The following is a 71,739-nucleotide window of genomic DNA, read 5'->3' as shown; positions in this document are numbered from 1 at the left end:
TGGCAATGCAGCCAGAAAAGACGAGTCAAATTCCTATGCCTCAGTCGAATCCGAACCCTCAAAGGGGAAATCAACCTTTTTCAGGACAGGGACAGAAAGGAAAGAGGAAATGGGAAGACCGAAGTCAAGAATTTAAAAAGCCATGGCAGTATCAGAATGTACCACCACAATTTCAAAATAGAGATAAGCGACCTTATGCTGGACCTCCAGTAATACCACAAGGACCTCGAGGGATACCACCTTGTCCGAAATGTAACAAGTTACATCTGGGAGAATGCAAGGTCGGAACGAACAACTGCTATACGTGTGGAAGGGCAGGACATTATTCAAATCAATGTCCCAATCGTCAGCAAAGTGGAGGCGGAGGGCGACCAAAACAGTTCCAGCCACAGCTTAGGGCTATGGAAGGACATCTACCGTTACCGCCGCCACAGCGCCAACAACAAGCTTACCGACCATATCAGGCAGGAAGACGACCTCTAGCCCCGCAGGCGAATCAGCGACATCACCAGAGAGTGTTTGCCATTGATCAGAAAGCAAAGGATGGGAATCAAGGAAATTTAGCAGGTATGGGTGAGTTAAAAGGAGTACCCATAGTAATACTGTTTGATACTGGAGCTTCGCATTCTTTTATCTCCATTCCATGTGTGGATACGTTAGAACTGAACATAGAACCTGCTCCACAACATCTAAGGGTAACCACTCCCATAGGCAGAACTTTTACGGTTTCACGTGTGTGTCCTAACTTAGAATTTAAGTTGGGATCAATACAGCTTAAGGCTAGAAACCTGAGGGTAATGCCTATGTGGCATTTGGACATCATATTGGGAATGGATTGGTTAGAGGAAAACCACGCAATGATACAATGCAAGGATAGACGCATATCATTTCAACCTCTCGGCCAAGAGTCTACCTCTTTCATTGGCATTGAGAGGAAATGGAAAAAGACGCCAATCATCTCAGCGATACAAGCCAAAAAGCTTTTGGAAAGGAATGATACAACTGCTTACGTTGTATACTTAAATCAAAACAAGGAATCCAAGGCAAACATTGACGACGTATCAGTCGTGCGGGAGTACCAAGACGTTTTTCCTGAAGCCTTGCCAGGATTACCACCCGATCGACAACTCGAGTTTGCGATCGACCTTGAGCACGGAGCCGCACCGATATCAAAAGCACCTTATAGAATGGCACCGGCAGAGTTACAGGAGTTGAAGCTGCAACTGCAAGAATTGTTAGACATAGGTTTCATTCGGCCCAGTGTTTCCCCATGGGGAGCACCAGTTCTTTTTGTCAAGAAGAAAGATGGCAGCTTGAGGTTATGCATCGATTATCGTGAGTTGAATAAAGTGACGCTGAAGAACAAGTATCCGTTGCCCCGGATAGATGACCTGTTCGACCAACTACAGGGAGCGAAAACTTTTTCGAAGATTGATTTAAGATCGGGATACCATCAATTGAAATACGGTCAGAGGATATTCCGAAAACGGCATTTCGTACAAGATATGGACACTATGAGTTTATAGTGATGCCTTTTGGACTAACGAATGCCCCTGCAGTGTTCATGGACCTCATGAACCGGGTTTTCCACGAATACTTAGATAAGTTCGTGGTAATCTTCATCGATGATATCTTGATTTACTCAAGAAGTAAACAGGAACATGAAGAACATCTAAGGATCGTGTTAGAAAAGTTGCGAGCTGAGAAACTTTACGCCAAGTTTAGCAAATGCGAGTTCTGGCTTAAGGAAGTCAATTTTCTGGGCCATATCATTTCTGCAAGAGGGATTGAGGTAGATCCAACAAAGGTACAGGCAGTACAAGAGTGGAGATCACCAACTACGCAGCATGAAATACGCAGTTTTCTAGGGTTAGCAGGTTATTACAGAAGGTTTATTGAGGGCTTTTCAAAAATTGCTAAGCCAATAACACACCTGCTAAAGAAGGATGTCAAGTATGAGTGGACTGACGCATGTGAGCGAAGTTTCCAGGAATTGAAGAAGAGACTCACCACTGCTCCAGTACTAGCTGTTCCAAGGGCAGATAAAGAATACGCCGTCTACACGGATGCATCAAAGAATGGTCTAGGATGTGTACTTATGCAAGACGGAAAAGTGATAGCTTATGCATCACGACAACTTAGACCACACGAAATGAATTATCCGACGCATGATTTAGAATTAGCAGCAGTGGTGCACGCATTGAAGATATGGAGACATCATCTTTATGGAGTACGGTGCGAAATATACACCGATCATAAGAGTCTTAAATATTTCTTCGAGCAAAAGGATCTTAATATGCGACAGAGAAGATGGCTCGAGTTAGTAAAAGACTATGATTGTGGGATAAATTATCACCCTGGAAAGGCTAATGTTGTAGCCGACGCTTTGAGTAGAAGTAATCAAGTAGAATTGGGATTTCTCCTTACCCAGGAAAAGGACTTGATCAAAGAATTTGAGAGGATGAAATTAGAAGTTATATTACCACTACAAACGACAGAGGTCGTGTTGGCCACATTGAGTATTGCATCTGATTTGCGATCAAGGATTATCGCGGCGCAACGAGAAGATGAGAAAATGGAGAAATTGCGTATGAAGATTCGAACTGAGAAAATGGAAAGTTATCATGAAGCGGCTGACAATGCCATCTTATACGAAAGAAGATTGTGTGTGCCTGATAAAGATGAGTTGAAGAATGAAATTTTGAGCGAAGCCCACGACACTCCCTACACCGCACACCCTGGAAGCACGAAGATGTACCAAGATCTAAAAACTAGGTTTTGGTGGGAGGGAATGAAAAGAGAAATAGCAGCTTTCGTAGAAAGATGTTTGGCATGTCAACAAGTAAAAGCACTACACCAACGGCCCTATGGCAAACTACACCCGTTAGAGATTCCCGAGTGGAAGTGGGATCACATAGCTATGGACTTTGTCACTGGATTGCCGAAGTCGAAAAGAGGAAACACAGCCATTTGGGTAGTTGTTGATAGATTGACGAAGAGTGCCCATTTTATACCTATTTTGATTACGTATGGATCTGACAAGCTAGCTCAGATCTATGTACGAGAGATAGTACGACTGCATGGAGTACCGTTGACGATCACATCCGACAGAGATTCCAAATTTACCTCACGGTTTTGGATAAGCATGCAGAAGGAGTTGGGTACTAAATTGAATTTTAGTACAGCTTTTCATCCTCAAACAGACGGACAATCTGAAAGGACTATACAAGTTCTGGAAGATATGATCCGAACTGTTGTGTTAGACAAATGAACCCAATGGGAACAAGTTTTGCCCTTATTTGAGTTTGCTTATAATAATAGTTTCCAGTCAACTATTAACATGGCTCCATATGAAGCCTTGTATGGGAAGAAGTGTAGATCTCCGCTCTATTGGGACGAAGTAGGAGAAAGAAAGGTACTTGGACCTGAGGCAGTAGAAGAAATGATTTCTACTGTGCGACAGATTCGTCAGAGAATCAAGGAGGCCCAAGATCGTCAAAAGTCCTACGCAGATACTAGAAGTACGGAGATTCATTTCGATGTGGGAAATAAAGTTATTCTGAAAGTTTCCCCATCTCGAGGAGTGCATCGATTCGGTGTGAAGGGAAAGCTCAAACCGAGATACATAGGACCGTATGATATACTAGAGAAAGTAGGCCCCGTTGCTTACAGACTTGCGTTGCCACCACACTTCGCAAACGTCCACGACGTTTTTCATGTATCTCAACTGAGGAAGTACGTGTTTGATCCAAAACACGTCATTCACCAAGAAGAAGTATCCTTGGAACCAGACTTGAGCTATGAGGAGAGGCCAGAAGTTATTCTGGATAGAAAGATACAGCAATTGCGAAACAAATCAATTGCTTTGGTGAAGATCCAATGGAGACACCATGGCCAAGAAGAAGCAACTTGGGAACTTGAGCAGAAGATGAAGGAGAAGTACCCCGAGCTTTTTCCCGAAGGTAAATAACGTAAATTTCGGGACGAAATTTTTTTTTAAGGGGGGTAGGATGTAACACCCCGCATTTTTTTTCCTTATTATAAGTACCTTGTGTTTTAAGAGTACTGAGATATAAAAATAAGTTATTGATGAGATGAGATTTCTAATGGTTGAGCTATTATATTTTTGATGATGGGATTAGAGAATGAAATACTTTGAGGAAATAAAGATGTATAGAGATGATGGTTGAACGAGGATGTAGTTAAAGATGTCTTTTCTTTTGATAGTATGTTAGCCGAGTTCTGGCCTTGGAGTTCTGTTTTGGCCTAGGAGTTTTGCTATGGCTTGCGAGCTCTGCTCGGGAGGCGATTCCTGTGGAATGCCATAGGTGAGGCCATTCCTCTACCCTGACATAGAAGTCATGAGTTCTCTACCCTGACATAGAAGTCATGAGTTCTCTACCCTGACATAGAAGTCATGAGTTCTCTACCCTGACATGGAAGTCATGAGTTCTCTACCCTGACATAGAAGTCATGAGTTCTCTACCCTGACATAGAAGTCATGAGTTCTCTACCCTGACATAGAAGTCATGAGTTCTCTACCCTGACATAGAAGTCATGAGTTCTCTACCCTGACATAGAAGTCATGAGTTCTCTACCCTGACATAGAAGTCATGAGTTCTCTACCCTGACATGGAAGTCATGAGTTCTCTACCCTGACATGGAAGTCATGAGTTCTCTACCCTGACATGGAAGTCATGAGTTCTCTACCCTGACATAGAAGTCATGAGTTCTCTGCTCTGACAGAGAAATCATCATCCCTCTGCTCTGGTGCGGAACTGACGTAAGAGAGAGAGAGAAGTCAAAGCAGGTGGATAAACATAGTTAACGGATAAGATATTTTACGCTAGTGGATAATTAAGCATGTGTTATTTATCCAATACTTGATAGCTAAGTAAATGGGGGTTATATAAATAACACCTTTCTCTTTCATCCCTCATAACAGACGTCCCTTTCCTCTCTCTTCTCTCTCTCCTCTCTCGACTGTCATTACCAACGCCATTGATGAGCTAGTAAAAAGCTTCGTAAGCTACATGTATTCCATAACCACCGATTAAATCTAGCTGAAAACACTTGTATATCCATAGAACAAAATCTGGGTTGAAGGTTCGAGCTAGGAATCAAGAAGGTGGAATTATACTTTTTGTTACAGATCAGAAGAGTAAGCTTCTAAACACATGAATTTACTTATATCTAAGCATTATGAGCATGAAAATGGAGGATCAAAGCATGAAAACAACTCTTAATCCAAGATTGGTAATTTTCGAAGATTACTAGGGTTGGAAGTCCTCTAAATTTTTGTCGTCTTCTAACTTTAAGATGGAGAGTATATGCATGCTATTAAGATGTTATTTGTTGGTCATTGAATGAAAAGCAAGATTTGATTTTAAGATTTGGTATATAAAGGTGTTAGGTTGTGTGATGATTGGAAGATAAGATTCATGAAGAGAGTGAGTATGAAATGAGCCTATGAGATTGAAGTTATGATTGTTGATGGATTAAAATGATGTTTAGAAATGTTTGATAATGATTATGATGAATTGGGTTGACAAGAAAATAGAGTATGCTTGGCTATACGTTTAGGATGGACTAGTTGATGAGTTAATTGGCTAGCTTTTAAGCTACTGACTTGATTGTTTTCGACAGGGTTTTAGATACCCAAAAATCTTGAAATTTTTTTGGTAAACATATATAAGTGTTAAGAACGTTCATGTAAAATTTGAGGTCATTTGAACATCGTTCGATAAACTTTTAAATTATGAGTCTCCAACTGCAACTGTCTACCGAAAGTGTGGAAGAAACAGATGCTAGAGTCACTTTTCCAGTAGTTTTTCGTGATTTTTTGGTTTCCAAATTTTTATATAAACAAGATGAACATGTTAGCTAGCTACCCACAAAAGTTTAAGTCTTTTTGACAAGATCTACTATTTTTCTAAAATCAAAACTTTCAGTTGCACAAAACTGTCGAATATGGTAGACTGTAGGAAAATGATCATATCTCCTAAACCACATAGAGTTTTGCAACCTACTTTTTTTAAAAAAGAAACTAGACGTTAAGAGGTTTCAAATGATATGAGTCCCAAACCCAGGAGAGTTCCGACGTAAAGCAGTTTATTACTTGAAGTTGGGACAGAGTATATGAAGTCAAGTATGGTCTTTCACTAATTACACCTACCTTGATCTAGTAAATTGCATGTGTTAATGGTGATAACTATACACCTTAGTAATTCATAAAAAGGCTAATGGAGTATATATGTATGTTTATATATGTATGTAGGTGTAATACTTTTCCGAGATAAATGTACTTAACCAAATTTGGTTCTCTTGAGAGATTTAACCACATGGTGAAGTCATTAAGCATTATGTGAATTATCAGATATATGTTAAAGAATGTGTTATAACCTCACAACTTTAGTATGTGATTGTTAGATGGGTTTGAGTAATTAGGAGTCGGTCCTTAATAGACTGATTAGACTTAAAATTTGGTGATGCATTGGAAATAAAAATGATGAATATTTAGAATTTATTATAAGAGAGTTTTGTTACGAAGAGTGATTAGTTAGTTACAAGGGAGCAAAGGAAGACTAGTACTTAGATAAGAATAGTAAACCTAGTGAGGGTTTGTCTAATTGACGTTTATTTTATTACATGATCGTCTATGCCAACGATGATATCTGAAGACGCGAGTCAAGGGCATAAGTAGGATTTCTCCGAAGTACAAGTACCAAAGCTAAGATTTCCAGGTGGGCATTACTTTCTAATACTCCTATTACTGGCTTTCTAAATGATGATTATGATGATGTTTATAAGTTTTAAGATGATTTGAGATAAATTGATGTTTGAACTAATTAACTTGCCGAGTTTTGATGACGACGAGCTTGTACGTTACCCTCTACTGATGAGATGAGACGATTTTGGGTCCTGCCAAAGGCGGGATTGTGTACACAGAGGTAACCGTGAGCTGTATACCGGGTTGGCCGGTCAGAAATGACTGTGAGCCGACTGTCAGGTCGGCCGGTTACGGTGCTTGAGAAGGAGGCCTACTTCTCAGTACCATGATGATGATGATGAGTTGTAGAAGTGGTACTACATGCTAAGTAATTATGACTGCAGTCTATCTTTTATTTCTTTATGATGCTTATAATTTATCAATTGCTTACACAGGTTCTTTTAAGAAAAACCCCTGTGTGATGTATAAATGGCAAGTTAAATGTATAGCTCTAAGAGCGAGATTGTTTATTTTCGGCTTATGTCCACTGAGTATTTTATACTCAGCCCTGCATGTATTTCTAAATGTGCAGGATGAGCAAGGAGAGAGATTGGGGGATCGCTGGAGGGCTGTTGTTCATAGACGACCCTTTTGAGTACCGTATTTTACTTCTATACGGCTGTGTGAATAGTTGAAGGCTATGTTCTTGAAACTTAATTAGGAATGTCACTCTCAGCTATATGTCTTCATACATATAGTCTGATCACGTTTTGCTGTGCTACCCTGAACAATATGAATCATTGTAAATATTTAGCTATACTCCATTTGTTTTCATTAATTAGAATCTTGATACATTTAAATGAATGAAGCCGATAATATATTTATTAAGTTTGGTGAAAATTTATTTGTTTTAATTTGAATTATTAGTAGCTTCCGCTTGACAAGTCTTTCAGTTTTCCTTGTTCTACCCTATCATTTTATTAGTCGTATCGATACCCAATCTACGCTATCACTGGCTAGATGTCGGGCTGCGACAATACTATAGCCCTGTTTAGCATAGCGCTGGTGCATATTTCAGTCCTCATCAGGTACTTTACATAATTAGGGCATAGAATAGAATGCTTTGTTTTACTCCCTCCGTCCACGAAAGAACTTCCTATTTTTCCTTTTTGGGACGTCTGTTGAATTTATATACTGAAAGCAAGAACTTTATGCTTGTATATAATGATTCCTGTGTTCACTATTTCCAATCTCCTATCTGATTGTGTTCATGATTGGACATGTATGTTCTTTATCTCTATATAAGTAGATTATACTGTGCTACGGTGTATCACAGAAGATCGTATAATTGGAATAACCTTAAGAGATATAATATGATCACAGCCGAAATAACTCTAGGACAAGTTATTGGTTTAGGCTGCGGTATAGATGGAAGTAGTTTGTCTTGACTACTTGTCTATACTGGTACGTCATTACGTATTGATAGGACCAACAGTGAGATGTATTCTTCTATCTGACTTAAGTGAAGAATAAAGATCTCGGTGACTTAATAGAATCTTAATACTAATAAGTATTCAGATATATATGTTAATTCGTATATCACTTTGACTTACTATGGGCGAAAGTTAAAAGCTAACTCGAGTACTCTGTATCTTGGGTGATAGCGGTTAATATATGATATTTGATTATCTGTATTAGTACCCGTATCCAGTATAGGATAATGACATCCCCTTAAGGAGCTCAATAAGGTTTATTGCGTTAAACCCTGCAGGTTGATTAAGTTCAGGCGCAATAATAAGGTTTGAGTGGTACTGCTTAAGGATTATAAAGAGATTAATTAATTTAAGCTGTCAGAGCTCTAATTAATTAACGGATGTCGGATATTTTAAATACGGAGATTTAATAAGTCTAAATACAAGCCCCCCGACTCATCACCGGCAATAAAGGGGTAAGTCAGTATCGGTTCTCTAGTGGAATGAACTGATATTTATAAATTAATTATGGTCTGGGCTGACCATAGATAAATTAATTTATTTGAGGCCCATCTTTATTCCTTGTATCTGGTCCCTGGACTGGCCCAAAGTCTCCTAGCCCTAGAAGAAGAGGAACACGCCTACTACACTAATTCTGCACCCATACGTATTTAATTCTCTATTAAATACAGCTGTCAGCTCTCAGGGAAACATACTGATAAAATATTAGGTTTTGTGAGAGCTGTGGGGTGCAGAGGAGAAAAACGTGTGGAGCTCTATTTCTCTCTTGGGACTTTCATAGATCGTTGTCCATCCAACGGTGAAAGCTGAGCGGGATACAGTTCAGAAGATCTGAGCTGGAGTCAGATTTTCGCAGGAAACCAAGTTCTGGCAGTCTCCGTAAAACAGCTATAACTTCCTCCACCGAACTCCGATTGAGGTGAAACAGACGGCCACGGAAAGCTCTTTCAAAGATGAAGAAGTCGTATTTCTGCACAAAATACGATTTGAGGACGTTTGAGGCTTCAAATGAAGGCTTGAAGCTGACTGGTCTGTTCAGATGCGAATCTGCGAATTCTTCTGAATTCTTCAGGTATTTCTGAACTCCAACGTGCAGCTGTTAAATTCATAGGAGCATGTTAGGATTAATCGTTGTATGATAAATTAATAGTAACCAAGAAACGATCATCGGGCAAAGCGAAACGTTAATTCAATTTAATATTCCTTCAATTGGTATCAGAGCCCAGGATTATTTTCTTGGCTCTATTATTAATTTATGTACGATTAATAATGTGCGTTGTTTTTACTGCTGTTGTTCTTCGTGGTTCGTTGATTCATGGGATACGTCGTTTGACGTTGTAATCGTTTTTCACCACGAGAAAATCCGTGGTTAGATTAGAATTTCAAATTGTATTTGTTTTTCCGTTGTAAATCTGTAAAATTGAGAACGAGACGAGGACGACGACGAATCAACAACGATGAACGGAGTAAGGAGGAGACGCACGGGACCGGGCACGAGGGGCTGCGGGCGCCGTTGGGCAGCGCGCGCGCGGGTGCAAGCACGCCGTGTGCAGCGCGCCCAGGCCGGCGACCGCGCGGCCGCTGCTGCTCTTCGGTCTGGATGTGCGCTGGTGGCGAGGCGTGCTGGGCTGGGGCTGGGCGAGCGAGAAGGAGGCAACCGGCAAGGGCGGTGCGCGCCCGGGGCCGCGCCTGCGCGCTGTGCGCGCTGTGCGCCCGGCGGGCGGCGCACTGCCGCTGCTGCCGTTGCTGTTGTCGCCTGCTGGAGCTGCTACCGCCGAGATCGCTGAGGTGTGCTGCTGCTGCTGGAGGCGCCGAGAAGGAGGCGGTCGACGGGGGCGGTGCGCGCTTGGGGCAACGGCTACCGCCAAGATCGCTGAGGTGTTCTTTCATGGACGGAGGGAGTATAATTTAGGGTATTTTTCCTATCAAACTTAAGGATGTGGGCATTTTTGCCTATTAACATTAATTTGAAAGTATATAAAGACTAGTCATTCTTATCGAAATAGGCTGGCATTGCTTCGAGGCCGTCCTTCGGCACATTAGAAGTATGTAAAAGCCCGGTCTATAGAATGTGGGCTGTTGGCCCATTAAGGGCGATCCGAGTCTGAGCCCGATCCCTTCTAAGGAGAAAGGGTTATAGTTGTAAATTGAGTTGTCGAGCTCTCTATTTCGTCCTTACGTAAGATTACATTATCCGTCTCCCACAGAAATTCCCAAATCGAAAGCATCTCTGATCACCTAGGGATTTCGATATCTCACTCGCCGACCGATTGTCAAGACTATCAGCTCTTCCAGACTTATTCCTATAGATCGTAGCTCCAGTTTTGAGAATCTCCAGCAAATTAAGGTTTCGTTATGACGACGGCGGCAAGACCTACGTGGGCACCCGCGAAAGGTGCCAATGAACAAGGGGGAACTCGAATCTTCGGTCCATCTCAAAAGTATTCGTCGAGGGACATCGCTTCTCATACTACCCTCAAACCCAGGTTCATTCGTTACACATTTCTCATCCTCAACGTTGCTTAGGTTTTTTTTTTCCTTGAAACTTTTTAGGGTTAGTGACTCAACTAGAAACACCTCTAAGTTGACTTGCAATAGAACAAGGACATCCTAGCGATGGTAAGTTGACCCAGTGTCATCTCTCAAGGAAAATCTTTAAGGGCTTTTAATTGTATCGTAGGAAAAACAATAAAGAAAGAAGTAAAGAGTTTGATTATTAAACTAAAACTTAGAATTAAAAAAAAACTGAATTAAAAACCGAACTTAAAATTAACTAGGCGAATTAAACTATTAAACCCTAGGCAAGATTAAAGCAACTTAAATTAAATCTAACTTAAGAAAATTAAATACGTGTGAATTAAAAAACAACTAATCTAGACGTGAAACTAAAGTGCATAATCTAAATTGCATAATAGAAAGGAAAGCATAAACATGAATGAAAAAGATAAACATGGTTAAACAAAATAAAATGAATTGAATTGCAAACTACAGTAAACGTCTTGACATGTAATTGTGTCACTCAATCACAAACCAAGAATAAAACTAAACAAAACTAATCGAAAATTAACAATGAAATTCGAGCACTATGAAAGAACTATGAAAACAATTAAATTCCTAAGTCTCGGCTGCCAAGGGAGATTCTCGAAAGCAACAAAAACTAAGGCAAAGAATTTATCTAACTACATGCCTGGAGGCAGAAGGATGATTTTTACAATGAAAACTAAACCCTATTTATAGACCTCAAACTGCACTTGATCATCATGGAAGTTGCCATGCAAAGTAGAACTCTCTAGGAAATAAAATCGTGTAAGATAAGGCAACTTCCAGCTGGACTCGCGCGCTCTGGAAAAGTCAGCTCTGGAAAAGTCGTATCCGCTATGACGCACTTCCCTACTCTGCGCGCACTGCTCTTCTCTGTTGGACTTCGCTGCTCTGGCTGACTTAGCTGCTCTGGCTGAACAGTAACCCGAAAAACAATGAATCTCACGCCTTAGCTCTATTTTCCCACAGACGGCGCCAGTTGGTGAAACGAGACATAATACGGTAAATAAAAGCAGTAAACGACACCGGATTTACGTGGTTCGGTCGAGAAGACCTACGTCCACGGGGGTTTTTGGGGCTTTTCCACTATAATTGAAAGAGTATTTTACAGCTTACAAGTTGTAGGCTAAAAATGACTATCCCCTTAAATGAGAGCTAAATGGAATTATTTATGGGAAAGAGAGAAAGTAAGGCCCATTAACCCACTAGCCCTAAATAAATGGGCCCAAGCCCCTATTACATGAGCTTCACTTCGTAATCGAACCGAGAGTCGAGCTACGCTGCTTTAGTAATTCCCTGTTAAGTCCAATTGAACCAAATATTATTAATAATAATAGCATGAATAATAAAGATAAAAGGAAAATACTATAGCCCTGTTTAGCACAGCGCTGGTGCATATTTCAGTCCTCATCAGGTACTTTACATAATTAGGGCATAGAATAGAATGCTTTGTTTTACTCCCTCCGTCCACGAAAGAACTTCATATTTTTCCTTTTTGGGACGTCCACAAAAGAGCTTCCTACCTATTTTTGGACTATACCCCACCACTTATAATCCTCTTACTTTTCACTTTTCACAACTCCCAATATTAATTATATACATTTTCACCACTCCCAATACACTCAACTACCTTTTATCCACTCTCAATACACTCAATAATATTTTTACTTAAAACCCGTGCCACTCCCTCCTAGGAAGTTCTTTCATGGACGGAGGGAGTATAATTTAGGGTATTTTTCCTATCAAACTTAAGGATGTGGGCATTTTTGCCTATTAACATTAATTTGAAAGTATATAAAGACTAGTCATTCTTATCGAAATAGGTTGGCATTGCTTCGAAGCCGTCGCTCGGCCCATTAGAGGTATGTAAAAGCCCGGTCTATAGAATGTGGGTTGTTGGCCCATTAAGGGCGATCCGAGTCAGAGCCCGATCCCGTCTAAGGAGAATGGGTTATAGTTGTAAATTGAGTTGTCGAGCTCTCTATTTCGTCCTTACCTTAGATTACATTATCCGTCTCCCACAAAAATTCCCAAATCGAAAGCATCTCCGATCACCTAGGGTTTTCGATATCTCACTCGCCGACCGATTGTCAAGACTATCAGCTCTTCCAGACTTATTCCTATAGATCGTAGCTCCAGTTTTGAGAATCTCCAGCAAATTAAGGTTCCGTTATGACGACGGCGGCAAAACCTACGTGGGCACCAGCCAAAGGTGGGAATGAACAAGGGGGAACTCGAATCTTCGGTCCATCTCAAAAGTATTCATCGAGGGACATCGCTTCTCATACTACCCTCAAACCCAGGTTCATTCTTTACACATTTCTCATCCTCAACTTTGCTTAGGTGTTTTTTTTTCCTTGAAACTTTTTAGGGTTAGTGACTCAAGTAGAAACACCTCTAAGTTGACTTGCAATAGAACAAGGACATCCTAGCGATGGTAAGTTGACCCAGTGTCATCTCTCAAGGAAAGTCTTTAAGGGCTTTTAATTGTAACGTAGGAAAAACAATAAAGAAAGAAGTAAAGAGTTTGATTATTAAACTAAAACTTAGAATTAAAAAAAATTGAATTAAAAACCGAACTTAAAATTAACTAGACGAATTAAACTATTAAACCCTAGGCAAGATTAAAGCAACTTAAATTAAATCTAACTTAAGAAAATTAAATACGTGTGAATTAAAAACCAACTAATCTAGACGTGAAACTAAAGTGCATAATCTAAATTGCATAATTGAAAGGAAAGCATAAACATGAATGAAAAAGATAAACATGGTTAAACAAAATAAATTGAATTGAATTGCAAACTACCGTAAACGTCTTGACGTGTAATTGTGTCACTCAATCACAAACCAAGAATAAAACTAAACAAAACTAATCGAAAATTAACAATGAAATTCGAGCACTATGAAAGAACTATGAAAACAATTAAATTCCTAAGTCTCGGCTGCCAAGGGAGATTCTCGAAAGCAACAAAAACTAGGGCAAAGAATTTATCTAACTACACGCCTGGAGGCAGAAGGATGACTTTACAATGAAAACTAAACCCTATTTATAGACATCAAACTGCACTTGATCATCATGGAAGTTGCCATGCAAAGTAGAACTCTAAAGGAAATAAAATCGTATAAGATAAGGCAACTTCCAGCTGGACTCGCGCGCTCTGGAAAAGTCGTCTCCGCTATGACGCACTTCTCTGCCCTGCGCGCACTTCTCTGCTCTGCTGGACTTCGCTGCTCTGGCTGAACAGTAACTCGAAAAACAATGAATCTCACGCCTTAGCTCGATTTTCCCACAGACGGCGCCAGTTGGTGAAACGAGAAATAATACGATAAATAAAAGCAGTAAACGACACCGGATTTACGTGGTTTGGTCGAGAAGACCTACGTCCACGGGGGTTTTTGGGGCTTTACCACTATAATTGAAAGAGTATTTTACAGCTTACAAGTTGTAGGCTAAAAATGACTATCCCCTTAAATGAGAGCTAAATGGAGCTATTTATAGGAAAGAGAGAAAGTAAGGCCCATTAACCCACTAACCCTAAATAAATGGGCCCAAGCTCCTATTACATGACCTTCGCTTCTTAATCGAACCGAGAGTCGAGCTACGCTGCTGTAGTAATTCCCTGTTAAGTCCAACTGAACCAAATATTAATAATACTAATAGCATAAATAATAAAGATAAAAGGAAAATACTATAGCCCTGTTTAGCACAGCGCTGGTGCATATTTCAGTCCTCATCAGGAACTTTACATAATTAGGGCATAGAATAGAATGCTTTGTTTTACTCCCTCCGTCCACGAAAGAACTTCCTATTTTTCCTTTTTGGGACGTCCACAAAAGAGCTTCCTACCTATTTTTGGACTATACCCCACCACTTATAATCCTCTTAATTTTCACTTTTCACAACTCCCAATATTAATTATAACACATTTTCACCACTCCCAATACACTCAACTACCTTTTATCCACTCTCAATACACTCAATAATATTTTTACTTAAAACCCGTGCCACTCCCTCCTTGGAAGTTCTTTCATGGACGGAGGGAGTATAATTTAGGGTATTTTTCCTATCAAACTTAAGGATGCGGGCATTTTTGCCTATTAACATTAATTTGAAAGTATATAAAGACTAGTCATTCTTATCGAAATAGGCTGGCATTGCTTCGAGGCCATCCCTCGGCCCATTAGAAGTATGTAAAAGCCCGGTCTATAGAATGTGGGCTGTTGGCCCATTAAGGGCGATCCGAGTCTGAGCCCGATCCCTTCTAAGGAGAAAGGGTTATAGTTGTAAATTGAGTTGTCGAGCTCTCTATTTCGTCCTTACCTTAGATTACATTATCCGTCTCCCACAGAAATTCTCAAATCGAAAGCATCTCCGATCACCTAGGGTTTTCGATATCTCACTCACCGACCGATTGTCAAGACTATCAGCTCTTCCAGACTTATTGCTATAGATCGTAGCTCCAGTTTTGAAAATCTCCAGCAAATTAAGGTTCCGTTATGACGACGGCGGCAAGACCTACGTGGGCACCCGCGAAAGGTGGGAATGAACAAGGGGGAACTCGAATCTTCGGTCCATCTCAAAAGTATTCGTCGAGGGACATCGCTTCTCATACTACCCTAAAACCCAGGTTCATTCTTTACACATTTCTCATCCTCAACTTTGCTTAGGTTTTTTTTTTCCTTGAAACTTTTTAGGGTTAGTGACTCAACTAGAAACACCTCTAAGTTGACTTGCAATAGAACAAGGACATCCTAGCGATGGTAAGTTGACCCAGTGTCATCTCTCAAGGAAAGTCTTTAAGGGCTTTTAATTCTATCGTAGGAAAAACAATAAAGAAAGAAGTAAAGAGTTTGATTATTAAACTAAAACTTAGAATTAAAAAAAACTGAATTAAAAACCGAACTTAAAATTAACTAGGCGAATTAAACTATTAAACCCTAGGCAAGATTAAAGCAACTTAAATTAAATCTAACTTAAGAAAATTAAATACGTGTGAATTAAAAAACAACTAATCTAGACGTGAAACTAAAGTGCATAATCTAAATTGCATAATAGAAAGGAAAGCATAAACATGAATGAAAAAGATAAACATGGTTAAACAAAATAAAATGAATTGAATTGCAAACTACCGTAAACGTCTTGACGTGTAATTGTGTCACTCAATCACAAACCAAGAATAAAACTAAACAAAACTAATCGAAAATTAACAATGAAATTCGAGCACTATGAAAGAACTATGAAAACAATTAAATTCCTAAGTCTCGGCTGCCAAGGGAGATTCTCGAAAGCAACAAAAACTAAGGCAAAGAATTTATCTAACTACACGCCTGGAGGCAGAAGGATGATTTTTACAATGAAAACTAAACCCAATTTATAGACCTCAAACTGCACTTGATCATCATGGAAGTTGCCATGCAAAGTAGAACTCTCTAGGAAATAAAATCGTGTAAGATAAGGCAACTTCCAGATGGACTCGCGCGCTCTGGAAAAGTCAGCTCTGGAAAAGTCGTATCCGCTATGACGCACTTCCCTACTCTGCGCGCACTTCTCTTCTCTGCTGGACTTCGCTGCTCTGGCTGACTTAGCTGCTCTGGCTGAACAGTAACCCGAAAAACAATGAATCTCACGCCTTAGCTCGATTTTCCCACAGACGGTGCCAGTTGGTGAAACGAGACATAATACGGTAAATAAAAGCAGTACCCGACACCGGATTTACGTGGTTCGGTCGAGAAGACCTACGTCCACGGGGGTTTTTGGGGCTTTTCCACTATAATTGAAAGAGTATTTTACAGCTTACAAGTTGTAGGCTAAAAATGACTATCCCCTTAAATGAGAGCTAAATGGAACTATTTATGGGAAAGAGAGAAAGTAAGGCCCATTAACCCACTAGCCCTAAATAAATGGGCCCAAGCCCCTATTACATGAGCTTCACTTCGTAATCGAACCGAGAGTCGAGCTACGCTGCTGTAGTAATTCCCTGTTAAGTCCAACTGAACCAAATATTATTAATAATAATAGCATGAATAATAAAGATAAAAGGAAAATACTATAGCCCTGTTTAGCACAGCGCTGGTGCATATTTCAGTCCTCATCAGGTACTTTACATAATTAGGGCATAGAATAGAATGCTTTGTTTTACTCCCTCCGTCCACGAAAGAACTTCATATTTTTCCTTTTTGGGACGTCCACAAAAGAGCTTCCTACCTATTTTTGGACTATACCCCACCACTTATAATCCTCTTACTTTTCACTTTTCACAACTCCCAATATTAATTATATACATTTTCACCACTCCCAATACTCTCAACTACCTTTTATCCACTCTCAATACACTCAATAATATTTTTACTTAAAACCCGTGCCACTCCCTCCTAGGAAGTTCTTTCATGGACGGAGGGAGTATAATTTAGGGTATTTTTCCTATCAAACTTAAGGATGTGGGCATTTTTGCCTATTAACATTAATTTGAAAGTATATAAAGACTAGTCATTCTTATCGAAATAGGCTGGCATTGCTTCGAGGCCGTCCCTCGGCCCATTAGAAGTATGTAAAAGCCCGGTCTATAGAATGTGGGCTGTTGGCCCATTAAGGGCGATCCGAGTCTGAGCCCGATCCCGTCTAAGGAGAAAGGGTTATAGTTGTAAATTGAGGTTTCGAGCTCTCTATTTCGTCCTTACCTTTGATTACATTATCCGTCTCCCACAGAAATTCCCAAATCGAAAGCATCTCCGATCACCTAGGGTTTTCGATATCTCACTCGCCGACCGATTGTCAATACTATCAGCTCTTCCAGACTTATTCCTATAGATCGTAGCTCCAGTTTTGAGAATCTCCAGCAAATTAAGGTTCCGTTATGACGACGGCGGCAAAACCTACGTGGGCACCCGCCAAAGGTGGGAATGAACAAGGGGGAACTCGAATCTTCGGTCCATCTCAAAAGTATTCGTCGAGGGACATCGCTTCTCATACTACCCTCAAACCCAGGTTCATTCTTTACACATTTCTCATCCTCAACTTTGCTTAGGTGTTTTTTTTTCCTTGAAACTTTTTAGGGTTAGTGACTCAAGTAGAAACACCTCTAAGTTGACTTGCAATAGAACAAGGACATCCTAGCGATGGTAAGTTGACCCAGTGTCATCTCTCAAGGAAAGTCTTTAAGGGCTTTTAATTGTATCGTAGGAAAAACAATAAAGAAAGAAGTAAAGAGTTTGATTATTAAACTAAAACTTAGAACTAAAAAAAAAAAAGGAATTAAAAACCGAACTTAAAATTAACTAGGCGAATTAAACTATTAAACCCAAGGCAAGATTAAAGCAACTTAAATTAAATCTAACTTAAGAAAATTAAATACGTGTGAATTAAAAACCAACTAATCTAGACGTGAAACTAAAGTGCATAATCTAAATTGCATAATAGAAAGGAAAACATAAACATGAATGAAAAAGATAAACATGGTTAAACAAAATAAATTGAATTGAATTGCAAACTACCGTAAACGTCTTGACGTGTAATTGTGTCACTCAATCACAAACCAAGAATAAAACTAAACAAAACTAATCGAAAATTAACAATGAAATTCGAGCACTATGAAAGAACTATGAAAACAATTAAATTCCTAAGTCTCGGCTGCCAAGGGAGATTCTCGAAAGCAACAAAAACTAGGGCAAAAGATTTATCTAACTACACGCCTGGAGGCAGAAGGATGATTTTTACAATGAAAACTAAACCCTATTTATAGACCTCAAACTGCACTTGATCATCATGGAAGTTGCCATGCAAAGTAGAACTCTAAAGGAAATAAAATCGTGTAAGATAAGGCAACTTCCAGCTGGACTCGCGCGCTCTGGAAAAGTCGTCTCCGCTATGACGCACTTCTCTGCTCTGCGCGCACTTTTCTGCTCTGCTGGACTTCGCTGCTCTGGCTGACTTCGCTGCTCTGGCTGAACAGTAACCCGAAAAACAATGAATTTCACGCCTTAGCTCGATTTTCCCATAGACAGTGCCATTTGGTGAAACGAGAAATAATACGGTAAATAAAAGCAGTAAACGACACCGGATTTACGTGGTTCGGTCGAGAAGACCTACGTGCACGGGGGTTTTTGGGGGTTTTCTACTATAATTGAAAGATTATTTTACAGCTTACAAGTTGTAGGCTAAAAATGATTATCCCCTTAAATGAGAGCTAAATGGAGCTATTTATAGGAAAGAGATAAAGTAAGGCCCATTAACCCACTAGCCCTAAATAAATGGGCCCAAGCCCCTATTACATGAGCTTCGCTTCTTAATCGAACCGAGAGTCGAGCTACACTGCTGTAGTAATTCCCTGTTAAGTCCAACTGAACCAAATATTAATAATAGTAATAGCATGAATAATAAAGATAAAAGGAAAATACTATAGCCCTGTTTAGCATAGCGCTGGTGCATATTTCAGTCCTCATCAGGTACTTTACATAATTAGGGCATAGAATAGAATGCTTTGTTTTACTCCATCCGTCCACGAAAGAACTTCCTATTTTTCCTTTTTGGGACGTCCACAAAAGAGCTTCCTACCTATTTTTGGACTATACCCCACCACTTATAATCCTCTTACTTTTCAGTTTTCACAACTCCCAATATTAATTATAACACATTTTCACCACTCCCAATACACTCAACTACCTTTTATCCACTCTCAATACACTCAATAATATTTTTACTTAAAACCCATGCCACTCCCTCCTAGGAAGTTCTTTCATGGACGGAGGGAGTATAATTTAGGGTATTTTTCCTATCAAACTTAAGGATGTGGGCATTTTTGCCTATTAACATTAATTTGAAAGCATATAAAGACTAGTCATTCTTATCGAAATAGGCTGGCATTGCTTCGAGGCCGTCCCTCGGCCCATTAGAAGTATGTAAAAGCCCGGTCTATAGAATGTGGGCTGTTGGCCCATTAAGGGCGATCCGAGTCTGAGCCCGATCCCTTCTATGGAGAAAGGGTTATAGTTGTAAATTGAGTTGTCGAGCTCTCTATTTCGTCCTTACCTTAGATTACATTATCCGTCTCCCACAAAAATTCTCAAATCGAAAGCATCTCCGATCACCTAGGGTTTTCGATATCTCACTCGCCGACCGATTGTCAAGACTATCAGCTCTTCCAGACTTATTCCTATAGATCGTAGCTCCAGTTTTGAGAATCTCCAGCAAATTAAGGTTCCGTTATGACGACGGCGGCAAGACATACGTGGGCACCCGCGAAAGGTGGGAATGAACAAGGGGGAACTCGAATCTTCGGTCCATCTCAAAAGTATTCGTCGAGGGACATCGCTTCTCATACTACCCTCAAACCCAGGTTCATTCTTTACACATTTCTCATCCTCAACGTTGCTTAGGTTTTTTTTTTCCTTGAAACTTTTTAGGGTTAGTGACTCAACTAGAAACACCTCTAAGTTGACTTGCAATAGAACAAGGGCATCCTAGCGATGGTAAGTTGACCATGTGTCATCTCTCAAGGAAAGTCTTTAAGGGCTTTCAATTGTATCGTAGGAAAAATAATAAAGAAAGAAGTAAAGAGTTTGATTATTAAACTAAAACTTAGAATTAAAAAAAAAAAAACTGAATTAAAAACCGAACTTAAAATTAACTAGGCGAATTAAACTATTAAACCCTAGGCAAGATTAAAGCAACTTAAATTAAATCTAACTTAAGAAAATTAAATACGTGTGAATTAAAAACCAACTAATCTAGACGTGAAACTAAAGTGCATAATCTAAATTGCATAATTGAAAGGAAAGCATAAAGATGAATGAAAAAGATAAACATGGTTAAACAAAATAAATTGAATTGAATTGTAAACTACCGTAAACGTCTTGACGTGTAATTGTGTCACTCAATCACAAACCAAGAATAAAACTAAACAAAACTAATCGAAAATTAACAATGAAATTCGAGCACTATGAAAGAACTATGAAAACAATTAAATTCCTAAGTCTCGGCTGCCAAGGGAGATTCTCGAAAGCAACAAAAACTAGGGCAAAGGATTTATCTAACTACACGCCTGGAGGCAGAAGGATGATTTTTACAATGAAAACTAAACCCTATTTATAGACCTCAAACTGCACTTGATCATCATGGAAGTTGCCACGTAAATTTTTTATTTTAAGGAAAAATGCTCTCATCTCTCGTAGGGTTTTTCACCGCCGCCGCCTAGGCGGCTCTTTCCGGACGCTCTTCTGGCTGGCCGGCTTTGGCTTTCTCCGATCGGCCTCATGTCTGCTCTCTCGCTGTCCGAGTTTCCCCCGCTCTCGGTTCCCTTTGGGGCGTAGCCTAGGGTTTCTCAACCTCTTGCCGAAAACCCTAGGATCTTGGTGGAATCGGCTGGAACGGTCCCTCCACCGGTCTCGCCCGCTGTTACGCTGCATGAAACCTCTGTGGATCAGGCTGAGGTTTCCTTCGATTGGAGCTTCTTTTCGGCTACGGCTAAAGGCTGGGTTCCGCCGCCTTCATTAGAGAATGAGCAATCCGGTTCTAGGGTTCCGACCTCTCTGCGGGACCGCGCGAGATCTGGCCATGTTCCTTTCTGGAAATCCTCGACGACAAGGGCGTTGGATACGATCTCCGGCGATCCTAAGTTCAAAGCTCTCGTTCTTAAGGAGCCGCCCTCGTCCCATGGCTTGCAGGTTAGCAATAATAGGGTTTTCTCACCGGATCCGACCCAGTTCGGCTCTTCAACGCCGCCAGTTACTGTTAGGCTCCCAGCTTTCCCTGCTGGGGCCTCGATGGTGGGTTCGCCGGCGCCTGCTCTCGCTTGGGGGCCGGAGTGGATTATCAACGATGTTCAGGGCTACGCTGGGGCTAGAACGGCGCCTTTTGGCCAGAGCAGAAACGGAGCGGCATCCGGAGCTTCCTCGGCTCTGGTGCCTGTGCAGCCCCCACAGAGCAGTTCCTGCCCTGTCACCGGCGCGGTGCCCGGCTTCCCTGTGGTCAGTTTTCCTACTATTTCTGGCGCCGTGGAAGCGCGAACGTCCGACGGGTTCTATGTTGTTTCCTCTTCGGAACTGGGCGGAAAACACCCCGATCAACCTCCCAAATGGAGGTCTTTCGCTGAATCCCTGAGAGCTGGCTCAGAGCGTCCGGCCGACGTTCCCGCTCATAACTTTACGGTCCTGAAACCTGGTATGCTTTCGGACCGCCCACGCTTGTTGCTTTCTTCGGCTTTCCGACAAAGGCAGATCAAGACTTTCCAATTCTCTCTTCACGGTCGGATGTTCCTTAAGAAAGGCGAGGCACCACGTTTTGCTGCGGACCTTTTCTCCGAGCTATCCATTGTTTGGAAACCCACCTCGGCTTGGGAGGTTATCCCGTTGGGAAAGGCTACTTCACGCTGAAGTTCACTTTCCCAGAGGATGTTGCTGTGGCTTTTGCTAAGAATGCTTGGCGTCTTCGGGTCGACATTCTCTTCCTGCAAGCCTGGACTCCGAACTGCAATCCCAGTAAGCTGGAGTCATCCACGGCACAGGTTTGGGTTCGCATCTTTAACTTACCACATGAATTTTGGCATCCGGAAGTTTTGGTTGGTATTGCTAAGCATGTTGGCACTCCACTCCTTGTGGATGGTTTGTCGGCAAGGGCGTCGGTGGGTCATTTTGCTAGAGTTCTTGTTGAAATGAATTTAGCGTTGCCTATTCCTGATTCTCTTGATGTGCAATGCGATGAGGACACTTTTGAAATTGAGTTTAAATATGAGGAGTTGCCTTCATTTTGTTGCCTTTGCTCTACTATTGGCCACTCTACTGAGAATTGCAGGAAAACTTGCTCGGATACTGACGTTGAGCCATCTTCCCCATCTCAGCCGGCTGGGCGGAAGGGTGGTGGACGTGGCAGACGGCGCAGGGATAGATCCAGTCGAAGACGTGCCGGGAGCAGGAATGTTGGCAAGACGCTCTCTTTAGTTCCGCCGGAAGGCAGGAATGTTCTGTCAGCTGCCTCGCCGGGATCTAAGGAGAACTTTCCCTTATCTCAGGAGGCCCCTTCGGAGGACTCTCCTCGCACCCCTATTGCTGTCTCTTCGGGTATCCCCACGTCTAATTCCTTTGAGGCTCTTGAGGATGGCCTGGAGACGGAGTTAGGGAAAGGACCAAATGATATGAGTATCATCAAGGTTTCTTCTGGGTATCAGGTGGATAGCTCTTCTGCAGTTGTGTGCTCCTTAAACATGAGTATTGATGCGGTCTCGGAGGAGGTGGGTTTCTCTGGCTCGGACCCGTTGGTGGGTTCCTCTTCCCGGCCGACGAGCTCGCAACCGGTTCAGTTGGCGGTCACTGGTGCTCTGGCTTCCGGTTCGCAGCGATCCTTGGGTCCCCCTTCTCCCCATCCTAAGAAGGTTCTGGCTGCTCGTCCCCCCCTTCCTACGGGCCGTGGTGGGAGAGGTGGGCGAACTCCATCGGTTGCTGACTCGGGGCGGTATAGCTACGTCTCTTTTCGTAGCCCCTCCCCGTCAGGAGGAGGCGTTTCTATCGATCCGCCTGAGTTGAAAGGGGGGCACAACCCTCGGATAACAGCGCGACGGGGTTGTTCCCCGGAACCTGCGGATTTCTTGGAGAAAGTTGCTGCCGCTCAATCCGCTGGCGCTGTGATTCAGAACTTCACCATTGAGACCCCAAATTCTGGAGCCTTACAGAGAATGTCTGATGTCGCTACAAAATCCTCTACGACAAGATGGGGGGATGAGGAATCGGACACTGATGGGAATCCTCTTCAGGAGGATGGCTTTCTTCCTGTTTCTCAATGAATGTACTGTGTTGGAATATCCGAGGCATCTCTTCGTCTATGCCTCTTCTTTCCCAGTACTGCAGCACTCATAGACCGAGCCTCCTCGGTGTTCTCGAGCCTAAATCTCGATTCTCTGGCATCCCGAGCTCTTATTGGCGTTCTTTGTATCTTTCCCCAGTACATCAGAACGATCGTGGCACACGGTGTTCTAATATTTGGGTTTTTGCTGACCCTTCTTTGACCCCGGCGGTGGTTTTCTCCTCTGATCAGGTTGTGATTCTTCGCTGCTATATTATGGGGATTTCTTGCACGATTGCTTTCACTCACGCTTCTTGTGATTACATTGAGCGCTGTCAGCTCTGGCGGAATGCGGGCCCTTTCATGGTGGGTGCTTGTCTTATGATTGGGAATTTCAACGCGGTTTTGGGGGCTCACGAGTGTCGGGGTCGTAGAAGCCCCGCTTCTAGACCTTGCTCCGAGTTTCGTTCCTTCATCGAGGACCATGATTTAATTCAATCGGATTCGTCTGGCCCTTTCTTCACTTGGACGGATCGGCGTAGGTTCCCTTCCCCGATTGAATATGTTCTAGATAGAGCCCTTTTCTCTCAGGATTTCTTTGATATTTGGTACTCTGCTTCTGCGTTGGTACTCCCTAGGTTGGGGTCCGATCACTCTCCTATTCTCTTGAGATGCCAGGATACGGCCTTCCCCCCCGCCGGTCGTCGGTTCCGGTTCTTAAATATGTGGTGCTCTCATGAGGGCTTTCTGGATCAGATTCGTGCTTCTTGGTCTTCGCCGCTTGACTGTGCTTGTCCTATGGTCCGAGTGATGAAAAAGCTGAAACGGCTTCGCCCGAGTCTCAAGGCCTGGAACAGGGAAACCTTTGGGAACTATAATACTGCCTTTGCTGATCTGCAGCAGGATTTGAGTCTCCTACAGGAGAGTATTGATGAGCAGGGCTATACGGATGATCTCTTTGAACAGGAGGTTAGTTTGCAGGCGCGCATTAGCACTATTCTTCTGAGCATCTTCGGCAGCAAAGTCGGGTCTCTTGGCTCTCTGATGGTGATCGTAATACCCGCTTCTTCCACTCTATGGTGAAATGGCGTCGGGCTAATCAATCCATCAAGAAGCTTAATATTGATGGCGTCATTTCGGACGATCCGGCCACTATGGCGGCTCACGTGGTTAGCTTCTATGAGGATCTTTTTACGGAGCCGAGCTCTGGGGCAGTGGACAGATCCTGGATCTCTGGTTACATCCCCCCTTCTGTCACTACGGCTCATGCTGCTCTGCTTACCTCGCTTCCTTCCGCGGAGGATGTCCGCGAGGTGGTCTTCTAGATGGATGGGAATAGCGCTCCTGGCCCGGATGGTTTCAACGGTGCCTTCTTCCATCACTCTTGGGAGGTGGTGGTGGACGATGTGGTCGTCGCGGTTCGACGCTTCTTTTCGCTTGGGTATCTTCCTCATGGGCTTAACTCCAATCTTCTTTGCCTTCTTCCTAAGAAAGCGGATGCGGTTCTGGTTTCGGATTACCGGCCTATTGTCCTGGGTAATTTCTTTTTCAAGGTCATCACCAAAATTCTTGCCTCCCGTTTAAATTTGGTGGCGGCTGAGATCGTTTCGGCCAATCAGTTCGGTTTTATTTCGGGACGTTCTATTCAGGAGTGTATTCTGCTTGCTTCTGAAGGGGTCAACTGCATGGAACGTTCGATTCAGGGGAGGAATTTGGCCCTCAAAGTGGACATCCGAAAGGCTTTTGATACCTTGAGCTGGGAGTTTGTTGACGTCGTCTTGGATTGCTTTGGGTTCCCTCTTTCTTTTCGCCACTGGATCAGCGCCATCTTCCAGTCGGCTAAGATCTCCGTCCTCTTTAACGGTGAGCAGCATGGGTTTTTCAGTTGCTCCCGGGGGGTTCGACATGGGGACCCCCTCTCTCCGATTTTGTTTGCTCTTGCGGAGGAGGTTCTGAGTCGCCTTCTTTTGGACGCTGCGGATAGGGGCTTCATTAGTCGTATGAGGATGTCCCGCTCGGTGCTTTTCCCTTCTCATCTCCTGTATGCTGATGACGTGCTCTTATTTTGTAAAGCCGACAAGCGCAGTTGTCGAATGATCGAGTCTATCCTGCAAATTTATGCTAGCGTCTCCGGGCAACACTGCAATAAGGCCAAGTCCACCGTTTTTTTCGGCAAAGGGGTTTCTCTTCAGTCCCGTCGCAGACTTCAAAGAGATTTGGGCTTTTCCCCGGGCTCCTTGCCTTTTGCCTATTTAGGGGTCCCTGTCTTCGCGGGTCGTGCCTCTTCTGTGCGTCCGGCTGGCATTCGGGACCGCATTATTGCTCACTTTCCCAAGTGGCAAGGCATGCAGCTTTCTATGGTTGGTCGCATCTGTCTGGTTACCTCCGTCATTCAGAGTGCCGCGGTGCACAGCATGTTGATTTATAAGTGGCCGGCTAAGCTGCTTCATGACCTGGATCGAGCTTGTCGGTCCTTTATTTGGACGGGCAGCACCTCTTCGAAGCCTCGGTCCTCGGTGGCTTGGAATAGGGTTTGTGCGCCGAAGGAACAGAGAGGGCTGAATGTTAAGTCGTTCACGTACATCAGCCAGGGTTTCATGCTTAGATTGGGGTGGTTGCTTATTACTTCTGATTCCTTTGGCATTCGGCTGTTTAGGGAGTGTTATCTGGATTCCTGTCTGCGGCCTCGGTCGCCTTGGTTTTCCTCCACGATTTGGCTGGGCTCGAGGGAGTCCATTCGTACTTTGATCAGAGACACGCACTATTCTATCGGCTCTAGCTCTTCGGTTATGTTCTGGATAGATAGTTGGCTCGGCTACAGGCTGGTTGATAGAATTGGGATTTCTGAGGCTGATTATCATTTACTCAAGCAGCCGGTTTCGAATTATTATTTTGACAACACTTGGCACTTCACTCTGGACTTCGTGCAGGCTTTTCCGGATATTGCTGTTGACATTGTGGCAACTCCTATCAGCGGGGGGGAGGATCGTCGTGCTTAGATTCACTCTCACTTTGGTGATGTCTCTTCTGCGATCGCCACGGATCATGTTCGTCCTACTTACCCGAAGGTGAGTTGGGGCAAGTGGATTTGGGCTTCGTTTATTCCGGTGCGTCGCTCTATTGTAACCTGGAGGGTCATTCTGGGCAAGCTCCCTACGGCCAGCGCTTTGTGTCGTTCGGGTTACTGTGGTCCGGGTTGGTGCCCTTTGTGCAAAAATGCTAGAGAAGACATCAGTCACCTTTTTTGGGAGTGTGAGGTTGCTAGACAGGTTTGGGGTCCCTTTTTTCCTGGTTCAGGATGGACGGTTCTGGGTCTCAGGAGATTGGGAGCTTCATCATTTGGGCCATGAACAGGACTGTGAGCAGGTAGGTGAATAATCTCAGGCGGGTGGGAGTTATGTCTACTATTTGGAGTATTTGAAATCTTAGGAACAAGGCTATTTTTGATGATGCTCCGGTGTCTGCTGTGGCCATAGCTGTGCAGATCAAAGCTTTCATTTTAGAAGCCTCCCGCATCAGCCTGGGGAAGATGGCGAATTCTGTGGATGATCTTCTTGTTCTTCATGGTCTTGGGGTCCCGGGTCGACCTCGCCGGCCTACTTCCTACATCTATGTGTTTTGGCTTCCTCCTCCTCTGCCTTGGCGGAAGATTAATATTGATGGCTCGGTGCATGGCTCTCCTCCCCTTATTCATGCTGGTGGGGTTATGCGTGATGCCTCGTCTGTCTTAGGTTGCTTCCATTTCTCTGCTGGCCGTGGTTGGGCGTTTGAAGCGGAGCTTCTTGCCCTCATCATCGCCCTTGAGCAGATCATTGCCCAGAGCTGGGATTTCGTGTGGATTGAGACGGACTGCACATACATGGTCGATCTTCTCCGTTCGCGCTCCCACACGGTTCCGTGGAGATTCTTCAGTCGTTGGCGGAAGGTACTTTCTTCCATTGCTGATTTGCATATTATTATCACTCACATTTACAGGGAAGAAAACCGGGTTGCTGACTTCATGGCCTCTTCGGTGGCGGAGGAGGGGCTTTGGCCTTTTGCGGTCCCGGATATTCTTCATCTAGTGAGCGATGACAGAAGAGGCCTGCCTTACATTCGTATCGTCCCCTAGATGCGCTGGGCTGTTCAGGGAAGTTTCTGTCTTTTTCCTGTTTTTGGTTTTCGGTTACCTTGGGCTGTTGTTTTTGGGCTTTATTCTTTGGCTCCCTGGGTCCGCTGGTCTTGGGTGGTGATCCCTTCTTTGCGTGCCGCTGAGCTACTACCAAGCTTTGGTTTTGCGCTGGCTTCCGAGGCTCTGGCTTGTGTTGGGTTCTGGTGGCTGATCTTGGCCTTAAGCTCGGCGCATCCCTGGGGTGTGGATCGGAGTTTACGGTTTTGGGAGGCAACGGATTAATGAGCTTCCTTGATGGGATTTGTCCGGTTGATGCTTGCAGGAGTGTCTTCATGGCAGGCTGGTTTTTCTCGTTGTGTTGATTGTTCTCTTGGTCTCTGCTCCGATGACAGTCGTACCGTTATGAGCATGGGAAACCTCGCGGGAAGTCTTTGGTTTTCCCAACTACTTCATCCCGTGAAGTTGGCCTCCTCCAGGCCTCTGCTCCTATGATGGTGGTACTGTTATGAGCATGGGAAACCTCGCGGGTTTTCTTTGGTTACCCCATCTTCTTCATCCCGTGAAGTTGGCCTTCAATGTTTTTGTTTAAGTATTGTTTTTGGTTGAGTTTCTTAACGGTTTCGCTTTAGGAGACTCACTGCTTGCAAGGAACCGGGTCTGACCGGATTGGTTGCTCTTCTTGATGTTGCCTCCCCGGACTTTGCTTTGTTCTCACCTTCGGTTTGCAGTGCTTGAGGCAGGTCTGTTTCGGGTTTGTTTTGGTGGGGGAGACTCGTACAAGAAAGATGACTTTTTGCGACATAAAAAATGTGTCGTAAAGTTTAGTTTTTATGTCGCAAAAGCTAATTTGCGACATATTCTGTGTCACGTCGAATTGTGTCGCAAAAAGTGATGTGGTAAATTTATGACATTATTTTTCAATAATGACGCAAACATATACGACACTTTGTGCTTCACTTAAATAATTGTCGTATAAAATTTGTGACACATTACGTGTCATTAGTCGTAGTGACGCATGTTAGTTTGCGTCACATTACTTGCGACACTAGTTTGTGACATTAAAATAAATGTGACGTATCATTTTTACGACATTTTTTTTAATTTGTGCCGTAATATATACGACACTTTGTGCATCACTAACTGAAATGTTGCATCATAATTTGCGACTGTAGTTTGTGACATTCCAATTAATGTGATGTGAAATTCCACGACACTTATAGCATCATATTTAAAGTGTCGCATATTACTGCAACATATAACATTTGTTGCAAAAATTTATTTAAGTGTCACAAAATATACAACACTTTTTGCATCACTTTATTACTATGTCATAAATCTTGCATCACTTAAACGACACTTATTGAAATGACGTGTTTTAATTTATGACACTAATTAATGTGACGTAGTTATTTGCAACACATGTGACGTCAAAGTGGAAATGTCGCCTGTATTGCAACATAAAATATTTGTTGCAAAAAAATAATCTAATGTCGCTAAATATACAACACCGTCTACATCATTTATAAAATATTTACTTAATAACTTTATTGCGTATTCATAAATAATCAACACAATATATATCACTTGTATGAAAGAAACATATCAATTATCAAAATATTAAAATAAATATTTTCTGAATGTCAAACAGAATAAAACATTACTTAAATTGATATTCAAAAGTCAAACTTCAAATATTATAGTATAATTTTATCTAATTGTGCAAGATTGCAAATCCTATGATTGACTTGACATTCGATGTCATTTTGTCTTCCTTTCGCTTTTTCTTGTTGCACTTTTCCTCTGTTCCTACAAAAATTCAACAAAATAAATTATATTCATTCTTGTACTAAATAAATTAATTGAAAAATATTAATAAATAGCAACAAGGGCGATGTGCACCATCTAAACAAATGTTCATATTGTTGTCATGAGTTATTCATATTTTATCTTATCAAGTAAATTAATAAAAAATAATACAATTGAAATTTTGGTTATTTACCTCAAAAGTTTCAGTTGCTTCACTCAAGTTTTCCAAGTTCATGTTCATAAATCAGATGATGACACATAGTTAAGGAAGAGAATTGAAAGATGAAGATACCTTTTTGCAAATGTGTCGACTTGTGGAGCGTATCTTGCGCAAGCTCTTGGAGGAATCCATCAATAAGATTTCTTATTTCTTTCAACTTTGTCTGTAAATGACCCCTACTTCGTCAACTATACTTCTCTTTTTTTTGCAACCGCCTGCATTCATTACAGTTATCACAAGGTTAAAAGATGCTTCCTATCACAAGTTCAATATATACCTATATATATACCACTCAAATTCAGTAAGATGATCATGAAAGCTTTCTTTGATGTTTTGCATTTTTAAGAAAAGTATATATGTATGAAATGAACAACACATAAATGTCTTGAGACAATAGTTAGATCATATGACAATAAGCCAATGTTCCAAGCATATAAGTTGATTTTTCATCATCATCTTAGTTAACACATTTGATTTATATGAGGAACTGATATTTGATTATACACACATGGATATCTTGAAATAGGGAAAATATGAACTACAATACAAATGATCATGATCTTCTTATCTTATCATACTCTTCTTAAATTTGGGACTTCATCATGAAATAAATAGAGCATTATTTTTGTTAACAGGACATTGAATTCCATAGATCAAGAAACAATGAAGGAAACATAACAACAAGCACATTGGGACGAAATTATTTACAGCAAATCAACAATTGCAAATCTAGACATATATATGACCGAGCTAAAAACCAAGAGAGACAACAGGTTAAGGGAAAATAATATAGTGAAGTCGTAATTATTTACTTGTAGCAGCTAAATACGTATATCTTTTTTGGGTTGAATGTAAATGAAAGGCTTAATGATTAGGATAGAGTGTAAATTGTAGTAACAAAAGTTTGAAATAAATTACTAAAACAAATTACCAATGCCAAAAAGATTAAATACTTTGCCAACACCAATTCAACAGAACATCCACTCCTATATGTAAAAAAGAGGAAAATTTAAGCAAAAAACGAAACAAAATTAAACAAAAAATTAAATCCAAGAAATCACAATCGATCAAAAATTAACAAAAAAAAAAAATGCTCGATTTACTTTCATGTAATACCTATTGCTGCGGAGACAATTTCTGACCACGCCATTCGAATAAATCCGAGACAATTTCTGAGTGCCTTGAATAAACCCGGACCTCACGTAGGCTCATTCTCTGAATCCATGAAATACTCCATTAATCTCCAGGGCTGAAAGAGGCCTAGATTATCGGTGTGGAATCAGCGGCAGTTGGCCGGAGGAGCCGCGGCTGTTCGCTGGAGTTTTAGTGGAGATAGAATACAAATGAGAGGGGAGAGTTGGAGGAGTTGGAAGTGGTGGTGTCTGACGGTGGCGACGGGATTTCCTTGTTGCCCGTCCGGTCGAGGGCTTTAAGAGCCGAAGAGGAATTAGGGGAAAGGGTTTTTGTCGTTGAGCATATCAGAGAGCGGGAGATTTTTATTAGGCCAACAGGTTCAAAATTTTGAGCTTTTAACAAATTTGACTATATATTGGGCTTCTTAGTTCTTAGATATATAACGTGGACCTTTAATTGTAAAAGTATTTGGGACTTTTTTTTTCATTCAATTTCTTTTCTAATTAGTGCTTTTCAAAGGAGTACACATATTGAAAGCTTTTATTTTAGGAGTGAGTTTTTTTTATTCTATTTCTTTTTCTAAATCCAAAACACATGTTTCCTCTTTCCTTAATATTTTATTCTAAAAAAATACAATATACATCTTACGTACAAAAATTAACAAAATATACCTTTTATTTGAAATAAAATGTATAGAAAATATTTTTAAAACAAATATATTATGAGCATTTAAAAAAAAAACATTTCTATGCTATCATTCCAATTCTTTTCTTTCACTTTAAGATTGACGTTATTCAATTTTTTTTACTATTTCCGTTTTCATTCTTTGCTATTTTTTAACATTCGATTGTATTTATATAATATTTTCTCACATTCTTTTGATGAATATGTGTAATCTATTTATCCTTCATTCTTTCTTTGTAAATGTGTTAATCTTACTATGTAATTCTAGATTTAGCTATAAAGAGTAAATTATTAGATACATTTCAATGTATAAATATACAAAATGTATATATAAAAATATAATAATGATTTGTATATAATAGGATCTGTAACTTTAACTTTTGATGCAACAATGACATGTTAATGTTGAAGTTGCATGTGAATTCACGATTACAACCTCCATAATTTTTTTATATAATTTAATTATAATTAATTTTAAAAATATGTTTGTATTATTATCAAGATGATAATATTTGATCCATTTTTATTGCATTGGTTAATAATTTATTTAAATAAACTAATATTAAAATAATTATAAATTTAATAATTACAAACATTTACCTTTACAAAGTAGAGAAGATGGTGATTAATTGTTCAACAATTAGCTTTTCAAAAGTTAGAGTAAAATTGAAAAATAGAGAAAGTTATATATAAGCTACTTATATTAAAAATCTATAAAAAATAATCATTGTCAAATTTTTAAATTTTAATTTCAGTTTTCATTTCGTTATAAGTATATAATTTTTTATGGTTCTAATTAATATTATATGAATTTTAATTAGTATTATTATTATTTTAAAAAGGAAAGTTGTGACTATTGCCAGAAAATACATATACTTTGTCAATTTTCTGGTTTATATCATGACCTTATAATTTGGCCAGAAAATACATCAATTTTCAATTTAATTGCAATTATAACATGACTTTATAGTCTGGCCAGAAAATACACCAAGTTTTAATTTATTCTCAATTATAACATGACCTTGTAATTAATTTAGTATAATAATACCAAGTTTAATACATTAAATATTTTTAATTTTCTTTTCATCTCACAATATACTATATATAAATACATATATATTTGATAAATATACATCTATATGTAAATAATATATAATATTATTTACTTTTTAACATAGTTTCTATTATATATGTACATAATTTTTTTATTGGTCCTAATATTTTATAATTTCATAATTTAAATAAATAAATACTTATTATATATATAATATATTAATAGAATATTAAAATCAAAATTATATATATATATATATATATATTATGAAATAATTATTATGAAATAATTAATCATCTAACTTAATTTTTTTATAAAAATTAATCAATCAATTAAAAATATTTTATACATAACAATTTAATATAAATACAATAAATATTAATACATCTATGATGAAAATAAATCTAAATAAGGTCATGTTATAATTGAGAATAAATTGAAACTTGGTGTATTTTCTGGCCAGACTATAAAGTCATGTTATAATTGTAATTAAATTGAAAATTGATGTATTTTCTGGCCAAATTATAAGGTCATGATATAAACCAGAAAATTGACAAAGTATATGTATTTTCTGGTAATAACCCCAATAAAGAATATAATTTTCCGGCCATTTAAAAAAATTATTTGACTGTCCATCTTTAAATTTATTATTCTTATTTTTTTAGATTCACTATTTTAGTAAGGAAAAAAAATGCATTATTACCATTATAAATACATAAAAATATATGTATATGTGCACATGCAAGCATGCGTTATGAAAATTATTTAAAATTCTCATAAATTTTTAAAAGTTAATTTATAAAAATTATTACTCAATCCGTCCACAAAAATTGTGTGTTTATTACTATTTTCGTCCGTCCACAAAGATTGTGTGCTTTCCTTTTTTAGAAACCCCATTTATACTTTAAACCTCATTCACACTCAATATTTACAAAATACCCACCCTTTATTTTTACAATTTGGTGGGCCCAATACTACCCTTTAACACTAAAATCACATCTTCCAATTTTTTTATTAAAATCCGTGCCCACCACTCCTCCACACATTCTGTGTGGACGGAGGGAGTATTTTCATAAACATGTACACATACTTTCGTTTTCGGGTTGTTCCGCGAAGTTTGAGCACTTTCTTCGTATGGCAAAAGTTTTTCTATTTATTCACCTTTTCATTTTTTTCACCTACCACACTTAACACACAAAATACTAACTCCTTAAAATTCGTGCCGAAAAGAAATTGCTCAAACTTCGCGGGACGGAGGGAGTAGCAAATTTAGAAAAATTTTAAAAAATTGTATTTATTAATAAAATATTAAATTTAGAACATATACAATATTTTTTGACCCGTGCATCGCACGGGAGGCATACTAGTATAGTTTAAACATAAATTTTTAATTTTATTATAACTACAAAATTGTCATTCAATTTTAAAATGACATGCAAATGATTTCAAATTGCAAGTTGCCTTTTTAATATAGTATAAATATATTGATATGATAAATATAATTTATATTTGCTATCACAATTAATAACAACTAAGATTTCGTAATTAAAATTTTTAATTGTTATTTAATTATTTCATCTTATCATGAATTTAAATTTATTTTATGAAGGGTATAAAGGACATTATAACCCAGGTCACGCACTCCTCGTGTATACATTTCATAAGACATTCAATTTAGGTCAAATTAGAATAAATGTTATAATTTTTCATTTTCAAATTATTTCATTTAATACTCAATTTTAATGAAATAAAATTTATAAAAATTATGTTAAATAATTTCACAAATTTATATAATAATATATTCCGTCGAATTTCGACGGGGTATTTACTAGTATATATGTATATATAAGAATAGTTTTTTACGTCAAATTATCTCTCTCCTCATAATTTTTCTCATCAAAATTTTCTCTTTTTCGTCTTCTTTTTTCTATTGAATTCTTTTTCAAAAAAATTATTAATTCGAATACTGTTCTTTTACTGGAGTTTGTCCACTGCATTTTCGCCATAGAATTTTTAATGAGGCTCGATCCTAATTAGCATATTTGTGTCTTCAAGAGTTTGTTAGGTTTTCTTTTTCTATTTTTATCCTTTTTATTAAATTTCTATTTCAGTAATTGTTATAATTTCGGTTTTATATTATTCGTACTTTTTCTAATTTTTTTAATTAGATATGAGTTGTTTAAATATGAAATTTTAATAATAATATAGTTTGAAATTTTAAGAGCCCAAACTTGTTATATTAAATGACTGCTATTAATTTTATTATATTGATTGTGTAGTGTTATTTTCTCAAAATGAGATTGACTTCAATTATTTGCTTGATAATTTAGAAATTTAATTATTATTATTATACAATACTCGTTAAATTTTATTTACTTATACTGATTAAGATGATAATATTATTATATATTATTTTAAATCAAATACTAATTTTTTAATTAGCATAATTTTTGTGTTACCAATTAATCGAACTCATAAATAATTATATTATCACATTTTTACATAATTTAAAATTTTAAAAATAAAAAAATATGTGACTCATACATTGCACGAGAGAGCGTACTAATTGTCATACAAAGTTGAGTTTTACTTTCAAAATAAATTTTGAGTCGATGAACACTTAATGCTTCATGAAATATATATGTACTTGAGATGTTTTATAAGTGTTATATACTCCTAATTTATTTTGCAATTTTGTTATTTTAAAATTCTTAGAGCCTCAACATTGGTTGAATCATTATTTGGCTCAACCATGATCCCGACCCACTATTAATTTTAATATATATATATATATATATATATATATATATTATAAATAAGAAATATTATTATATAATGAATTCGATTTAATATTAATCATTAAAAATTTAAGTTTAACAAAGTATATACTAAATTTAGGATTACTTAATCAGTAATTATTAATTCAAAATTGAAAAATAAATATAAAAATCATCATAAATCCTAATTTAATTAGCGAATCCAAGCTTGTTATCTTAGAATTATACTGATATTATCTTAGAATTATACTGATACACACTTAATTGAAATTAAAGAAAACAACTAGTTAAAATTTTAAAAAATTTAAAATCGGATATATAGTGGGATAATCTAAGAATCTAATATTTTTTAGAGGCATATTCTATTAACCTAATAATCTGGCGCCTCTTTTCTCCTAGCCAATTTAATTTTAATCTTGCGCCATAATCTAATAATGTGGCGCCTTTTTCTCCATTTGCTAATTTTCAACCTTTTGTCATCGTCAATTTAATTCCAAACTTGTGCCATAATCTAATAATGTGGCGCCTTTTTTTTTCCTCCTTTGCTAATTACCAACCTTCTGTCGTCGATAACAGCTAATAGCTCACCCAAAATAGTTTCTTAGTCGTGAATCCACCGCCGAACAACAAGCAATCTACCAAGCTCGCAAGAGAACCACACTCAGGCACGACAAGCTTCTCGTCGACACAGGTCTATTTTATTACAAATCCCAAATCCTTTTTTTTTTGTATTTGGGGGAGGAACTTCGACAAGAAATAATAGTGTAAGGAGATCTTGTTTGGTTTTCTTTTAAAAGAATTGACAAGCAATTTACAAGAATTAGATTGTGTCATGTCAGATTAGTGATTTATATTTTAAAAGACTTGACAAGTAATATACTGATGGTAGTTCACAAATTATTGATGATTCAAAATATGATTAGTTCATGGCAACAATATGTTGCACATACTATTCGTGTATATGTTGTAAACAAAATGGTTTGTTCATGATCATACTTTAATTTGTGTATCCCTTTCTACTTTAATTTGCACACATATATATAGATTAATAATAAACACATACGCAAATATCTATTTATGTATGTTTAAATGCTATAAGAGATTATTAATTTAATATTATACTTTATTATGAAAGTTCAAATTTTGACATGGTTAATTACTTATGACAGAAAGTTAATTAGATAACCAGCTTTGTGCTTGCGAGAATTTTAAATGTAGTAGACAAACTTTAGCAGCCTTCCAGATTATGCTAATTACGGTGCTCATATCACATCTTTCAATTATTTTTTGAGTAGTGCTATTCATACATATTATGTATAAACATAATACCCTTATAATTTAAATAGGAAAGTTCAATGTTTTTTCTAAACCTAAATTACCCCTACCGGATATGATTCAATTTTCACTTATATAGATTGACATTATTAATTGTGTTCCTAGAGTTGAAAAGAGTCGTGTGTAAAATTATTTCCTTCTATAATACAAACTTAAAGATTTGTTTCAATTATTATTCGGTTTTCAAATTAAACAAAATATCACATGAATTTCCAATTAAAGTTGCAATTGTTTATCTCTCTCCCAATTGTTCCTAATAGGTACAAAATCCAATTTTTTTTATAGAATAAATATTTATTCCATTTTTATTAATTCTTAATTATGTGTGTATTTATTTTCATATTTATTCCAAATATAAAAAGTTAATGATCCATTATATATTTATTTATAAAAATAAAAATAATTAATTTATAAATGTTATTTTATCAAAAATAATTTACTAATATTGATCTATGATATTTTTTTTATTAAAAACGAAAATATTGAATATTTTTTTTTAATAATGGATGCAAGTATTTGTATTTAATCTATTTTTTTTTCTAAATTTATTTAACGAAATGGAACATGCAAGACATATAAATGGTATCAAATTGTAATTTATGGCAGATCAATTCCATCTTAAATCAATTGCTCAATTCATATTCCACTCATTTCCTTTTTTTTTTCTTTATTATTTTTGGATTTCAATTGCACTGTAGAAAAGTAGTCATTTATGCAAAATATATGAATCATATATACGTGACAACATATACTAATTCTTTTTTAAAAAAACAAAGAGCTACACTCAATATTTCATCAAAAATGAGTTCTGGTTCTAATCATTCACATGAACCTGATGTCAATATGAGAGATCATGTAGATACCGTTATATACAACATATTTGGTCCAGAACATGAGAATGAAGCTTCCTTCGATAATCATGATTCAATCGATATGAATCCTTTCATGATATAATGGGTATGACCATTTCTCTTAATCGACTTTGTCGTGACCGTGAGTTTGCCCATTTTTAAAATAGACTTTAATCAGTGCAGTATGAAATGTGAACGTCTGTTTTGCTAATTTTATTATTTAAAATGGGTGTTTTCTTGATTTGAATACAATTCTATTAATTTTGAGTTTACTTAATATATTTACTATTAGGACATTAAATTTGTTTAAATAATTTGAAGTGTATGTGTTTTGACTTACAATATTACGAATTGTATATATATATTACGAATATTATTGTTTTACTAAATACTTAAAGTTATGTATAGATAATGTTTTTTTTAAGTTACATATAGAGTGTTATTTGTGTTAGAGTGCTAACATGACTAAAAACTATATTTACATTGATTATATGTGTAGAATGTAGAATGTCAGTGTTTATATTAAAAGTTACGTCGTCATGCAATGCGTGCTACGGTCTTTTAAAAAATAGATCACCATTTACATTTATAAAACTAATTAATATGAAAGTATACAAATTTATATTACAGATTACAATTTTATACTTAAATGCAAATGAAAGCTTAGCATTGATTTGTTTCAAAAATAAATCATTAATCACATTATTTAATTATTACATAAACTATAATGTAGTAGAACACCATATTACTAAAAATTTGATTGCAACACTCAAATTTCAATATGAACAGATATAAATAAGTATAAATGAAGAGCGTCACACATCGGATATATAAAATAAAATTAATAAAAATAAATAAGTATTAGAAGAATATAAACTAAATTAAAGATACAAAACAAGAAAATAGAAAAAAAATATGAAAAAAAAGTAATGCTTCTAAAAGGGGTTGATCCTAAAGACCTATCAAATATTAACATAACTGCCATCTTTCCTACTTGTTATATTCAATACTAAATAAATAAAACAAATGTTTTATATATGTCAAATTATATGTATTTTTTTTATATAAAATAGAATATACTATTAAATTTATAAAAAGCTTTAATCAAGAATATAAAATATTAATTAGTAATGTAATATTTGTTTACTAGTAAAATGCTACTACTATGTTTTATTTTCTTTGAATCAGATTTAAAAGTCCCTACATATATAATTATTTATATATACTTGAAATGACTACTTACAAAATTAATAGCAATGCATCTTTTTAAATATGTCGATTTATAGGATAACAGATTTGTTTAGTAGAAGACAACATCTATATCTATATAATATATAAAAGAGGAGTTTTTTTCATCCATTTTTTTCCTCTCTGCTTCCACCAATTTTTCAACTATCTTTTTCTTTTTGTTTTTTGTATTTTATTTATTTTGTAAACATTATCAAATTTGATTCATGAAAAAATATTCTTTTTATCATTAAAAGTCATGAAAAATGAATTAATTATGAAAATTTTAAAATATTTTTCTTTCTCTTTTATCATTAAAAGTTTACAACTTTTTTATTTATATTTGCATATGAAAATATTTATTTATTTAATTCTTATGATGCATAATACTCTATAATAAAAATGTGTAATGCTAATTTTCATTATCATACAATTGTTAAATTTATTTAATAAAAATAATTATCATTACGAGTTACACAAAGTTGAAAATTTATATTTTGATTATGTTTAATATTTATATTTATTTAAATATATCGTTTAATTTTGATGTTTGTCGTGCATCGCACGAATGGACATACTAGTATTGATATAAAATGAAGTCAATATAAATCTTTTCGTTTATCGTTTCAATACCAAACCTTTAGAGATTAAATACTAATCATCCAAAAAAAAACGCGAATAAATCTTTATATAAAATGAAGTCAATTATGCTTTACGTAATGTTCTTCCTTTTTCTTCTGCTAGGGAGCTTTCCTATATATGATGTAAACTTTCTTTGAGTTGGTTATATAAGTTTCCTTTGATTCTAAAAAAAAAAATAGCTTTATATAAAAATTAATTAGTAAATGATATAAAATCAAGTCAATATATCAAAAAATAAATCAATACATATTAGGTTGTAATTAATTAGTCAAACATAGTATAATTAATTTAATGTATATAGGGAAATAATCTTTAACTATTAAGGAAAGAGTTATATTTTGATATTTGAAATTTGTTGCTTAAATTTCTTTCCATAAAATTAGGTCAAGGCTATACATGTCAAAACACATTTTAGTTAATGAGAATTTACTAAAATATCCAATTATGTTTATACATATTATGTATGAATAGATTTATTCTTATTTTTTTACGATTTCGGTAGAGTTTATGGTGCATTTCGTTTTATTCTTTCCATTATATCTAAATTGATGAGACAAAATTAAGATCACCCCCAACAAATAGTGTCATTATTGCACAACACAATTTTAAATGTGATGTATAATTATGACATTTATTGAAGTGTTGCAAATAAATTACCACAATTTTGATATATAAAAATGAATGTCACTAAACTACAACATAATATTTAGATAATGCTCAATTGATGTAAATATACGACATTGAATGCGACACTATTCTAAATATGTCATATAATTTTGACATTTTAGGAAGGTGTCGCAAATAAATTATCGTAATTTTGAGACATAAAACTAAGTGTCACATTCGTGTCATTAAACTACGACACAATATTTAGCTGACATATAATTGATGTAAATATACAACATTGAATGCAACACTATTCTAAATGTGTTGTATAATTATGACACTTTATTAAAGAGTCGCAAATAAATGTCGCAATTTTGAGACATAAAACTGAGTGACGCATATTCGTCACTTAATTATGACACAATATATAACTGATGTATAATTGACATAAATATACGACACTATAAGCATAAGTGTCGTAATTTTATGACACATACATGTAATGTCACATGTCTGTATGTCGCAATAGGTCTGTTTTCTTGTAGTCCTTCGCTTTCCGGGGCCGGTTTGGTGGTTTGCTGGAACGTTTGAGGTGCTGATCCACCCTTGACATGTGTCCCTGGGGGGGTGGGGTCGGCCTTTCGCTCTGTCGTTCTTCCTGTTTCTGTGTTGCTCCGTTGCGTTTTGGTTTGCTTGGTCTGTTTCTGTTTTGTTTCTTGGTTGGCAGGTATGCGCTCGTCTGCTTTGGCGCTGTCTGCTGCGCGTTGAACGGGCTTGCGCGGGTTTGCCTTGCCCCCGTTCGGTACTGCTCTGCCGGCCAGTTTTGCTCTTGGGGGTCTCGCTCTGCTCGGAGGGGTCGTTCTACTCTCGGAGTCGGCTCCGAAGTGCTCTGGAGGTCAGCTGTGTTCTGGTGCTCTTTTGCCTGGCTCGTCAGCACTGCTCTGTCGCCAGGGAAATCAAACTCGCCAGAGTTTTGGCTCGCCAGAGAAATGACTCGCCAGAGAAATCACTCGCCAGAGAACTGACTCGCCAGAGATATAATGACTAGCTAGAGAAATCACTCGCCAGAGAGATGACTCGCCAGAGAAATGACTCGCCAGAGAGTTCACTCGCCAGAGAAATGACTCGCCAGAGAAGTCGCTCGCCAGAGAATTCACTCGTGCCTCTACTCTGGCGCGCTTCTCAAACTCGCCAGAGTTTTGGCTCGCCAGAGAAATGACTCGCCAGAGAAATCACTCGCCAGAGAACTGACTCGCCAGAGATTTAATGACTGGCCAGAGAAATCACTCGCCAGAGAGATGACTCGCCAGAGAGTTCACTCGCCAGAGAAATGATTCGCCAGAGAAGTCGCGCGCCAGAGAATTCGCTCGCGCCTCTACTCTGGCGCGCTTCTCTGCTCAGCAGCGCGTCTCTGCCCTAGAGGTTGGCTCTCTCTGCCCTGAGACTTCGTTGCTCTGTTGGTCTTCGACTCTGGCTGACTTCGCTGAATTGGACGATTTCTCTGCTCTGCCTTCGCGAGAAATGACTAGCCAGAGAAATCGCTCGCCAGAGAATTCGCTCGCGCCTATGCTCTGGCGCGCTTCTCTGCTCTGCAGCGCGTCTCTACTCTGGAGGTTGGCTCTCTCTTTTCCTCGCTTTGGGGTTTTTCTGCCTTTTGCCTTGATTGCGCTTGTGCTCTCAAGGGTTTTATTTTTTCTTTAATAAAATTTCTATTTCAGCAGCATCATGGAAGTTGCCATGCAAAGTAGAACTCTAAAGGAAATAAAATCGTGTAAGATAAGGCAACTTCCAGCTGGACTCGCGCTCTCTGGAAAAGTCAGCTCTGGAAAAGTCGTCTCCGCTATGACGCACTTCTCTGCTCTGCGCGCACTTCTCTGCTCTGCGCGCATTTATCTGCTCTTCTGGACTTCGCTGCTCTGGCTGACTTCGCTGCTCTGGCTGACTTCGCTGCTCTGGCTGAACAGTAACCCGAAAAACAATGAATCTCACGCCTTAGCTCGATTTTCCCACAGACGGCGCCAGTTGGTGAAACGAGAAATAATACGGTAAATAAAAGCAGTAAACGACACCGGATTTACGTGGTTCGGTCGAGAAGACCTACGTCCACGGGAGTTTTTGGGGGTTTTCCACTATAATTGAAAGAGTATTTTACAGCTTACAAGTTGTAGGCTAAAAATGACTATCCCCTTAAATGAGAGCTAAATGGAGCTATTTATAGGAAAGAGAGAAAGTAAGGCCCATTAACCCACTAGCCCTAAATAAATGGGCCCAAGCCCCTATTACATGAGTTTCGCTTCTTAATCGAACCGAGAGTCGAGCTACGCTGCTGTAGTAATTCCCTGTTAAGTCCAACTGAACCAAATATTATTAATAATAATAGCATGAATAATAAAGATAAAAGGAAAATACTATAGCCCTGTTTAGCACAGCGCTGGTGCATATTTCAGTCCTCATCAGGTACTTTACATAATTAGGGAATATAATAGAATGCTTTGTTTTACTCCCTCCGTCCACGAAAGAACTTCCTATTTTTCCTTTTTGGGACGTCCACAAAAGAGCTTCCTACCTATTTTTGGACTATACCCCACCACTTATAATCCTCTTACTTTTCACTTTTCACAACTCCCAATATTAATTATATACATTTTCACCACTCCCAATACACTAAACTACCTTTTATCCACTCTCAATACACTCAATAATATTTTTACTTAAAACACGTGCCACTCCCTCCTAGGAAGTTCTTTCATGGACGGAGGGAGTATAATTTAGGGTATTTTTCCTATCAAACTTAAGGATGTGAGCATTTTTGCCTATTAACATTAATTTAAAAGTATATAAAGACTAGTCATTCTTATTGAAATAGGCTGGCATTGCTTCGAGGCCGTCCCTCGGCCCATTAGAAGTATGTAAAAGCCCGGTCTATAGAATGTGGGCTGTTGGCCCATTAAGGGCGATCCGAGTCTGAGCCCGATCCCGTCTAAGGAGAAAGGATTATAGTTGTAAATTGAGTTGTCGAGCTCTCTATTTCGTCCTTACCTTAGATTACATTATCCGTCTCCCACAGAAATTCCCAAATCGAAAGCATCTCCGATCACCTAGGGTTTTCGATATCTCACTCGCCGACCGATTGTCAAGACTATCAGCTCTTCCAGACTTATTCCTATAGATCGTAGCTCCAGTTTTGAGAATCTCCAGCAAATTAAGGTTCCGTTATGACGACGGCGGCAAGACCTACGTGGGCACCCGCGAAAGGTGGGAATGAACAAGGGGGAACTCGAATCTTCGGTCCATCTCAAAAGTATTCGTCGAGGGACATCGCTTCTCATACTACCCTCAAACCCAGGTTCATTCTTTACACATTTCTCATCCTCAACTTTGCTTAGGTTTTTTTTTCCTTGAAACTTTTTAGGGTTAGTTCCTGTTTATGGTATATTGGTAGAATTGGAGTATATAATAAGGGAATAAGGGAATAAGGGAATAATGGATGTTTATGAAATCAATGCAATTTATATTATGTTGGCGTCGAACTCTTGATAATATTTTCTACATGACCTATCTGATGTATATGTGGTCTCATCTTTTATTTCTCTAATAAAAAAATGGTAGGAAATTTAATGTGAATTTGAGGGATTCCTCACTCTTTGGTCTAAGCTGCCTTAGTCAGTCTTTCTGGGTGAATAATGGGAACAATGATATTTTCTTGTCTTTATTAAGGACACGCGCAATTCAGTATTCTCTATTTACTCGTACATTTTGAATCTTTGATGCCAATGTTATCTGAATGACAATTTATTTTGTCCTGACGGTGCAGAAAGGCAGGACAAGACACCCAAGACGAGGTGCAAAGGAGAAATCTCAAGGACGAGCTAGAGGATCGAGAGAGGAGGCATTTCTCATCAAAAGGTTAGTGTTTTTCCATGTCCAACTGAAGGATATATTTCACTTCTGAGTTCGAGTATCTAGTTGTCACTTCTCAAGTGATTTCATTTGTTGACTTGAATCTCTATTCTATGTTATGCAGAGGATAGAGATCGCCGGAAAGGAAATCATCTTCTCTTAGAAGGTATATGATGCATGATTGCTTGCTTGAAGTTTGAAAATAGGATCCTTATACTTTTCTTGAAGAAGTAATTGCTCTACTCTATTTACAGGGTCTAGGAGAGAAGTTGAGGACCGAATTGTTCCACGAAGTATAGATGCAGATGATGCTGATGTGGATGCTCAGAGTGATGATGATAGGTTTTTTGTTTTCTATTTCTCATCTACTTTTACCATGCTATTGTTAATTCTTGTCTGTTGTCATATAGCGGCGTTTAATGTATTGCTGTGCATTCTTCTATAATTTTTTTTCAGAGGGCCAGTTCAGATTAATTTTCTCTTATCCTCTTTTGTGGTTTTCACTTCTTAATAGAACATTGAAATGTGAAATGTTCTTTTCTCTTTGCAGAAACATCTTTTCTTTGCTTGGTAATTGCTAATTCAATATACCGATCATATTTTTGTAGTGATGATGAAGATGATGACGACGACGAGGAAGCACTTCTGCTTGAGCTTGAACGTTTAAGAAAAGAAAAAGCTGAGCAGAAAGAGCGAGAAGTAAGCCGTGTGTTTTTTACTTTTCAAGATTTTTGAACTACCAGTTATTCCTTTTGTATCGTTTTATAAATTCTCCAATTTACTTAGAGTTTGTACCTCCTTGATCACTCTAGGTGGTGTCATATCCATGATGGCCTTGAATTTTTCCGAATTAACCTCGATTCCCGCCGGGGTGACTTTGTATCCCAAGAATTTTTCCGTAGTGACCCCAAAGGTGCATTTTGCTGGATTGAGCATAAGCCGGTGATTTCTGATGACCGTGAAGACCTCTTCCAGATCAGAGACATGATCCTCTGCTTTGACGCTGCGCACGAGCATGTCGTCAACATATACCGATATATTTTTGGAGAGTTGTTCCCTGAATATTTTTTCCATCATTCGTTGGTACGTAGCCCCTGTATTTTTCAAGCCGAACGACATACTCCTCCAACCAAAAACCCCACAGCAGACGGCGAAAGCCGTTTTAGCAATGTCTCCTCTGTTCATTTTCACTTGGTGATATCCCTGGTACGCGTCCATCATTGATAATAGCGCACAATCGGAGGTAGAATCCACTAGCTGATCAATCCTTGGCAGGGGATAGTGGTCCTTTGGGCAGGCAGCGTTCAAGTCCCTGTAATCCACGCACATTCGCCAAGTATTCGTTTTCTTGGCCACCATCACTGCGTTCAAAATCCACTCTGGATATTGTACTTCCTCAATATGACCCGCGTCCAGCAGTCCCTAGACTTGTTCCCTGATTGCAACGTCTTTCTTGGCGCCAAAGTGTCTTGTTCTTTGTTTCACTGGTTTGATGTTAGGATCCACATTGATGCAATGCTTTGCCAATCCTCTGTCGATACCCTTTAAATCGGCTGTGTTGAAGGCAAACACGTCCATATTTCTCTGGAGGCAGCTAATTAACTCCTCTCTGGTTTGTTCGTTCATGGAAGACCCGATTTTGGTCTGGAAACCCTCTCTCCCTGGAAATAATTCGATCATATTGCAAATATCACTGATGGATATTAAGGCGGATTTCTCTGTGTTATCCCGGTCATTTAGTAATTCCGTTAGTTCTCGTCGTTCCTCTACCGGAGCAATGACATTGCCCACCTTCCCTTTCTTGCGGGTATCTGATCCTTCGGCCAACCTTTTCCTTTTTTGACCTGACGAATGCGTGAGCATCCGTATATGATGCTCTTTAGACATTTTCTGATCGCCCCATTCTTCTCCCACTCTTCCCCCTCCAATGGAGAATTTCATCTTCAGGTGAAACATCGAAAATTAACTTACTATAATTTATTTATCACATTCAAGTCTCAAGGGTGGTTGGTCTGCAGGGAGCGGTGTGTTATTACCTGTTCTGGCAGAGGTTTTGGTTGGCACGTGCTGGGTTGATCGAGGCTGGGGGCGTGGTACTTTGATCGAACAGATGGTGGGCTGGTTTGGTTGTTCGGTTCTTCTGAACTTTTGGGGATATGTGGCTGCTCTTCTTGTTAACCTTCGGTCGAACACTTGGTGGGCCTGGGGGCGAGGTATTTTGATCGAACATATGGAGGGCTGGTGTTGGTGTACGGTGCTTCGGAACTTTTGGGGATATGTGGCTGCTCTTCTTGTCAGCCTTCGGTCGAACACTTGGTGGGCAGGCGGTGATGGTTCTCGGCTCTCTAGCTTGCAGGATTGCTTACTCTGTGTTTGGTGTGGTAGTGACTTGTTGGGCAGATCATGCAGCCGGGAGATTCATGAAGCCTTAGTTTCTGGCGACGGCGTCACTCCGGCCGAAATTATTTGCTTTGTGGATTGTTTGCTCGATGTTTGTCGTGGTTGCTTCTTAGGGGGGCAGATTGCGCACCTGTCTTCTTCACGGAGTTTTAGTTTCCGGCGACGGCTTCATTTCGACCGAAACTATTGCGATTTGGGTTTGGGAGGTAATCTCGGCGACGGAGTATAACCGGCCGTTATTTTACTTCTTGGGCTCTTTTTTTGGTTTGTTTGTAAGTTCACGGCGACGGCGTCTTACCGGCTGTGCTACTTACTTTTGTGTGTCGTTTTTGTTTGAGCTAACGGCGATGGAGTATAACCGGCCGTATAGCTCTCCTTTCTGGGCTGTTTGGCGACGGCGTTTCACCGGCCATTTGCCCCTGCTTTGTCTTTTTTGCGGGGTGAGAGCCGGGTTGGTTTGGGGACGATGGTTAGGCCGGAGTTCTGGAAACTTACCCTTCCGCTCTCTCCCCCTCCTTTTTGTTTTTAGATGAGTACTCTTTTTCCTTTCTACGGGTTTTCCCTCTGGGTTTTCCGTAGAAAGGTTTTAATGAGGCTCGGCCCTTAGTCTGCTTTTCTTGTGCTTTCAAGGGTTTTTTTAGGCTTTCTTTTTTAATAAAATCGTAATTTAATAATGAACGAAAAATATAAACATGATTAAACAAATTGAATTGAATTGCAAAATACCGTAAACGTCTTGAACGTGTAATTGTGTTACTTAATCACAAGCCAAGAATAAAAGCTAAACAAAATTAAATCGAAATCTAACTAAAAACAATGAAAGTCGAGAGTTATGAAAGCACTAAGAAAGCAAGTAAATCCTAAGTTTCGGATGCCAACAGATCTCAAAGATGGCGTCTAAAACTAGGGCAAAAGGTTATTTTTGCAATGAAAACTAAACCCTATTTATAGACCTCCAAATCCCTCTGGATAACCATGGAAGTTGCCATGCAAAGTAGAACTCTAAAGGCAATAAAATCGTGCAAGGTAAGGCAACTCCAGCTGGATGTGCGCTCTGGAAAACACTCCTCCTCTGGCCAATTTCGCAGCTCTGGCTGCATACTCTGGAAACTCGGCTCTGGAACGGCAAGACAGAGTTGAGAGTCAGCTCTGGCGTCGCGCGCTATGGAAAGTCCAGAGCTGAAAAGTCAGCTCTGGCGTTGTGTACTCAGAGGAATCGCGGGAAGTAGGGAGAGGGCTTTCATCAGAGAATTGATATTCGCCAGAGGAATCATACTCGCCAGAGGAATCATACTCACCTGAGAAATGGATCGCCAGAGAAATCATACTGGCCAGAGAAATGGATCGCCAGAGAAATCATACTTGCCAGAGAAATGGCTCGCGCCTCTACTCTGGCGCGCTTCTCTGCTCTGCAGCGCGTCGCTGCTCTGGCTGACTTCGCTGCTCTGGCGTAGACGATTTCTCTGCTCTGGCGTAAAAAACGCCATTTTTAGCCAAAAATCCCTAAAATTATACTCTTCCATCTATAAAACCTAAATCTCCTGCAAAGCATCAAACAAACCATAAAACGCACCACTTTCCAGAAGATTTAACTTAAAATATGCACATGCAAACCCCAAAATTTAGAACAATTAAGCACAAATCAGTATGTGAACTATCAAATAAACGTATCATGAAATTAGATTATCGGTATCCAAATGCACTACTTGTAAATATCCATGAATCTATTAATACGCAGAGTTAGCATAATATAAAAAATTGTATTAAATGTCTCAAGCAGAACCAAAAATACTCGCCTAGAGCATCCCGGTCAGAGCTGGGAAATGCCGGTCAGAGCAGAGAAATGTCCGTCAGAGAAGAAAAATACCCATCAGAGCAGAGAAATGCCCGTCACTCGTCAGAGCAGAGAAATGCCCGTCACCCGTCAGAGCAGAGAAATGCCCGTCAGCCATCAGAGCAGAGAAATGCCCGTCACCCGTCAGGGCAGAGAAATGCCCGTCACCCGTCAGGGCAGAGAAATGCCCGTCAGAGCAGAGAAATTCTCGTCACCCGTCAGAGCAGAGAAATGCCCGTCACCCGTCAGAGCAGAGAAATACCTGTCAGAGCAGAGAAATGCCCGTCAGAGCAGAGAAATGCCCGTCAGAGCAACAATTATATTTCACTTACCCCAACAATATTCATTTTCACAAGAAAATGATCTTTAAGCCAGTATGTACCCAAATCAAAATTCAACGCAGTTAAACTAACAAAATTCATGACAGAAAATGGATGACTCGTAAGGAGCATGCCCTTCACTATAATAACCAAACTTAAGGATGTGGGCATTTTTGCCTATTAACATTAATTTGAAACTATATAAAGACTAGTCATTCTTATCGAAATAGGCTGGCATTGCTTCGAGGCCGTCCCTCGGCCCATTAGAAGTATGTAAAAGCCCGGTCTATAGAATGTGGGCTGTTGGCCCATTAAGGGCGATCCGAGTCTGAGCCCGATCCCGTCTAAGGAGAAAGGGTTATAGTTGTAAATTGAGTTGTCGAGCTCTCTATTTCGTCCTTACCTTAGACTAGTCATATCCACCCGTGCGTTGCACGGACATGACATCGTGTGATGATATTATAATTATTAAATAGCTAAAATATATTATAAATAATATTAAGATAAACACAAAGTAAAAGTTGCTTTTAACATTTTTAAAAAAAGGTCATATTCACATATGTTGTATTCGAATGTTCTATTTTTTACATGACTTCAAATCTCTCAGTTCTACCATAAATATGTTTTAATCTTCATCATGTTTGATGGAAACTTCTATTTTATTTCTTAAAATTATAAAAGAAGCACATCATACATATTGAAGGGAATAAGTAAAAATGAATTGAGACAGAAGAAAAAACTATTTTTATATATTATAAAAAAATGAATATTTTTTCCTTACAAACTGAAATAGGTAATTTTCATTATTAACACAAAATTAAATGGACAAAACTATTTAATCTTATATCCCAAACTAATTATCCAATAACAATATAAAACTAAATGTATAAGAGAAAAAAAAAACTGAATGTGTTTGCGAGTTCTTCAACTAAAAAAATACAATATTTTGATTTTTTATTTTATTCATTGAAAAAATGAATCTAGACGTATAAAAATGCTCTTAGGTCATCTTCAACATTTTACACTAAACTCATATCCAAAAAAAATACTCTTTTTATTTTTTCTCTCCTTTTAATTTTTTCTGATTTTCAATTATATCAATATATATTTTTCTCAAATTATACGTTAACCCACAATTTTTTTAATCATTAATTTCATTAGTTTATATTTTATATCTTGTAATTTTTTAATCATTAATTTCATATAATTTATGTTTTATATCATGTAATTTTATATTACTAATGTTGTTCTGATCATGTATTAGCTAATTTTTCTAATATGTCATGTAATTTAAACAAGCTAAATTTCTCATTGCAGCCGAATTTCTTTTAATAACATTAGTCATTTAATTATGTGCCCCAAAGCTACGTTGTTAAAAAAAAGCCCATTCATCATTTTAAAAATAAGTTGTTAAAAAAATGCCCATTCATCATTTTAAAAATAAGCCCAAACCCTTATATCTGTTTCTTCTCAATAGCTCCCCCATTCTTTTCGAGTTTCGATCCCTCCCCTATCTCTGTGAATCTCGCATTTATTCTCTCTCTCTTCGGCGGCAGCAACAGTCACAGGTAGCCACGGCCGCCGCCGTACACACTACACACCATCATCTCTCTAGCCTGTTACAGTAGCACGGCGCCGCCCTCGGCTCTATTTGCCCCACTGATTTCGCCACCTCATCGGGACCAGTACAACCCTCAAGCCGCCTAAAGGTATTTACAGAAGACAATTTCTCTTGACATTTCCTTTTTTTTGGTGAAGATATTGAATGTTGATTGCTCAAATCCATATTTTTGAGTAAAAACTGTTGTTGAAATCACGTTTGAACTTTTGAAATTGTTACCGAAATCACATTTGTATATGCCTGAAATTTTGGTGAAAATAAACTGTCAAAATTTTTGCCGGGCGTTAGAAAACTGTGTTTTCATATAATATATAGATTACATTATCCGTCTCCCACAGAAATTCCCAAATCGAAAGCATCTCCGATCACCTAGGGTTTTCGATATCTCACTCGCCGACCGATTGTCAAGACTATCAGCTCTTCCAGACTTATTCCTATAGATCGTAGCTCCAGTTTTGAGAATCTCCAGCAAATTAAGGTTCCGTTATGACGACGGCGGCAAGACCTACGTGGGCACCCGCGAAAGGTGGGAATGAACAAGGGGGAACTCGAATCTTCGGTCCATCTCAAAAGTATTCGTCGAGGGACATCGCTTCTCATACTACCCTCAAACCCAGGTTCATTCTTTACACATTTCTCATCCTCAACTTTGCTTAGGTTTTTTTTTCCTTGAAACTTTTTAGGGTTAGTTCCTGTTTATGGTATATTGGTAGAATTGGAGTATGTAATAAGGGAATAAGGGAATAAGGGAATAATGGATGTTTATGAAATCAATGCAATTTATATTATGTTGGCGTCGAACTCTTGATAATATTTTCTACATGACCTATCTGATGTATATGTGGTCTCATCTTTTATTTCTCTAATAAACAAATGGTAGGAAATTTAATGTGAATTTGAGGGATTCCTCACTCTTTGGTCTAAGCTTGCCTTAGTCAGTCTTTCTGGGTGAATAATGGGAACAATGATATTTTCTTGTCTTTATTGAGGACACGCGCAATTCAGTATTCTCTATTTACTCGTACATTTTGAATCTTTGATGCCAATGTTATCTGAATGACAGTTTATTTTGTCCTGACGGTGCAGAAAGGAAGGACAAGACACCCAAGACGAGGTGCAAAGGAGAAATCTCAGGGACGAGCTAGAGGATCGAGAGAGGAGGCATTTCTCATCAAATCAAAAGGTTAGTGTTTTTCCATGTCCAACTGAAGGATATATTTCACTTCTGAGTTCGAGTATCTAGTTGTCACTTCTCAAGTGATTTCATTTGTTGACTTGAATCTCTATTCTATGTTATGCAGAGGATAGAGATCGCCGGAAAGGAAATCATCTTCTCTTAGAAGGTATATGATGCATGATTGCTTGCTTGAAGTTTGAAAATAGGAACCTTATACTTTTCTTGAAGAAGTAATTGCTCTACTCTATTTACAGGGTCTAGGAGAGAAGTTGAGGACCGAATTGTTCCACGAAGTATAGATGCAGATGATGCTGATGTGGATGCTCAGAGTGATGATGATAGGTTTTTTGTTTTCTATTTCTCATCTACTTTTACCATGCTATTGTTAATTCTTGTCTGTTGTCATATAGCGGCGTTTAATGTATTGCTGTGCATTCTTCTATAATTTTTTTTCAGAGGGCCAGTTCAGACTAATTTTCTCTGATCCTCTTTTGTGGTTTTCACTTCTTAATAGAACATTGAAATGTGAAATGTTCTTTTCTCTTTGCAGAAACATCTTTTCTTTGCTTGGTAATTGCTAATTCAATATACCGATCATATTTTTGTAGTGATGATGAAGATGATGACGACGACGAGGAAGCACTTCTGCTTGAGCTTGAACGTTTAAGGAAAGAAAAAGCTGAGCAGAAAGAGCGAGAAGTAAGCCGTGTGTTTTTTACTTTTCAGGATTTTTGAACTACCAGTTATTCCTTTTGTATCGTGTTATAAATTTTCCAATTTACTTAACTTGCCATTATTGAAGAGTGATGCATCTTTATCGTACCATCCGTCTGCGAGTAAGATGGGTCTAATGTGCTAATTTCCTGTTATATAGGTGGAGTGTGTATGGTTGGACTTCATATTAGTCCAATTCTTGAATTATGCTGTTCACTATTTGAAAAGTGTGGTTGTGAAGATAAACTAATAGAGTTTTTATCTTTGTGTAGGAACGGGAAAAACAAGAGGAGTTGAAAGCTAAAGAAGAGCAACTTTTGCGTGGAAATCCTCTGCTAAATAATCCAACTTCCTTTAGTGTGAAGAGAAGGTACTATAAACCATTCCTTCTCTTTTGTCTCCTTGGTTTGGGGGTTGCGTCTCTTCTCACTTCTTGCATGTTTTCTTATAATGACAAGTTAATCATTCTCTGAATTCAATTTGTTCAGGTGGGATGATGATGTGGTTTTCAAGAACCAAGCTCGCGGTGAGACCAAGACTCCTAAGCGCTTCATCAATGACACCATCAGGAATGACTTCCATCGAAAATTTCTCCATAAATACATGAAATAATGTCTTCGCCATTTCACTCATAGAGCTCTGAGATGTGGCCTGATATTGAGAATTGAGATCCCCAATGAAACAATTCTTTGGTTTCAATTTATGTGGATTGTATCTTTTTTCTTAACTAATGAAGGATTGTGGGTTGTTTTTTTTTTTTTTTTTCTTTTTAAAATAGTACTATAATATAATTATTGTGTAGCGTGAACTCGGAACGCCCAGTCCTTGATATACATGGTTGTGTTGTTAAATATGAAAGGTGCCATAATTTTATGATGGGTGAAAGCGGATGCTAAGTTTGTTGCCATGTATTGTGAAAGATGATCGTGTTTCACATGTCTGTTGTGCGAGTGAAAGCCGTATGGAAGCTTTCTTGGGTTGCCTGCTTACCACCGCCTCTTTTCGTTTTAAGCGTCATGTTTATTTTGCTGTTTATGACAGGTGTACAAAATTTGGAAAGAAAGATGTGCTATGCTTTGAGCTATTGTGAGGCCAATAAAAGATGCTCTATATGGAGGTGTTTAAGAGTGTTTGGTTTACATGATTCGATTAGTGATGAATGATCCGCTCCTACACTCTAATCATGCAATTAGATTATTATTTATCATCTCAAAATTAGATTTATTATTTAATCAAACCAAACACCCCTATGTGTATTATTCTGTCACCTCCAAATCACATGAAGAACAACTCTTGGAAACTTGATTGTTGTGCCTAACGTATACATTTTCACATCAATCAAACCACCGTTTCAAACTCACTGACTCTTGGCTTTATAGTTGCTTGATTAGGTTCATTTCATCGAGGGTTTGAATGGCAATCTTCCAAAGTTGAATGTAATGCAAGACTATCAAAGGATTGAAGAAAAAATATCAATCAACAAAGAAGATATGATAACACAATTTTGGACACATGGTATGTATTACTCACACAGCTATAACATGAACAATGACGTCAAATGTGGTTGCGCGAGGCATCTTCATGGTGGTGTGGTATCTGCAGAGTTGTGCGCACAAGCCAAACATCAACCCCATTACAGAGTTGATAAACATTCCAAACATCATTTCCTATTTACTTTCCTCCTTCTGTCCTTCCAATACAAACTCAACATACAAATTTTTCAGAGCAATTACAACTGTTGTGATCAGTGGCCCCATTATTGCTCCCTGCAACAAGTCAAGCAAGATTTTCCATAATGAGTGACAAAGTGCAGAATCTTGACAATAACATGAAATTTGCCAATGAATCCTAGCATGTAACATCTACAAAATCTCACATTTACAACTATGAAACAAAAGAGATCCCTTAAAATCTAACATCACCTGGGATTAAATTATTTCACAATATTGTAGCTAGAAGAATATCATAGGGGAAGCTAATCAAGTGAGAACAGGTTTATTCTAGTGACAAGAGTACATCTAATGCCCAAGTTGAAAGCCATAACAGTTAAAATGGCTACTTGCTAGCAATGAACCTGAGTATTTAAGTTTCGTTAAGGCAACCATAGTTGTCAGTGATTTTCTTTCAGCTCTGTGGAAAAACATCTTATATAGGATGGGCTAAACCCAATGATGCATAGGGTACATTTAACAGAGTTAAAGAAAATGAAAGAATGTAATGCTGAGTTATCTATTAATGCAGAAAAAACTAACAGCAAACAAACTACCTCTAAGGCAGAGGAGAACAATGTCATCCCACCGATGATGCTGAGACCCGTAAGATACGCACTATAACCAGGAATATCCTCCTGTATCTCTGTAGTTCCATAATCCATAAGCGCAAGATGAATGATGGACAAAGTGATTGCCAATAAATATCTGCCCTCAAGCACTAACTGCAGCGTCGCTGGGATTGTTGAAATCCAAGGGGGAAACAGAGGTAACAAGCAGCTCACAAACGCCATCACAGTTGACATGTAGAGAAAGTGTATTGAGAATAATCTGAAGAGAAGCCAAGTCATGCAACCCTGATAGAAGGCAATCTCAACGGTTGCTAACAGAACCCCCGAGATGGCCTTATTCAGCACTTCAACACACCGGTCTCTTGCAGAAGGCGTAATGGGAAACATATACATCACTTGTTCTGTAACTCCACCAGACTCTGATGTGATGAGATAGTACAACACCCAAAAGAAGACCATCGATTGTGAAACAAAATTGAGCAGCCCTGCAGCACCAGAGAGAATGGAGCTCCCAACCAAGAACACGAGCTTAGCGCTTCCACCTAGGACCGATCTACTACTCACCAACACACTCTGCATCACATTCATCCCCTGAGAAGCAAACCCCTTGGCCTTCTCCACCAAATCCTCCCGCGTGATCACAACTTCCCTAAAAAGGGCGTCCACTTCAGCGTATATCTGGCTCCAGTGGCGCTCCCTCACTCTGTTTTTGAGGCTCAAGAACCTCTCAGCATAAGGGGAAGGAGTCATCAAAGCAGTGGACTTGGAGGAAGTGTTCCCAGAGGGCGTGATCACAAACTGTTTGATCCCAACAACAAATTCAGTCATGTTATACTGCATAGCCAAAGAATCAATCTGATCAGATACAGTCTCGTAAAGCTTGGTGGAATACATATCCACCATTCCGGGCACATCATTCTCATCCATCCATTTCTTGACACCAATCTTCTCAGCGTAATTACTTTGTTCGACGTGGGACTTGAGAGCAAAGACAGCATCCTTCCCCTCCAACCCAATCTTGTAGGAGAAGAAGATGATGCCAGACAATGAGCCAAGAATCATGGCAACAATGAGACCTATAGCAACAAAAGTCTTCAATCGTGTCAAAATGGCCCTGGTGAAAAACGCACTGACGGGCAGCCTGCGGAAACTGTTGCTTCTAAATGTAGTGACTCTGCTCATGGTGGAATCGACAGCATTAGTGGTGAACATGAACCCTAAGGCGACGAGCGAAATGGACCCCATCCCACCAATGACTTCGTAGGCCATCACAAACAACCAAAACGAAACGAGCCACCTGACCAGCTTGTAGAAAGCGCTCTTTCTCCTACTCATAGCCATAACGAGCCACCTGACCAGCTTGTGAGATTTTGTAGATGTTACATGCTAGGATTCATTGGCAAATTTCATGTTATTGTCTTGATTCTGCACTTTGTCACTCATTATGGAAAATCTTGCTTGACTTGTTGCAGGGAGCAATAATGGGGCCACTGATCACAACAGTTGTAATTGCTCTGAAAAATTTGTATGTTGAGTTTGTATTGGAAGGACAGAAGGAGGAAAGTAAATAGGAAATGATGTTTGGAATGTTTATCAACTCTGTAATGGGGTTGATGTTTGGCTTGTGCGCACAACTCTGCAGATACCACACCACCATGAAGATGCCTCGCGCAACCACATTTGACGTCATTGTTCATGTTATAGCTGTGTGAGTAATACATACCATGTGTCCAAAATTGTGTTATCATATCTTCTTTGTTGATTGATATTTTTTCTTCAATCCTTTGATAGTCTTGCATTACATTCAACTTTGGAAGATTGCCATTCAAACCCTCGAAGCCAAGAGTTGAAATGAACCTAATCAAGCAACTATAAAGCCAAGAGTCAGTGAGTTTGAAACGGTGGTTTGATTGATATGAAAATGTATACGTTAGGCACAACAATCAAGTTTCCAAGAGTTGTTCTTCATGTGATTTGGAGGTGACAGAATAATACACATAGGGGTGTTTGGTTTGATTAAATAATAAATCTAATTTTGAGATGATAAATAATAATCTAATTGCATGATTAGAGTGTAGGAGCGGATCATTCATCACTAATCGAATCATGTAAACCAAACACTCTTAAACACCTCCATATAGAGCATCTTTTATTGGCCTCACATTAGCTCAAAGCATAGCACATCTTTCTTTCCAAATTTTGTACACCTGTCATAAACAGCAAAATAAACATGACGCTTAAAACGAAAAGAGGTGGTGGTAAGCAGGCAACCCAAGAAAGCTTCCATACGGCTTTCACTCGCACAACAGACATGTGAAACACGATCATCTTTCACAATACATGGCAACAAACTTAGCATCCGCTTTCACCCATCATAAAATTATGGCACCTTTCATATTTAACAACACAACCATGTATATCAAGGACTGGGCGTTCCGAGTTCACGCTACACAATAATTATATTATAGTACTATTTTAAAAAGAAAAAAAAAAAAAAACAACCCACAATCCTTCATTAGTTAAGAAAAAAGATACAATCCACATAAATTGAAACCAAAGAATTGTTTCATTGGGGATCTCAATTCTCAATATCAGGCCACATCTCAGAGCTCTATGAGTGAAATGGCGAAGACATTATTTCATGTATTTATGGAGAAATTTTCGATGGAAGTCATTCCTGATGGTGTCATTGATGAAGCGCTTAGGAGTCTTGGTCTCACCGCGAGCTTGGTTCTTGAAAACCACATCATCATCCCACCTGAACAAATTGAATTCAGAGAATGATTAACTTGTCATTATAAGAAAACATACAAGAAGTGAGAAGAGACGCAACCCCCAAACCAAGGAGACAAAAGAGAAGGAATGGTTTATAGTACCTTCTCTTCACACTAAAGGAAGTTGGATTATTTAGCAGAGGATTTCCACGCAAAAGTTGCTCTTCTTTAGCTTTCAACTCCTCCTCTTGTTTTTCCCGTTCCTACACAAAGATAAAAACTCTATTAGTTTATCTTCACAACCACACTTTTCAAATAGTGAACAGCATAATTCAAGAATTGGACTAATATGAAGTCCAACCATACACACTCCACCTATATAACAGGAAATTAGCACATTAGACCCATCTTACTCGCAGACGGATGGTACGATAAAGATGCATCACTCTTCAATAATGGCAAGTTAAGTAAATTGGAAAATTTATAACACGATACAAAAGGAATAACTGGTAGTTCAAAAATCCTGAAAAGTAAAAAACACACGGCTTACTTCTCGCTCTTTCTGCTCAGCTTTTTCTTTCCTTAAACGTTCAAGCTCAAGCAGAAGTGCTTCCTCGTCGTCGTCATCATCTTCATCATCACTACAAAAATATGATCGGTATATTGAATTAGCAATTACCAAGCAAAGAAAAGATGTTTCTGCAAAGAGAAAAGAACATTTCACATTTTAATGTTCTATTAAGAAGTGAAAACCACAAAAGAGGATCAGAGAAAATTAGTCTGAACTGGCCCTCTGAAAAAAAATTATAGAAGAATGCACAGCAATACATTAAACGCCGCTATATGACAACAGACAAGAATTAACAATAGCATGGTAAAAGTAGATGAGAAATAGAAAACAAAAAACCTATCATCATCACTCTGAGCATCCACATCAGCATCATCTGCATCTATACTTCGTGGAACAATTCGGTCCTCAACTTCTCTCCTAGACCCTGTAAATAGAGTAGAGCAATTACTTCTTCAAGAAAAGTATAAGGTTCCTATTTTCAAACTTCAAGCAAGCAATCATGCATCATATACCTTCTAAGAGAAGATGATTTCCTTTCCGGCGATCTCTATCCTCTGCATAACATAGAATAGAGATTCAAGTCAACAAATGAAATCACTTGAGAAGTGACAACTAGATACTCGAACTCAGAAGTGAAATATATCCTTCAGTTGGACATGGAAAAACACTAACCTTTTGATGAGAAATGCCTCCTCTCTCGATCCTCTAGCTCGTCCCTGAGATTTCTCCTTTGCACCTCGTCTTGGGTGTCTTGTCCTTCCTTTCTGCACCGTCAGGACAAAATAAACTGTCATTCAGATAACATTGGCATCAAAGATTCAAAATGTACGAGTAAATAGAGAATACTGAATTGCGCGTGTCCTCAATAAAGACAAGAAAATATCATTGTTCCCATTATTCACCCAGAAAGACTGACTAAGGCAAGCTTAGACCAAAGAGTGAGGAATCCCTCAAATTCACATTAAATTTCCTACCATTTGTTTATTAGAGAAATAAAAGATGAGACCACATATACATCAGATAGGTCATGTAGAAAATATTATCAAGAGTTCGACGCCAACATAATATAAATTGCATTGATTTCATAAACATCCATTATTCCCTTATTCCCTTATTCCCTTATTACATACTCCAATTCTACCAATATACCATAAACAGGAACTAACCCTAAAAAGTTTCAAGGAAAAAAAAACCTAAGCAAAGTTGAGGATGAGAAATGTGTAAAGAATGAACCTGGGTTTGAGGGTAGTATGAGAAGCGATGTCCCTCGACGAATACTTTTGAGATGGACCGAAGATTCGAGTTCCCCCTTGTTCATTCCCACCTTTCGCGGGTGCCCACGTAGGTCTTGCCGCCGTCGTCATAACGGAACCTTAATTTGCTGGAGATTCTCAAAACTGGAGCTACGATCTATAGGAATAAGTCTGGAAGAGCTGATAGTCTTGACAATCGGTCGGCGAGTGAGATATCGAAAACCCTAGGTGATCGGAGATGCTTTCGATTTGGGAATTTCTGTGGGAGACGGATAATGTAATCTATATATTATATGAAAACACAGTTTTCTAACGCCCGGCAAAAATTTTGACAGTTTATTTTCACCAAAATTTCAGGCATATACAAATGTGATTTCGGTAACAATTTCAAAAGTTCAAACGTGATTTCAACAACAGTTTTTACTCAAAAATATGGATTTGAGCAATCAACATTCAATATCTTCACCAAAAAAAAGGAAATGTCAAGAGAAATTGTCTTCTGTAAATACCTTTAGGCGGCTTGAGGGTTGTACTGGTCCCGATGAGGTGGCGAAATCAGTGGGGCAAATAGAGCCGAGGGCGGCGCCGTGCTACTGTAACAGGCTAGAGAGATGATGGTGTGTAGTGTGTACGGCGGCGGCCGTGGCTACCTGTGACTGTTGCTGCCGCCGAAGAGAGAGAGAATAAATGCGAGATTCACAGAGATAGGGGAGGGATCGAAACTCGAAAAGAATGGGGGAGCTATTGAGAAGAAACAGATATAAGGGTTTGGGCTTATTTTTAAAATGATGAATGGGCATTTTTTTAACAACTTATTTTTAAAATGATGAATGGGCTTTTTTTTAACAACGTAGCTTTGGGGCTCATAATTAAATGACTAATGTTATTAAAAGAAATTCGGCTGCAATGAGAAATTTAGCTTGTTTAAATTACATGACATATTAGAAAAATTAGCTAATACATGATCAGAACAACATTAGTAATATAAAATTACATGATATAAAACATAAATTATATGAAATTAATGATTAAAAAATTACAAGATATAAAATATAAACTAATGAAATTAATGATTAAAAAAATTGTGGGTTAACGTATAATTTGAGAAAAATATATATTGATATAATTGAAAATCAGAAAAAATTAAAAGGAGAGAAAAAATAAAAAGAGTATTTTTTTTGGATATGAGTTTAGTGTAAAATGTTGAAGATGACCTAAGAGCATTTTTATACGTCTAGATTCATTTTTTCAATGAATAAAATAAAAAATCAAAATATTGTATTTTTTTAGTTGAAGAACTCGCAAACACATTCAGTTTTTTTTTCTCTTATACATTTAGTTTTATATTGTTATTGGATAATTAGTTTGGGATATAAGATTAAATAGTTTTGTCCATTTAATTTTGTGTTAATAATGAAAATTACCTATTTCAGTTTGTAAGGAAAAAATATTCATTTTTTTATAATATATAAAAATAGTTTTTTCTTCTGTCTCAATTCATTTTTACTTATTCCCTTCAATATGTATGATGGGCTTCTTTTATAATTTTAAGAAATAAAATAGAAGTTTCCATCAAACATGATGAAGATTAAAACATATTTATGGTAGAACTGAGAGATTTGAAGTCATGTAAAAAATAGAACATTCGAATACAACATATGTGAATATGACCTTTTTTAAAAAATGTTAAAAGCAACTTTTACTTTGTGTTTATCTTAATATTATTTATAATATATTTTAGCTATTTAATAATTATAATATCATCACACGATGTCATGTCCGTGCAACGCACGGGTGGATATGACTAGTCTAAGGTAAGGACGAAATAGAGAGCTCGACAACTCAATTTACAACTATAACCCTTTCTCCTTAGACGGGATCGGGCTCAAACTCGGATCGCCCTTAATGGGCCAACAACCCACATTCTATAGACCGGGCTTTTACATACTTCTAATGGGCCGAGGGACGGCCTCGAAGCAATGCCAGCCTATTTCGATAAGAATGACTAGTCTTTATATACTTTCAAATTAATGTTAATAGGCAAAAATGCCCACATCCTTAAGTTTGATAGGAAAAATACCCTAAATTATAGTCCCTCCGTCCATGAAAGAACTTCCTAGGAGGGAGTGGCACGGGTTTTAAGTAAAAATATTATTGAGTGTATTGAGAGTGGATAAAAGGTAGTTGAGTGTATTGGGAGTGGTGAAAATGTGTTATAATTAATATTGGGAGTTGTGAAAAGTGAAAAGTAAGAGGATTATAAGTGGTGGGGTATAGTCCAAAAATAGGTAGGAAGCTCTTTTGTGGACGTCCCAAAAAGGAAAAATAGGTAGGAAGCTCTTTTGTGGACGTCCCAAAAAGGAAAAATAGGAAGTTCTTTCGTGGACGGAGGGAGTAAAACAAAGCATTGTATTCTATGCCCTAATTATGTAAAGTACCTGATGAGGACTGAAATATGCACCAGCGCTGTGCTAAACAGGGCTATAGTATTTTCCTTTTATCTTTATTATTCATGCTATTATTATTATTAATATTTGGTTCAGTTGGACTTAACAGGGAATTACTACAGCAGCGTAGCTCGACTCTCGGTACGATTAAGAAGCGAAGCTCATGTAATAGGGGCTTGGGCCCATTTATTTAGGGCTAGTGGGTTAATGGGCCTTACTTTCTCTCTTTCCTATAAATAGCTCCATTTAGCTCTCATTTAAGGGGATAGTCATTTTTAGCCTACAACTTGTAAGTTGTAAAATACTCTTTCAATTATAGTGAAAAACCCCCAAAAACCCCGTGGACGTAGGTCTTCTCGTCCGAACCACGTAAATCCGGTGTCGTTTACTGCTTTTATTTACCGTATTATTTCTCGTTTCACCAACTGGCGCCGTCTGTGGGAAAATCGAGCTAAGGCGTGAGATTCATTGTTTTTCGGGTTACTGTTCATCGGAGAAAAATTTGGGAAATTGGGGAATCTGATTACTGTTCATCGAAAAGAAATTAGGGAAATTAGGGATTTGGGTTACTGTTCATTGAAGTCAAATTACTGTTCATCGTTTCAATTTCAAAGAAAAAAGAAGGGAAAAATTGGGGAAAATGCGCTGGGCCATTTTCTTCCTCGGATCGAACAGCCGCTGCTCTGGAATCTCCGGCGAAATCATCGCCGCAAAGCCGATTCAACTTATCTGCCGCCGTCGCGGCTCTCCGCAGCCAGAGAATCGCGGTGTTTCATTCTCGATATGGCTGCGATCTGATTTAGGAACAAGCCTAAAAGAATCCTAAGTACGCGAGCTTCAAGAAATTCTCACGAAATTACTGCAAAACACCTTTAACATGGGAAACCTGAATTCTGGCAAGGGATTGATTGCAAAGCCCTAATTCATAGTTTTCTACCCATCAATCCCACTTGTTCTTGCTGGAATTGTTTGTTGTCGAGCTTATTGAGGGAAATGAGGCAGATTCACGTGTTGATGTTAAAATCTGGTTTCGAATCGGAGCCGCCCTAGCTTCGAATCAGAGCGGCAGCTGCCAGATCTGAGTAGCTGATGTGTGAAGACCTTGCGGCGAGCCGAGATTGGAGAGGTCGAGGTGATGCTGTACTAGTCGCAGCAGTCGAAGAGGGGGAAGATGGGATTCTAATTTTGGGGTCTGTTTTTCCATTCTCTAGCGAAATGGAGTGCCACACCAATTCTATTTGATCAATGATAAAGCTAAGTTACATGTCCTCACTTTGTTGAAATTACATGAATCAATCATGCTTTTGAATAAGTTTAGCTCTGAGTTTTGCTTTGGTTTTGGGGCAGATTTTGCTTTGTTTTGGGGGTTCAATGCTATCAAGAAGGGAATTGCTGAGTTTAGCTGCCTGATTGGTAGGAAAATCTTCTGGACTCAATTTCTCCGCCTGATCCTCTCTACAATCGAAAATCTCGATTCCAGAAATGGGGGATCAATTCCTTTTGTTTGTACTTGTGACTTGGTATGGTATGTTGTTTAGGGAATCTGAAGCATAGAAATTGCACTGTTAAGAGGTGAACTATTTTACCCGTGTTTGGGATTTTCATCTAATTCTCGAGGTGATACAATTTGATGATCTTTATTTACTTGTCTGGGGACAATTCGATATGTTAAATGAACCTGTGAAACATACTTGAATTTTGATGTTCATAGACATTTGTTGGTTATTATAGTGAAGGGCATGCTCCTTACGAGTCATCCATTTTCTGTCATGAATTTTGTTAGTTTAACTGCGTTGAATTTTGATTTGGGTACATACTGGCTTAAAGATCATTTTCTTGTGAAAATGAATATTGTTGGGGTAAATGAAATATAATTGTTGCTCTGACGGGCATTTCTCTGCTCTAACGGGAATTTCTCTGCTCTGACGGGCATTTCTCTACTCTGACGGGTATTTCTCTGCTCTGACGAGCATTTCTCTGCTCTGACGGGTGACAGGCATTTCTCTGCTCTGACGGGCATTTCTCTGCCCTGACGGGTGACGGGCATTTCTCTGCTCTGACAGGTGACGGGCATTTCTCTGCTCTGACCGGCATTTCTCTGCTCTGACGGGTGACGGGCATTTCTGTGCTCTGATGGGCATTTCTCTGCTCTGACGGGTGACGGGCATTTCTCTGCTCTGACGGGAATTTCTCTGCTCTGACGGGTGACGGGCATTTCTCTGCTCTGATGGGTGACGGGTATTTCTCTACTCTGACGGGAATTTCTCTGCTCTGACGGGTGACGGGCATTTCTCTGCTCTGACGGGTATTTCTCTTCTCTGCCGGGCATTTCTATGCTCTGACGGGTATTTTTCTTCTCTGACGGGCATTTCTCTGCTCTGACGGGCATTTCCCAGCTCTGACCGGGATGCTCTGGGCGAGTATTTTTGGTTCTGCTTGAGACATTTAATACAATTCTTTGTATTATGCCAACTCTGCGTATTAATAGATTCATGGATATTTACAAGTAGTGCATTTGGATACCGATAATCTAATTTCATGATACGTTTATTTGATAGTTCACATACCATTAAAGGAAGAAATAAGATATATATTTTCCTTAGTAACGGGTTTATAACCCTATCTCAAAGGGCCCTCATCATGTTTTTACTGATATTCATGTTTAAGCATTCTTGTAGCACAGGAAACACAGATTTTGGGAAAGACTTGTACAAATATGATAAACATCATAACATAGAAAGGTAACCCACTAACTGGTGATGATTCAGGTACTTCGCGGAACTATTATTATTAAATTACGATTTTATTAAAAAAGAAAGCCTAAAAAAACCCTTGAAAGCACAAGAAAAGCAGACTAAGGGCCGAGCTTCATTAAAACCTTTCTACGGAAAACCCAGAGGGAAAACCCGTAGAAAGGAAAAGGAGTACTCGTCTAAAAACAAAAAGGAGGGGGAGAGAGCGGAAGGGTAAGTTTCCGGAACTCCGGCCTAACCATCATCCCCAAACCAACCCGGCTCTCACCCCGCAAAAAAGACAAAGCAGGGGCAAATGGCCAGTGATACGCCGTCGCCAAACAGCCCAGAAAGGAGAGCTATACGGACGGTTAGACTCCGTCGCCGTTAGCTCGAACAAAAACGACACACAAAAGTAAGTAGCACAGCCGGTAAGACGCCGTCGCCGTGAACTTACAAACAAACCAAAAAAAGAGCCCAAGAAGTAAAATAACGGTCGGTTATACTCCGTCGCCGAGATTACCTCCCAAACCCAAATCGCAATAGTTTCGGCCGGAATGAAGCCGTCGCCGGAAGCCGTCGATTTCATGAGGCCACCATCCCTGCTCACGTGAAGGATTCGCCATTAAGTCCGCAACTTGATTTCCTTCCCGATAGATGTGTGTAACGCGCAAATGAAACAAGCTTAGAGAAATCAAGGTGTCATCCCAAGAAGCTTTAAACCGCCAAGGAACGCCTTTAGCCTTTTCCCGAAGCAGACCAACGACATAAGTGGAGTCTGACTCGATCCAGAGATTCATCCAGTTTCTCGCCCAAGCAATTCGAACGGCCATAATCACCGCCAGTAATTCCGCCTCAAAAGCGTAGCCCATGCCTTACTTGTAGTGAAAACAACCACGAACCCAACCCCAATGATCCCTGAAGACACCTCCATAACTAATATTCCCCGGCGCGCCTAGAGCCGAACCGTCTGTATTTACTTTCATCCAAGGCATCGTAGGAGGCCACCAATTCACGAAAATGTAGGTAGGCGAAAGAGCAGCACGACCGCGAATACCAATATTCCGTAAAGCAATATAGTTTGTCCAACTGTTGTCCATATGTCCTAGTTTCTTAAAGTTCATCTCCATCTCCCGGAAAGCCACGCGCACCACATGAAGCGAGCGCCTCTGACAAAACTTTAAATTATCAAAAATGCACTTGTTCCGTTGACTCCAAATAGCCCAAATCATGGTGATAATCCCAGCCTTCCAGTATTTACCAAGTTGGGAACTCAGCTTTCTTCCCCACGCAAGAACCAGAAAGCTGTGAATATCCGCCGAGTGCAAAGCCTCCGGGAAACAAAACCAGTTACAGAAAATACTCCAGCTAGGACGCACCAAAATACAATCCCAAAAAATATGATCCGGCGTCTCGAAATCTCTGTGACAAAAAGGACACCGATTCGGCATAATCATGCCTTGTCGAATAAGCCTATCATAAGTCGGCATTCGATCATGAAGCAGACGCCAGCAGACCAAGGAACGACGTGTCGGAATGAAGGGCTCCCAAATCCAATTCCCCCAAGAAACTTTAGGAAATTTGTGACTATGATGCGAGAAGGCCAAGGCGGCAGTAACTTTGCCCTGCAAAGAGGGCTTCCAAAACCGCGCGTCTGAATCACCAATGGGCAACAAAAGAATGTCACAAACCACCATGGGAAAAGAATTCACAAACTCTTGTGTGAAATGCCAAACGCCATCGAAAAAATAATCCTCAACAGTCTGATTAATAAAATTCCTCAAAAAGAAAGGAACTCCACATTTATCCGCAAGACGATACCCGAGCCAGTCATCTAACCAGAAAAGAATTGAGTCACCTTTACCAATGTAGTTGTAAGAGTCCCAGACAAGACCGCCCACTTCCTCACGCAAGCCATTCCACACCGAAGAGGGCACCACGTTTTTAACTTTGCAGTAAGGAGTGAGATACCTGCGCTTAATGATGTCATAGCCAAAGCTATTACCTTCAATCACCCTCCAGGCCATTTTCATAAGGAAACTCTTGTTCATAGTTACAAACGACCGGATTCCAAGGCCTCCCTCCGCCTTGATAGCACAAACTCTATTCCAACTAACAGAGCAAGAAGGTGGCTTACTAATGTCACCATTCCAAAGGAAATTCCTGCATTTGGCATCTAAGCTTTTCAGAAGAGATCTGGGCCATCTAAACACCATCATCGAGTGAGTGAGCGAACTACTAATCACCGAATTAATTAAGCACAATATGCCTGCCATGGAAAGCTGAAGACCTTTCCAGCGAGCAAATTTATTAATAATGCGATCATGAATCGCCTGCAAATGGGAAGCTTTCGGCTTTCCACGAAACATCGGAACACCCAAATAAGAGAAAGGCAAATTACCAATGGAAAGAGCCAAAATCCGTGTCACCTGTCGCTTAGTTCTCGCAGCAATATGGTCAGAGAAAATGATCTGAGATTTAGCAGGGCTGAAAACCTGACCAGAAATATCACCATAGTAAGTCAAGATTTTAAGCAGAGTTCTAGCATTGGCTTTAGTGGCCTTGCAGAAGATAAGAATATCATCAGCGTAGAGCAAATGCGTGGGGAAAAGCACGCCTCTACTAAACTGCATAGGTTCAAGATGGCCCGATCGAACACAATTCTGGAAAAGGCCGCTAAGAGCATCCTCAGCTATTCCAAACAGAATAGAAGACAAAGGGTCTCCTTGTCTAACACCTCGCGAACAGCCGAAGAACCCGCGGAGCTCACCATTATAAAGAATCGAGAGCCGAGCCGACGAGAGAATGACCTCAATCCACCTAATAAACCGATGATTGTAACCACAAACTTTGAGAACGTTAAGAAGGAAATCCTACCTAAGAGTGTCAAACGCCTTGGAAATATCAACTTTACACGCCATGTTTTGACCATTGCTAGAGCGTCTCAAGCAGTTAATACCCTCCGAGCCCAGCATGATACAGTCGTGAATCGAATACCCGCTTATGAAGCCAAATTGGTTTCTCGACACATGTTGAGCAGCAACAACACTCAGCCTCACCGCCAAAACCTTCGAAATAATCTTAAAAAAGAAATTCGACAGAACAATCGGCCTTAAATCAGCCACCGAGGCAACAATATCCTTTTTAGGAATCAAAATAAGCGTATTAGCATTACACCCCAGCGGCAGATAAGACTTGTCAAAGAAAGTCATGACAGCGAGCCAAATGTCTTTCTTGATAATGTCCCAGCAGTGATGATAGAACTTTCCAGAGAAACCATCAGGTCCCGGCGAACTATTGGAGTCCATTTGAAAGACAACAACAGTGATTTCTTCTTCATTAGGAGTGGCTGATAACAAAAAATTATTCTAGTCCGAAACAACCTGGTCCAGAATCGCCTCCACATCCACAATATCCGCTTGGGAATGAGAATTCTCAGTGAAAAGATTAGAGAAAAAATCCACAATGTGGTTCCCAATCCTGTTCTGATCAACACACGTAACCCTATCAATAATCAGGTGCGAAAGAAAGTGAGGTTTCTTCTTGTATCTGAGCATGCTGTGGAAGAAATTGGTATTACGATCCCCATCTTGCAGCCAAGCAGCACGACTTTTCTGCTGCAGCAGGGAATTCTTCCGGGAAAGGGTAGCATTAATGCTAGTCTGCGCCTCAATCTCTTTATCAAAGAGATCCTCCGTGTAACCCTCAACAGCAATATTCTCTTGAACCTCCGTAAGCTCCTGCTGTTTTTCCATGAGCAGCCTATCCACATTGCCAAACGTGTTTTTATTCCAGCTGCGAATCTCCATTCTCAGTCTCTTCAGTTTGATCATAATAGTATAAATCGGGCAAGAATTATTCACCGTCTTAGACCAAGACGCTTTAACTAAATCTAAGAAATCCGGGTGCAAGGTCCACATGTTCAAGAAGCGGAAAAACCGCCTGCTAGTGGGATTCGACTGACAGCTCAGCACAAGAGGAGAATGGTCCGACGTATTCCTTGGAAGAATCTGAGAGAAGACCGTGCTCCAAGTATTAGCAAAACTATCCGAGAAGAAGGCTCGATCCAACTTGGACTCCACGTGCGACGGCATGAAACGCCTCCCCGACCACGTGTATTTCAGGCCGATAGTGGGAGACTCAATGCAACCCAACGCATTAATGAAGACGCTAAACTCTTCACAAGAAGTGATATTAGGCCTGCAATTGCTGCTCCGTTCATGAGCCCCCTTGACCGCGTTGAAATCACCCAAGACCACATAGTTACTCACACTATGATTCAGGATATCAATCCAAAGATCACGTCTTGACAAGTAAGTCGAGGCGCCATGAACAACAGCCACACGGAAATTCATGTTTTGCCAGTCGCAGTCGATGATAACCACTTGATCTGAAGCAAAGATCACATTAGTACGGACAGCAGGCTGAGTAAAAATCCAAATGTTAGAACACATATTAACACGCGAATTTTGAAAGCAAGCAATCAAGTTGAGAGACTTCCAGAAACTGTTGGGAGTATTGTGAAAAGCTGCTTTGGGCTCAATGATACCCAGCAAAATAGGAGAAAAAGAACGACAGTGCTCCTTGAGGACTAGTTTAGATTCATCCGTGATGCCGCAGATGTTCCAAACAAGGATATTCATCAAAGCGATTAGTTTTTTGTGGCTAGGGATTCCTCCCTCTCCACTTCTTCTGCCCACGATTTCGCAGCAACCTTCGTCATAATTTTAGCACTTGACGATCCCTCATTGGTAATCACAAAATCACGGGGCGTTCCTCCAACTTCCCAAGCTTTGTAGAGTTGATCCTTGATAAGCTCCATCGATTCTGCATTTGGTTCAGCACTCATTTGGGGTGGTCGTCTGAGACGACCTTTTATGTTATCAGTGGTCGGATCCAGCTTGCGTTCAACTCTAGCTTGTCCCGGTGGCCTACCTCTCTTCTTTGCAGTATGCAAAATTTCTTTTTCATTGGTCTCCGCATTCTTATGTTGCACCAAGTTAACAACACGCTGTACCTTAATTTCCGTCTCCACCAAATTTTGCGCATTCATCTAGGCGAAATCAGTCTGAACTTTTTCAGCAGCAGCAGCGGTTTCAACTCTGCGATTCTCAACCGATGGGGAATCCATATCCCTTCATGTGGGATCATTGATCTGCTGCTCGTCCTTCTCCAGTTCTATAATCTGAACTTCTTCTTCCTCAGGAATCAACTTCGTTGAAGTGTTTCCTTGCTCTATCTGCTGAACTTCCTCCTCACAAACCGGTATCGTGATAGCTGCCAAGATGTCCGGCCCTGAGAAGTTCTGGGAGCTCAACACATTGAATCTATTTTCCGTAGCCTTCTCTGTTTCCTTACCGGATTTGGGGTGCCAGGTTGATTTTGGCTTCCTGAAGTGGAAGTCCTCACCTCTCTTACTTTTCTCAATGACGGCATCAACCACATCTTCCTCCTTGGGCTTCTCTAGCTGCTCCATCACTTTCCCCGCGCCACGTTTAAAACAATTATCCAAGGAATGACCCGTGATTTTGCATTTGGTGCAAAAGTGTGGCAATTGTTCAAAGCCAATCTCAACATAAAAGGATTGATCCGGGCAATCCACATGAACCGAATCCGGTAGAGGAAGAGCCAGATCCACCTCCACAAGCACCCTAGCAAAGTGTCCAACGTCTCCATCCGCAGTTGCTCCGTCCACTTTGATAGGAACTCCCACCGAGTTTCCTATACTCGATATGATCTCTTTAGTCCAATATTCCACTGGTAGATAGTAGATACGCATCCAAACTTGACAAATCGAGGAAATCTCTTTATACGGATCAAAGTTTCTCACCCAATTCCGTAGTCTTATCGTGCCCAAGGTAAGATTCTAAGAGCTCTTGCGTTTAGCGTTAATTTTATCGTCAGTTGTGGCGAATTTCAGAGTGTAGAATCCTTTGCTCATTGGAATAAGTTTCCAATCCGACTTTGGCTGCCATAAAACCTGTAGTTCCTTCTTCAATTCCGAAACCAATTTCGGTTTTTCTCCTTTGCGAAGAAGCACTCTCCCAATCAGTGCATGTTGGAATTGCTTGATACGCTCTTGGTACATGTTCTCTGGAATTTTGATGGAGATCACCCCATTGTTAACGACCGACTGGATAATGGCACATCGATTGACAAGAACATCTGGTTTTCTTGTAGACGTAGGTTTAGTGACATTCGCGTAAGAAATTTTCTGTGGAATGGTCTGATCCTTCGTACCTTGATCACCCTCTTCTTCAGCTCTATTCCTCGGCGAAAGATTTGCACGGGCTGTCGAGGATTCAATATCCATATGAGCAATCTTAGAGATTACATCTAAAACCCTAGGCGAGTTTGTACAGTTCGACGTCCTAGCCTCGATAGAAGCATGTGAATGCGAAAAGTTTTTTGAAACCAAAGAGAGATTCAGTCGTGAGTTATCGGCGGTTGTCGGCGCTGCCGCCGGCTGGCTTTTTACCGGCGAAATCATAGGAGGAACGCTAGGGTTTTCGAAAACTTGGAAGGGAAGGCATTTGCTTTTTTTTATAGAAAGATTAATCTCGCCCAATTGAAAGCATAAGCACAACAAAACACCCCCCCCCACACTTAAGGCATGCCATGTCCTCAGGGCACAAAAGAAAAAAAGAAGAGTTGAGAAAACGTCCCTGATTATCGGCATTGAAAAAAAACTGAAGCATCGTACGAGGCGGTGAAGAGGGGAATTTGCGGTTTGTGGCAGAGTGGAGAGTGGTAGCGCTGCAAAGTAGAAGTCAGTGCTGACTCTGCACGGCAGAGTCAGGCTCACGCCTCTACTCTGGCGCGCTTCTCTGCTCTGCAGCGCGTCGCTGCTCTGGCTGACTTCGCTGCTCTGGCTGACTTCGCTTCTCTGGCTTAGACGATTTCTCTGCTCTGGCGTAAAAACGCCATTTTTAGCCAAAAATCCCCAAAATTATACTCTTCCATCTATAAAACCTAAATCTCCTGCAAAGCATCAAACAAACCATAAAATGCACCACTTTCCAGAAGATTTAACTTAAAATATGCACATGCAACCCCCAAAATTTAGAACAATTAAGCACAAATCAACCCCCCCACACTTAGCCTTTTGCTTGTCCTCAAGCAAAATCAATATGAATCCTAAGAAGAAATTGGTTTCAACGATGCTTATTTCCAATCCAAACATTCTCAAAGTCAATTCAAAATTTTACCAACAACACACATCTCTCGATCATGTAAGTAACTCAAAGTTTAAGAAGCAACAAAAGAGTAATGTAAGCAATTCGATCAGACCCAATTCTCCGCTAGAAGTGAATTCCCTAATGTGATTGCCTTTATAATCAATATCACCAATTTCACACTTTGTGCGCTTAAGTTTTTGGATTTTTCGACAGTTGAGCCATAATTTATGAAATAAAACCATTTGAATGTAATCCAAAGTCTTTTCACGTGGTTTCCCATGCTCATAGTTAAACTAGAGGAGCAGAGACTCAGAGCTATCACGTTTTAGAACAGGCCAGATGTTTCAGAGCTGGCAATTTCAGAGTTGGTGCCGTTGCCGGGGAAGGTTTTAGGCGTTTTAGTTGTGTCGTTTTTACTTGCTTTATTTAAATTCCAGTTCATTCGGGATTTTTGCACCCAAGTGCAAACCATACCACTGCTTAGCCTCACGGAAGACCAACTCAAGCTCAAGTGCTTCCCCTATGCACTTAAAGACCGGGCGAGGACGTGGATGCTATCTCTGCCGCCCAATTATATCACTACATGGGGAGATGCTTGTGAAAAATTCATGCTGAAATACTACCCAAGTCACAAGACA

The 71,739-nt window shown here is 39.2% G+C and overlaps 4 protein-coding genes and 1 long non-coding RNA gene across 6 annotated transcripts; 2 read left to right on the top strand and 3 right to left on the bottom strand.

Annotated features, from left to right (window-relative positions):
* Window positions 1–29,229: 29,229 nt before the first annotated feature.
* Window positions 29,230–31,190, bottom strand: LOC130996198 (uncharacterized). The gene is made up of 3 exons (XR_009092430.1): window positions 30,766–31,190; window positions 29,722–29,864; window positions 29,230–29,429 (listed from the first exon to the last, which is right to left on the bottom strand). It is a non-coding gene; the product is annotated as an uncharacterized LOC130996198 (long non-coding RNA).
* Window positions 31,191–42,956: 11,766 nt separating this feature from the next.
* Window positions 42,957–44,594, top strand: LOC130996196 (uncharacterized). The gene is made up of 5 exons (XM_057921707.1): window positions 42,957–43,305; window positions 43,774–43,865; window positions 43,984–44,025; window positions 44,114–44,201; window positions 44,468–44,594. The coding sequence occupies exons 1-5, from the start codon at window positions 43,175–43,177 to the stop codon at window positions 44,592–44,594; spliced, it is 480 nt and encodes a 159-aa protein (XP_057777690.1). The 5' UTR covers window positions 42,957–43,174.
* A 5,284-nt stretch (window positions 44,595–49,878) lies between these two features.
* On the top strand, window positions 49,879–52,776 carry LOC130996197 (uncharacterized). The gene is made up of 8 exons (XM_057921708.1): window positions 49,879–50,122; window positions 50,373–50,651; window positions 51,121–51,218; window positions 51,327–51,377; window positions 51,466–51,553; window positions 51,820–51,910; window positions 52,198–52,295; window positions 52,414–52,776. The coding sequence occupies exons 2-8, from the start codon at window positions 50,521–50,523 to the stop codon at window positions 52,535–52,537; spliced, it is 681 nt and encodes a 226-aa protein (XP_057777691.1). The 5' UTR covers window positions 49,879–50,122; window positions 50,373–50,520; the 3' UTR covers window positions 52,538–52,776.
* A 607-nt stretch (window positions 52,777–53,383) lies between these two features.
* Window positions 53,384–55,562, bottom strand: LOC130996194 (uncharacterized). Its single transcript, XM_057921704.1, has 2 exons — window positions 54,192–55,562; window positions 53,384–53,691 (listed from the first exon to the last, which is right to left on the bottom strand). Exons 1-2 carry the CDS (start codon window positions 55,545–55,547, stop codon window positions 53,593–53,595), a joined length of 1,455 nt encoding a protein of 484 aa, XP_057777687.1. The 5' UTR covers window positions 55,548–55,562; the 3' UTR covers window positions 53,384–53,592.
* A 1,039-nt stretch (window positions 55,563–56,601) lies between these two features.
* LOC130996195 (uncharacterized) lies at window positions 56,602–59,488 on the bottom strand. Of its 2 annotated transcripts, XM_057921705.1 has the most exons (8): window positions 59,254–59,488; window positions 58,725–59,003; window positions 58,164–58,255; window positions 58,004–58,045; window positions 57,828–57,915; window positions 57,471–57,561; window positions 57,083–57,183; window positions 56,602–56,964 (listed from the first exon to the last, which is right to left on the bottom strand). In XM_057921705.1, the coding sequence occupies exons 2-8, from the start codon at window positions 58,853–58,855 to the stop codon at window positions 56,841–56,843; spliced, it is 669 nt and encodes a 222-aa protein (XP_057777688.1). In that variant the 5' UTR covers window positions 58,856–59,003; window positions 59,254–59,488; the 3' UTR covers window positions 56,602–56,840. The 2 variants fall into 2 exon arrangements, with proteins under 2 accessions (XP_057777688.1, XP_057777689.1); XM_057921706.1 differs by lacking the exon at window positions 59,254–59,488 and having other exon boundaries at window positions 58,725–59,026.
* Between the last annotated feature and the right edge of the window lie 12,251 nt (window positions 59,489–71,739).

This window comes from Salvia miltiorrhiza, chromosome 7 (genome assembly GCF_028751815.1).
Source record: "Salvia miltiorrhiza cultivar Shanhuang (shh) chromosome 7, IMPLAD_Smil_shh, whole genome shotgun sequence".
Taxonomy (NCBI): Eukaryota; Viridiplantae; Streptophyta; class Magnoliopsida; order Lamiales; family Lamiaceae; genus Salvia; species Salvia miltiorrhiza.
The sequence above is the reverse complement of the archived record's forward strand: the minus strand, read 5'-3'. Positions and strand labels throughout refer to the sequence as shown.

Coding starts and splice junctions, on each gene's coding strand:
- LOC130996196 (XM_057921707.1), top strand. CDS start 43,175: ATGACGACGGCGGCAAGACCTACGTGGGCACCCGCGAAAGGTGGGAAT. Junction 43,306..43,773: donor CATACTACCCTCAAACCCAG/GTTCATTCTTTA, acceptor CTGACGGTGCAG/AAAGGCAGGACAAGACACCC. Junction 44,202..44,467: donor GCTCAGAGTGATGATGATAG/GTTTTTTGTTTT, acceptor ATATTTTTGTAG/TGATGATGAAGATGATGACG.
- LOC130996197 (XM_057921708.1), top strand. CDS start 50,521: ATGACGACGGCGGCAAGACCTACGTGGGCACCCGCGAAAGGTGGGAAT. Junction 51,378..51,465: donor AAATCATCTTCTCTTAGAAG/GTATATGATGCA, acceptor CTCTATTTACAG/GGTCTAGGAGAGAAGTTGAG. Junction 52,296..52,413: donor TCCTTTAGTGTGAAGAGAAG/GTACTATAAACC, acceptor CAATTTGTTCAG/GTGGGATGATGATGTGGTTT.
- LOC130996194 (XM_057921704.1), bottom strand. CDS start 55,547: ATGGCTATGAGTAGGAGAAAGAGCGCTTTCTACAAGCTGGTCAGGTGG. Junction 53,692..54,191: donor TGTTCTCCTCTGCCTTAGAG/GTAGTTTGTTTG, acceptor GACTTGTTGCAG/GGAGCAATAATGGGGCCACT.
- LOC130996195 (XM_057921705.1), bottom strand. CDS start 58,855: ATGACGACGGCGGCAAGACCTACGTGGGCACCCGCGAAAGGTGGGAAT. Junction 57,184..57,470: donor CTGAGCAGAAAGAGCGAGAA/GTAAGCCGTGTG, acceptor ATCTTTGTGTAG/GAACGGGAAAAACAAGAGGA. Junction 56,965..57,082: donor TCCTTTAGTGTGAAGAGAAG/GTACTATAAACC, acceptor CAATTTGTTCAG/GTGGGATGATGATGTGGTTT.